At 46.1% G+C, this 72089-nt stretch overlaps 14 non-coding genes across 14 annotated transcripts; all 14 read left to right on the forward strand.

The window, feature by feature from the left end:
• The first annotated feature begins 5455 nt into the window (after positions 1-5455).
• On the forward strand, positions 5456-5538 carry TRNAL-CAG (transfer RNA leucine (anticodon CAG)). The gene has a single exon. It is a non-coding gene; the product is annotated as a tRNA-Leu (tRNA).
• Positions 5539-13949: 8411 nt separating this feature from the next.
• Positions 13950-14032, forward strand: TRNAL-AAG (transfer RNA leucine (anticodon AAG)). Its single transcript has one exon. It is a non-coding gene; the product is annotated as a tRNA-Leu (tRNA).
• A 2350-nt stretch (positions 14033-16382) lies between these two features.
• TRNAL-CAG (transfer RNA leucine (anticodon CAG)) lies at positions 16383-16465 on the forward strand. Its single transcript has one exon. It is a non-coding gene; the product is annotated as a tRNA-Leu (tRNA).
• A 1133-nt stretch (positions 16466-17598) lies between these two features.
• On the forward strand, positions 17599-17681 carry TRNAL-CAG (transfer RNA leucine (anticodon CAG)). The gene has a single exon. It is a non-coding gene; the product is annotated as a tRNA-Leu (tRNA).
• A 1131-nt stretch (positions 17682-18812) lies between these two features.
• TRNAL-CAG (transfer RNA leucine (anticodon CAG)) lies at positions 18813-18895 on the forward strand. Its single transcript has one exon. It is a non-coding gene; the product is annotated as a tRNA-Leu (tRNA).
• A 2351-nt stretch (positions 18896-21246) lies between these two features.
• On the forward strand, positions 21247-21329 carry TRNAL-CAG (transfer RNA leucine (anticodon CAG)). The gene has a single exon. It is a non-coding gene; the product is annotated as a tRNA-Leu (tRNA).
• Positions 21330-22460: 1131 nt separating this feature from the next.
• TRNAL-CAG (transfer RNA leucine (anticodon CAG)) lies at positions 22461-22543 on the forward strand. Its single transcript has one exon. It is a non-coding gene; the product is annotated as a tRNA-Leu (tRNA).
• A 2348-nt stretch (positions 22544-24891) lies between these two features.
• Positions 24892-24974, forward strand: TRNAL-CAG (transfer RNA leucine (anticodon CAG)). The gene has a single exon. It is a non-coding gene; the product is annotated as a tRNA-Leu (tRNA).
• A 3564-nt stretch (positions 24975-28538) lies between these two features.
• On the forward strand, positions 28539-28621 carry TRNAL-CAG (transfer RNA leucine (anticodon CAG)). The gene has a single exon. It is a non-coding gene; the product is annotated as a tRNA-Leu (tRNA).
• A 1131-nt stretch (positions 28622-29752) lies between these two features.
• On the forward strand, positions 29753-29835 carry TRNAL-CAG (transfer RNA leucine (anticodon CAG)). The gene has a single exon. It is a non-coding gene; the product is annotated as a tRNA-Leu (tRNA).
• A 2349-nt stretch (positions 29836-32184) lies between these two features.
• On the forward strand, positions 32185-32267 carry TRNAL-CAG (transfer RNA leucine (anticodon CAG)). Its single transcript has one exon. It is a non-coding gene; the product is annotated as a tRNA-Leu (tRNA).
• A 20245-nt stretch (positions 32268-52512) lies between these two features.
• Positions 52513-52595, forward strand: TRNAL-CAG (transfer RNA leucine (anticodon CAG)). Its single transcript has one exon. It is a non-coding gene; the product is annotated as a tRNA-Leu (tRNA).
• Positions 52596-56158: 3563 nt separating this feature from the next.
• On the forward strand, positions 56159-56241 carry TRNAL-GAG (transfer RNA leucine (anticodon GAG)). The gene has a single exon. It is a non-coding gene; the product is annotated as a tRNA-Leu (tRNA).
• Positions 56242-62223: 5982 nt separating this feature from the next.
• TRNAL-CAG (transfer RNA leucine (anticodon CAG)) lies at positions 62224-62306 on the forward strand. Its single transcript has one exon. It is a non-coding gene; the product is annotated as a tRNA-Leu (tRNA).
• The last annotated feature ends 9783 nt before the right edge of the window (positions 62307-72089 follow it).

Genomic DNA, 72089 nt, shown 5'->3' on the forward strand with positions numbered 1-72089 from the left:
CTCCGGTTCCACGTCACCGCGCCTACCATCCAACTCCAAAACTCGGGGGAGACTAACACTCCCTACCTCCCTTGGTGTGCATCATAGGCGTGCCCATAACGAACACAACATTTCTCCTTAACCAATACAAAACAAACATAGCTGCTAAAAAAAAAGATACTATACTAATCCAGTATACAAGAATGGTACACAACAAGAAATGCCACATTCAGTCAATCCACCCCGAATCCTTGCAGCCGCGTTGAGCATGGCGGTCGAGGACTCAAACTGTACCGTTCAAGTCATTGTCTCAGAGGCTCTGTGTTGATTGGTATGGAGCCAGGCACCTCCTGATCTGAATCTTGAACTGGCTCCAAATTCTGCATGTCCACACCCCCTGTAGTAGATGATTGAGAATTAGTAGCAGTCACCACCGGATCCACTGTCAGGATGATCCATCCTCTCTCCTTCATCAGCTTCAGATCCCACTGTTTCCCTGAGCAGGAAGGTCTGGAATTGAAAATACAGAGGACATTAAACAACATTCACTCAGTACATGGCACTCATTTTGGTTTATAAGCTGGAAATTGAGCCATCAGTGAAGTGTTAAGAGTGTCAGGATGGCTGAGTGGTCTAAGGCACTGCATTCAGATCGCAGTCTCCTATGGAGGCATGGGTTCAAATCCCACTTCTGACAAGTGCCTTTTGCGAGGTGGATACATTTTTGGACTTTTTTTTCCAAGCACCCGTATCAAAAACAATGTCAACAGTTTCTGTAAATTATCAATAAGATCTATTGTCCGTTGCTTGCACTAATTTTCTGAAGTTGGTTAAATCGCAGTAAATCGGTAAAGCAGGAAATCACATCATCTTCAACAAATCGTGATAGAGGGGCAGAGATAAAGGTTTCGACCCTACATATCAAGAGCGCAGCTGTCAATAGTTCAGCAGGTTCACAGTGCAGAAGGTTCAGTGGCACCAGGGTCCCCTGCGTCCCAATCACAGCTGGTTTTTAACTTCTGTATTCAGGGCATGGGAGGGGTGTGTTGCATCGTGCACACACGGTGCCTGTTTCGCAGATAAGTTTTAATAAATACACAGAGAATAATATAGAGTCATTGGCCACGAGGAACACCTTCCCTGACCTTTTATTCTCTCCGGTTCCACGTCTCCGCGCCTTCCATCCAACTCCAAAACTCTGGGGAGACTATCACTCCCTACATCCCTTGGTGTGCATCATAGGCGTGCCCATGACGAACACAACATTTCTCCTTAACCAATACAAAACAAACATAGCTGCTCAAAAAAAAGATACTATACTAATCCAGTATACAAGAATAGTACACAAGAAGAACTGCCATATTCAGTCAATCCACCCCGAATCCTTGCAGCCGCGTTGAGCATGGCGGTCGAGGACTCAAACTGTACCGTTCAAGTCCTTGTCTCAGAGGCACTGAGTTGATTGGTATGGAGCCAGGCACCTCCTGATCTGAATCTTGAACTGGCTCCAAATTCTGCATGTCCACACCCCCTGTAGTAGATGATTGAGAATTAGTAGCAGTCACCACCGGCCATGTGCACTGGCTCAAAATTCAGCATGTCCACACCCCATGTAGTAGATGATTGAGAATTAGTAGCAGTCACCACCGGATCCACTGTCAGGATGATCCATCCTCTCTCCTTCATCAGCTTCAGATCCCACTGTTTCCCTGAGCAGGAAGGTCTGGAATTGAAAATACAGAGGACATTAAACAACATTCACTCAGTACATGGCACTCATTTTGGTTTATAAGCTGGAAATTGAGCCATCAGTGCAGTGTCAAGAGTGTCCGGATGGCTGAGTGGTCTAAGGCACTGCATTCAGATCGCAGTCTCCTTTGGAGGCATGGGTTCAAATCCCACTTCTGACAAGTGCCTTTTGCGAGGTGGATACATTTTTGGACTTTTTTTTTCCAAGCACCCGTATCAAAAACAATGTCAACAGTTTCTGTAAATTATCAATAAGATCTATTGTCCGTTGCTTGCACTAATTTCCTGAAGTTGGTTAAATCGCAGTAAATCGGTAAAGCAGGAAATCACATCATCTTCAACAAATCGTGATAGAGGGGCAGAGATAAAGGTTTCGACCCTACATATCAAGAGCGCAGCTGTCAATAGTTCAGCAGGTTCACAGTGCAGAAGGTTCAGTGGCACCAGGGTCCCCTGCGTCCCAATCACAGCTGGTTTTTAACTTCTGTATTCAGGGCATGGGAGGGGTGTATTGCATCGTGCACACACGTTGCCTGTTTCGCAGATAAGTTTTAATAAATACACAGAGAATAATATAGAGTCATTGGCCACGAGGAACACCTTCCCTGACCTTTTATTCTCTCCGGTTCCACGTCACCGCGCCTACCATCCAACTCCAAAACTCGGGGGAGACTAACACTCCCTACCTCCCTTGGTGTGCATCATAGGCGTGCCCATGACGAACACAACATTTCTCCTTAACCAATACAAAACAAACATAGCTGCTCAAAAAAAAGATACTATACTAATCCAGTATACAAGAATAGTACACAACAAGAAATGCCACATTCAGTCAATCCACCCCGAATCCTTGCAGCCGCGTTGAGCATGGCGGTCGAGGACTCAAACTGTACCGTTCAAGTCCTTGTCTCAGAGGCACTGAGTTGATTGGTATGGAGCCAGGCACCTCCTGATCTGAATCTTGAACTGACTCCAAATTCTGCATGTCCACACCCCCTGTAGTAGATGATTGAGAATTAGTAGCAGTCACCACCGGCCATGTGCACTGGCTCAAACTTCTGCATGTCCACACCCCATGTAGTCGATGATTGAGAATTAGTAGCAGTCACCACCGGATTCACTGTCAGGATGATCCATCCTCTCTCCTTCATCAGCTTCAGATCCCACTGTTTCCCTGTGCAGGAAGGTCTGGAATTGAAAATACAGAGGACATTAAACAACATTCACTCAGTACATGGCACTCATTTTGGTTTATACGCTCGAAATTGATCCTTGAGCGAGGTGTGAAGAGTGTCAGGATGGCCGAGTGGTCTAAGGCGCTGCGTTCAGGTCGCAGCTTCCCTTGGAGGTGTGGGTTCAAATCCCACTTCTGACAAGTGTATTTTGCGAGGTGGATACATTTTTGGACTTTTTTTTCCCAAGCACCGTATCAAAAACAATGTCAACAGTTTCTGTAAATTATCGATAAGATCTATTTTCCATTGCTTGCACTAATTGCCTGAAGTTGGCTAAATCGCAGTAAATCGGTAAAGCAGGAAATCACAGCATCTTCAACAATTCGTGATAGAGGGGCCGAGATAAAAGTTTCGACCCTACATATCAAAAGCGCAGCTGTCAATAGTTCAGCAGGTTCACAGTGCAGAAGGTTCAGTGGCACCACGGTCCCCTGCGTCCCAATCACAGCTGGTTTTTAACTTCTGTATTCAGGGGATGGGAGGGCTGTGGGTGTTGCGTCGTGCACACACAGTGCCTGTTTTGTAGATAAGTTTTAATAAATACACAAAGAATAATATGGAGTCTTTGGCCACGAGGAACACCTTCCCCTACCTTTTATTCTCTCCGATTCCACATCACCGCACCTACCATCCAACTCCAAAACTCGGGGGAGACTAACACTCCCTACCTCCCTTGGTGTGCATCATGGGCGTGCCCATGACGAACACAACATTTCTCCTTAACCAATACAAAACAAACATAGCTGCTCAAAAAAAAGATACTATACTAATCCAGTATACAAGAATAGTACACAACAATAAATACCACATTCAGTCAATCCACCCCGAATCCTTGCAGCCGCGTTGAGCATGGCGGTCGAGGACTCAAACTGTACCGTTCAAGTCCTTGTCTCAGAGGCACTGAGTTGATTGGTATAGAGCCAGGCACCTCCTGATCTGAATCTTGAACTGGCTCCAAATTCTGCATGTCAACACCCCCTGTAGTAGATGATTGAGAATTAGTAGCAGTCACCACCGGCCATATGCACTGGCTCAAAATTCTGCATGTCCACACCACATGTAGTAGATGATTGAGAATTAGTAGCAGTCACCACAGGGTCCACTGTCAGGATGATCCATCCTCTCTCCTTCATCAGCTTCAGATCCCACTGTTTCCCTGAGCAGGAAGGTCTGGAATTGAAAATACAGAGAACATTAAACAACATTCACTCAGTACATGGCACTCATTTTGGTTTATACGCTCGAAATTGAGCCATGAGCAAGGTGTGAAGAGTGTTAGGATGGCCGAGTGGTCTAAGGCGCTGCGTTCAGGTCACTGTCTCCCTTGGAGGTGTGGGTTCAAATCCCACTTCTGACAAGTGTATTTTGCGAGGTGGATACATTTTTGGACTTTTTTTTTCCAAGCACCCTTATCAAAAACAATGTCAACAGTTTCTGTAAATTATCGATAAGATCTATTGTCCGTTGCTTGCACTAATTGCCTGAAGTTGGCTAAATCGCATTAAATCGGTAAAGCAGGAAATCACAGCATCTTCAACAAATCGTGATAGAGGGGCCGAGATAAAGGTTTCCACCCTACATATCAAAAGCACAGCTGTCAATAGTTCAGCAGGTTCACAGTGCAGAAGGTTCAGTGGCACCAGGGTCCCCTGCGTCCCAATCACAGCTGGTTTTTAACTTCTGTGTTCAGGGGTTGGGATGGGTGGGGGTGTTGCGTTGTGCACACACAGTGCCTGTTTTGCAGAGCAGTTTTAATAAATACACAAAGAATAATATGGAGTCTTTGGCCACGAGGAACACCTTCCCCTACCTTTTATTCTCTCTGATTCCACATCACCGCACCTACCATCCAACTCCAAAATTCGGGGGAGACTAACACTCCCTACCTCCCTTGGTGTGCATCATGGGCGTGCCCATGACGAACACAACATTTCTCCTTAACCAATACAAAACAAACATAGCTGCTCAAAAAAAAGATACTATACTAATCCAGTATACAAGAATAGTACACAACAATAAATACCACATTCAGTCAATCCACCCCGAATCCTTGCAGCCGCGTTGAGCATGGCGGTCGAGGACTCAAACTGTACCGTTCAAGTCCTTGAGTCAGAGGCACTGAGTTGATTGGTATGGAGCCAGGCACCTCCTGATCTGAATCTTGAACTGGCTCCAAATTCTGCATGTCCACACCCCCTGTAGTAGATGATTGAGAATTAGTAGCAGTCACCACCGGCCATGTGCACTAGCTCAAAATTCAGCATGTCCACACCCCATGTAGTAGATGATTGAGAATTGGTAGCAGTCACCACCGGATCCACTGTCAGGATGATCCATCCTCTCTCCTTCATCAGCTTCAGATCCCACTGTTTCCCTGAGCAGGAAGGTCTGGAATTGAAAATACAGGGGACATTAAACAACATTCACTCAGTACACGGCACTCATTTTGGTTTATACGCTCGAAATTGAGCCATGAGCGAGGTGTGCGGAGTGTCAGGATGGCCGAGTGGTCTAAGGCGCTGCGTTCAGGTCGCAGTCTCCCTTGGAGGCGTGGGTTCGAATCCCACTTCTGACAAGTGTCTTTCGCGAGGTGGATACATTTTTGGACTTTTTTTTTTCCAACCACCCGTATCAAAAACAATGTCAACAGTTTCTGTAAATTATCGATAAGATCTATTGTCCGTTGCTTGCACTAATTTCCTGAAGTTGGCTAAATCGCAGTAAATCGGTAAAGCGGGAAATCACAGCATCTTCAACAAATCGTGATAGAGGTGCAGAGATAAAGGTTTTGACCCTACATATCAAGAGCGCAGCTGTCAATAGTTCAGCAGGTTCACAGTGCAGAAGGTTCAGTGGCACCAGGGTCCCCTGCGTCCCAATCACAGCTGGTTTTTAACTTCTGTATTCAGGGCATGGGAGGGGTGTGTTGCATCGTGCACACACGGTGCCTGTTTCGCAGATAAGTTTTAATAAATACACAGAGAATAATATAGAGTCATTGGCCACGAGGAACACCTTCCCTGACCTTTTATTCTCTCCGGTTCCACGTCACCGCGCCTACCATCCAACTCCAAAACTCGGGGGAGACTAACACTCCCTACCTCTCTTGGTGTGCATCATAGGCGTGCCCATGACGAACACAACATTTCTCCTTAACCAATAGAAAACAAACATAGCTGCTCAAAAAAAAGATACTATACTAATCCAGTATACAAGAATAGTACACAACAAGAAATGCCACATTCAGTCAATCCACCCCGAATCCTTGCAGCCGCGTTGAGCATGGCGGTCGAGGACTCAAACTGTACAGTTCAAGTCCTTGTCTCAGAGGCACTGAGTTGATTGGTATGGAGCCAGGCACCTCCTGATCTGAATCTTGAACTGGCTCCAAATTCTGCATGTCCACACCCCTTGTAGTAGATGATTGAGAATTAGTAGCAGTTACCACCGGCCATGTGTACTGGCTCAAACTTCTGCATGTCCACACCCCATGTAGTAGATGATTGAGAATTAGTAGCAGTCACCACCGGATTCACTGTCAGGATGATCCATCCTCTCTCCTTCATCAGCTTCAAATCCCACTGTTTCCCTGAGCAGGAAGGTCTGGAATTGAAAATACAGAGGACATTAAACAACATTCACTCAGTACATGGCACTCATTTTGGTTTATACGCTCGAAAGTGAGCCATGAGCAAAGTGTGAAGAGTGTTAGGATGGCTGAGTGGTCTAAGGCGCTGCGTTCAGGTCGCAGTCTTCCTTGGAGGTGTGGGTTCACATCCCACTTCTGACAAGTGTATTTTGTGAGGTGGATACATTTTTGGACTATTTTTTCCCAAGCACCGTATCTAAACAATGTCAACAGTTTCTGTAAATTATGGATAAGATCTATTTTCCGTTGCTTGCACTAATTGCCTGAAGTTGGCTAAATCGCAGTAAATCGGTAAAGCAGGAAATCACAGCATCTTCAACAAATCGTGATAGAGGGGCCGAGATAAAGGTTTCGACCCTACATATCAAAAGCGCAGCTGTCAATAGTTCAGCAGGTTCACAGTGCAGAAGGTTCAGTGGCACCAGGCTCCCCTGCGTCCCAATCACAGCTGATTTTTAACTTCGGTATTCAGGGCATTGGAGGGGTGTGTTGCATCGTGCACACACGGTGCCTGTTTCGCAGATAAGTTTTAATAAATACACAGATAATAATATAGAGTCATTGGCCACAAGGAACACCTTCCCTGATCTTTTATTCTCTCCGGTTCCACGTCACCGCGCCTACCATTCAACTCCAAAACTCGGGGGAGACTAACACTCCCTACCTCCCTTGGTGTGCATCAGAGGCGTGCCCATGACGAACACAACATTTCTCCTTAACCAATACAAAACAAACATAGCTGCTAAAAAAAAAGATACTATACTAATCCATTATACAAGAATAGTACACAACAAGAAATGCCACATTCAGTCAATCCACTCCGAATCCTTGCAGCCGCGTTGATCATGGCGGTCGAGGACTCAAACTGTACCGTTCAAGTCCTTGTCTCAGAGGCACTGAGTTGATTGGTATGGAGCCAGGCACCTCCTGATCTGAATCTTGAACTGGCTCCAAATTCTGCATGTCCACACCCCTTGTAGTAGATGATTGAGAATTAGTAGCAGTCACTACCCGCCATGTGCACTGCCTCAAACTTCTGCATGTCCACACCCCATGTAGTAGATGATTGAGAATTAGTAGCAGTCACAACCGGATTCACTGTCAGGATGATCCATCGTCTCTCCTTCATCAGCTTCAGATCCCACTGTTTACCTGAGCAGGAAGGTCTGGAATTGAAAATACAGAGGACATTAAACAACATTCACTCAGTACATGGCACTCATTTTGGTTTATACGCTCGAAATTGAGCCATGAGCAAAGTGTGAAGAGTGTCAGGATGGCCGAGTGTTCTAAGGCACTGCGTTCAGGTCGCAGTCTCCCTTGAAGGTGTGGGTTCAAATCCCACCTCTGACAAGTGTATTTTGCGAGGTGGATACATTTTTGGACTTTTTTTTCCCAAGCACCGTATCAAAAACAATGTCAACAGTTTCTGTTAATTATCGATAAGATCTATTTTCCGTTGCTTGCACTAATTGCCTGAAGTTGGCTAAATCGCAGTAAATCGGTAAAGCAGGAAATCACAGCATCTTCAACAAATCGTGATAGAGGGGCCGAGATAAAGGTTTCGACCCTACATATCAAAAGCGCAGCTGTCAATAGTTCAGCAGGTTCACAGTGCAGAAGGTTCAGTGGCACCAGGCTCCCCTGCGTCCCAATCACAGCTGATTTTTAACTTCGGTATTCAGGGCATTGGAGGGGTGTGTTGCATCGTGCACACACGGTGCCTGTTTCGCAGATAAGTTTTAATAAATACACAGAGAATAATATAGAGTCATTGGCCACAAGGAACACCTTCCCTGACCTTTTATTCTCTCCGGTTCCACGTCACCGCGCCTACCATCCAACTCCAAAACTCGGGGGAGACTAACACTCCCTACCTCCCTTGGTGTGCATCAGAGGCGTGCCCATGACGAACACAACATTTCTCCTTAACCAATACAAAACAAACATAGCTGCTAAAAAAAAAGATACTATACTAATCCATTATACAAGAATAGTACACAACAAGAAATGCCACCTTCAGTCAATCCACTCCGAATCCTTGCAGCCGCGTTGATCATGGCGGTCGAGGACTCAAACTGTACCGTTCAAGTCCTTGTCTCAGAGGCACTGAGTTGATTGGTATGGAGCCAGGCACCTCCTGATCTGAATCTTGAACTGGCTCCAAATTCTGCATGTCCACACCCCTTGTAGTAGATGATTGAGAATTAGTAGCAGTCACTACCCGCCATGTGCACTGCCTCAAACTTCTGCATGTCCACACCCCATGTAGTAGATGATTGAGAATTAGTAGCAGTCACCACCGGATTCACTGTCAGGATGATCCATCGTCTCTCCTTCATCAGCTTCAGATCCCACTGTTTCCCTGAGCAGGAAGGTCTGGAATTGAAAATACAGAGGACATTAAACAACATTCACTCAGTACATGGCACTCATTTTGGTTTATACGCTCGAAATTGAGCCATGAGCGAAGTGTGAAGATTGTCAGGATGGCCGAGTGGTCTAAGGCACTGCGTTCAGGTCGCAGTCTCCCTTGAAGGTGTGGGTTCAAATCCTACCTCTGACAAGTGTATTTTGCGAGGTGGATACATTTTTGGACTTTTTTTTCCCAAGCACCGTATCAAAAACAATGTCAACAGTTTCTGTAAATTATCGATAAGATCTATTTTCCGTTGCTTGCACTAATTGCCTGAAGTTGGCTAAATCGCAGTAAATCGGTAAAGCAGGAAATCACAGCATCTTCAACAAATCGTGATAGAGGGGCCGAGATAAAGGTTTCGACCCTACATATCAAAAGCGCAGCTGTCAATAGTTCAGCAGGTTCACAGTGCAGAAGGTTCAGTGGCACCAGGGTCCCCTGCGTCCCAATCACAGCTGGTTTTTAACTTCTGTATTCAGGGGATGGGAGGGGTGGGGGTGTTGCGTCGTGCACACACGGTGCCTGTTTTGCAGAGAAGTTTTAATAAATACACAAAGAATAATATGGAGTCTTTGGCCACGAGGGACACCTTCCCCTACCTTTTATTCTCTCCGATTTCACATCACCGCACCTACCATCCAACTCCAATACTCGGGGGAGACTAACACTCCCTACCTCCCTTGGTGTGCATCATGGGCGTGTCCATGACGAACACAACATTTCTCCTTAACCAATACAAAACAAACATAGCTGCTCAAAAAAAAGATACTATACTAATCCAGTATACAAGAATAGTACACAACAATAAATACCACATTCAGTCAATCCACCCCGAATCCTTGCAGCCGTGTTGAACATGACGGTCGAGGACTCAAACTGTACCGTTCAAGTCCTTGTCTCAGAGGCACTGAGTTGATTGGTATGGAGCCAGGCACCTCCTGATCTTAATCTTGAACTGGCTCCAAATTCTGCATGTCCACACCCCCTGTAGTAGATGATTGAGAATTAGTAGCAGTCACCACCGGCCATATGCACTGGCTCAAAATTCTGCAAGTCCACACCCCATGTAGTAGATGATTGAGAATTAGTAGCAGTCACCACATGGTCCACTTTCAGTATGATCCATCCTCTCTCCTTCATCAGCTTCAGATCCCACTGTTTCCCTGAGCAGGAAGGTCTGGAATTGAAAATACAGAGGACATTAAATAACATTCACTCAGTACATGGCACTCATTTTGGTTTATAAGCTGGAAATTGAGCCATCAGTTTGGCGTCAAGAGTGTCAGGATGGCCGGGTGGTCTAAGGTGCTGCGTTCAGGCTGCAGTCTCCCTTGGAGACGTGGGTTCAAACCCCACTTCTGACAAGTGTCCTTTGCGAGGTGGATACATTTTTGGACTTTTTTTTACCAAGCACCCTTATCAAAAACAATGTGAACAGTTTCTGTAAATTATCGATAAGATCAATTGTCCGTTGCTTGCACTAATTGCCTGAAGTTGGCTAAATCGCAGTAAATCGGTAAAGCAGGAAATCACAGCATCTTCAACAAATCGTGATAGAGGGGCCAAGATAAAGGTTTCGACCCTACATATCAAGAGCGCAGCTGTCAATAGTTCAGCAGGTTCACAGTGCAGAAGGTTCAGTGGCACCAGGGTCCCCTGCATCCCAATCACAGCTGGTTTTTAAATTCTGTATTCAGGGCATGGGAGGAGTGTGTTGCATCGTGCACACACGGTGCCTGTTTCGCAGATAAGTTTTAATAAATACACAGAGAATAACATAGAGTCATTGGCCACGAGGAACACCTTCCCTGACCTTTTATTCTCTCCGGTTCCACGTCACCGCGCCTACCATCCAACTCCAAAACTCGGAGGAGACTAACACTCCCTACCTCCCTTGGTGTGCATCATAGGCGTGCCCATGACGAACACAACATTTCTCCTTAACCAATACAAAACAAACATAGCTGCTCAAAAAAAAGATACTATACCAATCCAGTATACAAGAATAGTACACAACAAGAAATGCCACATTCAGTCAATCCACCCCGAATCCTTGCAGCCGCGTTGAGCATGGCGGTCGAGGACTCAAACTGTACAGTTCAAGTCCTTGTCACAGAGGCACTGAGTTGATTGGTATGGAGCCAGGCACCTCCTGATCTGAATCTTGAACTGGTTCCAAGTTCTGCATGTCCACACCCCTTGTAGTAGATGATTGAGAATTAGTAGCAGTCACCACCGGCCATGTGCACTGGCTCAAACTTCTGCATGTCCACACCCCATGTAGTCGATGATTGAGAATTAGTAGCATTCACCACCGGATTCACTGTCAGGATGATCCATCCTCTCTCCTTCATCAGCTTCAGATCCCACTGTTTCCCTGAGCAGGAAGGTCTGGAATTGAAAATACAGAGGACATTAAACAACATTCACTCAGTACATGGCACTCATTTTGGTTTATACGCTCAAAATTGAGCCAGGAGCGAGGTGTGAAGAGTGTCAGGATGGCTGAGTGGTCTAAGGCGCTGCGTTCAGGTTGCAGTCTTCCTTGGAGGCGTGGGTTCAAATCCCACTTCTGACGAGTGTAATTTGCCAGGTGGATACATTTTTGGACTTTTTTTCCCAAGCACCGTATCAAAAACAATGTCAACAGTTTCTGTAAATTATCGATAAGATCTATTTTCCGTTGCTTGCACTAATTGCCTGAAGTTGGCTAAATCGCAGTAAATCGGTAAAACAGGAAATCACAGCATCTTCAACAAATCGTGATAGAGGGGCCGAGATAAAGGTTTCGACCCTACATATCAAAAGCACAGCTGGCAATAGTTCAGCAGGTTCACAGTGCAGAAGGTTCAGTGGCACCAGGGTCCCCTGCGTCCCAATCACAGCTGGTTTTTAACTTCTGTATTCAGGGCATGGGAGGGGTGTGTTGCATCGTGCACACACAGTGCCTGTTTCGCAGATAAGTTTTAATAAATACACAGAGAATAATATAGAGTCATTGGCCACGAGGAACACCTTCCCTGACCTTTTATTCTCTCCAGTTCCACGTCACCGCGCCTACCATCCAACTCCAAAACTCGGGGGAGACTAACACTCCCTACCTCCCTTGGTGTGCATCATAGGCGTGCCCATGACGAACACAACATTTCTCCTTAACCAATACAAAACAAACATAGCTGCTCAAAAAAAAGATACTATACTAATCCAGTATACAATAATAGTACACAACAAGAAATGCCACATTCAGTCAATCCACCCTGAATCCTTGCAGCCGCTTTGAGCATGGCGGTCGAGGACTCAAACTGTACCGTTCAAGTCCTTGTCTCAGAGGCACTGAGTTGATTGGTATGGAGTCAGGCACCTCCTGATCTTAATCTTGAACTAGCTCCAAATTCTGCATGTCCACACCCCCTGTAGTAGATGATTGAGAATTAATAGCAGTCACCACCGGCCATGTGCACTGGCTCAAAATTCAGCATGTCCACACCCCATGTAGTAGATGATTGAGAATTAGTAGCAGTCACCACCGGATCCACTGTCAGGATGATCCATCCTCTCTCCTTCATCAGCTTCAGATCCTACTGTGTCCCTGAGCAGGAAGGTCTGGAATTGAAAATACAGAGGACATTAAACAACATTTACTCAGTACATGGCACTCATTTTGGTTTATAAGCTGGAAATTGAGCCATCAGTGCAGTGTCAAGAGTGTCAGGATGGCCGAGTGGTCTAAGGCGCTGAGTTCAGGTCGCAGTCTTCTTTGGAGGCGTGGGTTTGAATCCCACTTCTGATAAGTGTCTTTTGCGAGGTGGATACAGTTTTGGAATTTTTTTTCCAAGCACCCGTATCAAAAACAATGTCAACAGTTTCTGTAAATTATCGATAAGATCTATTGTCCGTTGCTTGCACTAATTGCCTGAAGTTGGCTAAATCGCAGTAAATCGGTAAAGCGGGAAATCACAGCATCTTCAACAAATCGTGATAGAGGGGCCAAATTAAAGGTTTCGACCCTACATATCAAAAGCACAGCTGTCAATAGTTCAGCAGGTTCACAGTGCAGAAGGTTCAGTGGCACCAGGGTCCCCTGCATCCCAATCACAGCTGGTTTTTAACTTCTGTATTCAGGGCGTGGGAGGAGTGTGTTGCATCGTGCACACAGTGCCTGTTTCGCAGATAAGTTTTAATAAATACACAGAGAATAATATAGAGTCATTGGCCACGAGGAACACCTTCCCTGACCTTTTATTCTCTCCGGTTCCACGTCACTGCGCCTACCATCCAACTCCAAAACTCGGGGGAGACTAACACTCCCTACCTCCCTTGGTGTGCATCATAGGCGTGCCCATGACGAACTCAACATTTCTCCTTAACCAATACAAAACAAACATAGCTGCTCAAAAAAAAGATACTATACTAATCCAGTATACAAGAATGGTACACAACAAGAAATGCCACATTCAGTCAATCCACCCCAAATCCTTGCAGCCGCGTTGAGCATGGCGGTCGAGGACTCAAACTGTACCGTTCAAGTCCTTGTCTCAGAGGCACTGAGTTGATTGGTATGGAGCCAGGCACCTCCTGATCTGAATCTTGAACTGGCTCCAAATTCTGCATGTCCACACCCCCTGTAGTAGATGATTGAGAATTAGTAGCAGTCATCACCGGCCATGTGCACTGGCTCAAAATCCAGCATGTCCACACCCCATGTAGTAGATGATTGAGAATTAGTAGCAGTCACCACCGGATCCACTGTCAGGATGATCCATCCTCTCTCCTTCATCAGCTTCAGTTCCCACTGTTTCCCTGAGCAGGAAGGTCTGGAATTGAAAATACAAAGGATATTAAACAACATTCACTCAGTACATGGCACTCATTTTGGTTTATAAGCTGGAAATCGAGCCATCAGTGCAGTGTCAAGAGTGTCAGGATGGCCGAGTGGTCTAAGGCGCTGCATTAAGGTCGCAGTCTCCTTTGGAGGCGTGGGTTCGAATCCCACTTCGGACAAGTGTCTTTGGCGAGGTGGATACATTTTTGGACTTTTTTTTTCCAAGCACCTGTATCAAAAACAATGTCAACAGTTTCTGTAAATTATCGATAAGATCTATTTTCCGTTGCTTGCACTAATTGCCTGAAGTTGGCTAAATCGCAATAAAACGGTAAAGCAGGAAATCACAGCATCCTCAACAAATAGTGATAGAGGGGCCGGAGATAAAGGTTTCGACCCTACATATCAAAAGCACAGCTGTCAATAGTTCAGCAGGTTCACAGTGCCGAAGGTTCAGTGGCACCAGGGTCCCCTGCGTCCCAATCACAGCTGGTTTTTAACTTCTGTATTCAGGGGATGGGAGGGGTGGGGGTGTTGCGTCGTGCACACACAGTGCCTGTTTTGCAGAGAAGTTTTAATAAATACACAAAGAATAATATGGAGTCTTTGGCCACGAGGAACACCTTCCCCTACCTTTTATTCACTCCGGTTCCACGTCACCGCGCCTACCATCCAACTCCAAAACTCGGGGGAGGCTAACACTCCCTACCTCCCTTGGTGTGCATCATAGGGGTGCCCATGACGAACACAACATTTCTCCTTAACCAATACAAAACAAACATAGCTGCTCAAAAAAAAGATACTATACTAAACCAGTATACAAGAATAGTACACAACAAGAAATGCCACATTCAGTCAATCCACCCCGAATCCTTGCAGCCGCGTTGAGCATGGCGGTCGAGGACTCAAACTGTACCGTTCAAGTCCTTGTCTCAGAGGCACTGAGTTCATTGGTATGGAGCCAGGCACCTCCTGATCTGAATCTTGAACTGGCTCCAAATTCTTCATGTCCACACTCCCTGTAGTAGATGATTGAGAATTAGTAGCAGTCACCACCGGCCATGTGCACTGGCTCAAAATTCTGCATGTCCACACCACATGTAGTAGATGATTGAGAATTAGTAGCAGTCACCACAGGGTCCACTGTCAGGATGATCCATCCTCTCTCCTTCATCAGCTTCAGATCCCACTGTTTCCCTGAGCAGGAAGGTCTGGAATTGAAAATTCAGAGGACATTAAATAACATTCACTCAGTACATGGCACTCATTTTGGTTTATAAGCTGGAAATTGAGCCATCAGTTTGGTGTCAAGAGTGTCAGGATGGCCGAGTGGTCTAAGGCGCTGCGTTCAGGTCGCAGTTTACTTTGGAGGCGTGGGTTAGAATCCCACTTCTGACAAGAGTCTTTTGTGAGGTGGATACATTTTTTGACTTTTTTTTTCCAAGCACCCTTATCAAAAACAATGTCAACAGTTTCTGTAAATTATCGATAAGATCTATTGTCCGTTGCTTGCACTAATTGCCTGAAGTTGGCTAAATCGCAGTAAATCGGTAAAGCAGGAAATCACAGCATCTTCAACAAATCGTGATAGAGGGGCCGATATAAAGGTTTCGACCCTACATATCAAAAGCACAGCTGTCAATAGTTCAGCAGGTTCACAGTGCAGAAGGTTCAGTGGCACCAGGGTCCCCTGCGTCCCAATCACAGCTGGTTTTTAACTTCTGTATTCAGGGCATGGGAGGGGTGTGTTGCATCGTGCACACACAGTGCCTGTTTCGCAGATAAGTTTTAATAAATACACAGAGAATAATATAGAGTCATTGGCCACGAGGAACACCTTCCCTGACCTTTTATTCTCTCCGGTTCCACGTCACCGCGCCTACCATCCAACTCCAAAACTCGGGGGACACTAATACTCCCTACCTCCCTTGGTGTGCATCATAGGCGTGCCCATGATGAACACAACATTTCTCCTTAACCAATACAAAACAAACATAGCTGCTCAAAAAAAAGATACTATACTAATCCAGTATACAAGAATAGTACACAACAAGAAATGCCCCATTCAGTCAATCCACCCCGAATCCTTGCAGCCGCGTTGAGCATGGCGGTCGAGGACTCAAACTGTACCGTTCAAGTCCTTGTCTCAGAGGCACTGAGTTGATTGGTATGGAGCCAGGCACCTCCTGATCTGAATCTTGAACTGGCTCCAAATTCTGCATGTCCACACCTCCTGTAGTGGATGATTGAGAATTAGTAGCAGTCACCACCGGCCATGTGCACTGGCTCAAAATTCAGCATGTCCACACCCCATGTAGTAGATGATTGAGAATTAGTAGCAGTCACCACCGGATCCACTGTCAGGATGATCCATCCTCTCTCCTTCATCAGCTTCAGATCCCACTGTTTCCCTGAGCAGGAAGGTCTGGAATTGAAAATACAGAGGACATTAAACAACATTCACTCAGTACATGGCACTCATTTTGGTTTATAAGCTGGAAATTGAGCCATCAGTTCAGTGTCAAGAGTGTCAGGATGGCTGAGTGGTCTAAGGCGCTGCGTTCAGGTCGCAGTCTCCTTTGGAGGCGTGGGTTCGAATCCCACTTCTGACAAGTGTCTTTTGCGAGGTGGATACATGTTTGGACTTTTTTTTCCAAGCACCCGTATCAAAAACAATGTCAACAGTTTCTGTAAATTATCGATAAGATCTATTGTCCGTTCCTTGCACTAATTTCCCGAAGTTGGCTAAATCGCAGTAAATCGGTAAAGCGGGAAATCACAGCATCTTCAACAAATCGTGATAGAAGGGCAGAGATAAAGGTTTCGACCCTACATATCAAGAGCGCAGCTGTCAATAGTTCAGCAGGTTCACAGTGCAGAAGGTTCAGTGGCACCAGGGTCCCTGCGTCCCAATCACAGCTGGTTTTTAACTTCTGTATTCAGGGGATGGGAGGGGTGGGGGTGTTGCGTCGTGCACACACAGTGCCTGTTTTGCAGAGAAGTTTTAATAAATACACAAAGAATAATATGGAGTCTTTGGCCACGAGGAACACCTTCCCCTACCTTTTATTCACTCCGGTTCCACGTCACCGCGCCTACCATCCAACTCCAAAACTCGGGGGAGGCTAACACTCCCTACCTCCCTTGGTGTGCATCATAGGGGTGCCCATGACGAACACAACATTTCTCCTTAACCAATACAAAACAAACATAGCTGCTCAAAAAAAAGATACTATACTAAACCAGTATACAAGAATAGTACACAACAAGAAATGCCACATTCAGTCAATCCACCCCGAATCCTTGCAGCCACGTTGAGCATGGCGGTCGAGGACTCAAACTGTACCGTTCAAGTCCTTGTCTCAGAGGCACTGAGTTGATTGGTATGGAGCCAGGCACCTCCTGATCTGAATCTTGAACTGGCTCCAAATTCTGCATGTCCACACCCCCTGTAGTAGATGATTGAGAATTAGTAGCAGTCACCACCGGCCATGTGCACTGGCTCAAAATTCAGCATGTCCACACCCCATGTAGTAGATGATTGAGAATTGGTAGCAGTCACCACCGGATCCACTGTCAGGATGATCCATCCTCTCTCCTTCATCAGCTTCAGATCCCACTGTTTCCCTGAGCAGGAAGGTCTAGAATTGAAAATACAGAGGATATTAAACAACATTCACTCAGTACATGGCACTCATTTTGGTTTATAAGCTGGAAATTGAGCCATCAGTGCAGTGTCAAGAGTGTCAGGATGGCTGAGTGGTCTAAGGCACTGCGTTCAGATCGCAGTCTCCTTTGGAGACGTGGGTTCGAATCCCACTTCTGACAACTGTCTTTTGCGAGGTGGATACATTTTTGGACTTTTTTTTTCCAAGCACCTGTATCAAAAACAATGTCAACAGTTTCTGTAAATTATCGATAAGATCTATTGTCCGTTGCTTGCACTAATTTCCTGAAGTTGGCTAAATCGCAGTAAATCGGTAAAGCGGGAAATCACAGCATCTTCAACAAATCGTGATAGAGGGGCAGAGATAAAGGTTTCGACCCTACATATCAAGAGCGCAGCTGTCAATAGTTCAGCAGGTTCACAGTGCAGAAGGTTCAGTGGCACCAGGGTCCCCTGCGTCCCAATCACAGCTGGTTTTTAACTTCTGTATTCAGGGCATGGGAGGGGTGTGTTGCATCGTGCACACATGATGCCTGTTTCGCAGATAAGTTTTAATAAATACACAGAGAATAATACAGAGTCATTGGCCATGAGGAACACCTTCCCTGACCTTTTATTCTCTCTGGTTCCACGTCACCGCGCCTACCATCCAACTCCAAAACTCGGGGGAGACTAACACTCCCTACCTCCCTTGGTGTGCATCATAGGCGTGCCCATGACGAACACAACATTTCTCCTTAACCAATTCAAAACAAACATAGCTGCTCAAAAAAAAGATACTATACTAATCCAGTATACATGAATAGTACACAACAAGAAATGCCACATTCAGTCAATCCACCCCGAATCCTTGCAGCCGCGTTGAGCATGGCGGTCGAGGACTCAAACTGTACCGTTCAAGTCCTTGTCTCAGAGGCACTGAGTTGATTGGTATGGAGCCAGGCACCTCCTGATCTGAATCTTGAACTGGCTCCAAATTCTGCATGTCCACACCCCCTGTAGTAGATGATTGAGAATTAGTAGCAGTCACCACCGGCCATGTGCACTGGCTCAAACTTCTGCATGTCCACACCCCATATAGTCGATGATTGAGAATTAGTAGCAGTCACCACCGGATTCACTGTCAGGATGATCCATCCTCTCTCCTTCATCACCTTCAGATCCCACTGTTTCCCTGTGCAGGAAGGTCTGGAATTGAAAATACAGAGGACATTAAACAACATTCACTCAGTACATGGCACTCATTTTGGTTTATACGCTCGAAATTGATCCTTGAGCGAGGTGTGAAGAGTGTCAGGATGGCCGAGTGGTCTAAGGCACTGCGTTCAGGTCGCAGCCTCCCTTGGAGGTGTGGGTTCAAATCCCACTTCTGACAAGTGTATTTTGTGAGGTGGATACATTTTTGGACTTTTTTTTCCCAAGCACCGTATCAAAAACAATGTCAACAGTTTCTGTAAATTATCGATAAGAACTATTTTCCGTTGCTTGCACTAATTGCCTGAAGTTGGCTAAATCACTGTAAATCGGTAAAGCAGGAAATCACAGCATCTTCAACAAATCGTGATAGAGGGGCCGAGATAAAGGTTTCGACCCTACATATCAAAAGCGCAGCTGTCAATAGTTCAGCAGGTTCACAGTGCAGAAGGTTCAGTGGCACCAGGGTCCCCTGCGTCCCAATCACAGCTGGTTTTTAACTTCTGTATTCAGGGGATGGGAGGGCTGGGGGTGTTGCGTCGTGCACACACAGTGCCTGTTTTGCAGATAAGTTTTAATAAATACACAAAGAATAATATGGAGTCTTTGGCCACGAGGAACACCTTCCCCTACCTTTTATTCTCTCCGATTCCACATCACCGCACCTACCATCCAACTCCAAAACTCGGGGGAGACTAACACTCCCTACCTCCCTTGGTGTGCATCATGGGCGTGCCCATGACGAACACAACATTTCTCCTTAACCAATACAAAACAAACATAGCTGCTCAAAAAAAAGATACTATACTAGTCCAGTATACAAGAATAGTACACAACAATAAATACCACATTCAGTCAATCCACCCCGAATCCTTGCAGCCGCGTTGAGCATGGCGGTCGAGGACTCAAACTGTAACGTTCAAGTCCTTGTCTCAGAGGCACTGAGTTGATTGGTATGGAGCCAGGCACCTCCTGATCTGAATCCTGACCTGGCTCCAAATTCTGCATGTCCACACCCCCTGTAGTAGATGATTGAGAATTAGTAGCAGTCACCACCGGCCATATGCACTGGCTCAAAATTCTGCATGTCCACACCACATGTAGTAGATGATTGAGAATTAGTAGCAGTCACCACAGGGTCCACTGTCAGGATGATCCATCCTCTCTCCTTCATCAGCTTCAGATCCCACTGTTTCCCTGAGCAGGAAGGTTTGGAATTGAAAATACAGAGGACATTAAATAACATTCACTCAGTACATGGCACTCATTTTGGTTTATAAGCTGGAAATTGAGCCATCAGTCTGGTGTCAAGAGTGTCAGGATGTCCAGGTGGTCTAAGGTGCTGCGTTCAGGTCACAGTCTCTCATGATGATGTGGGTTCAAACCCCACTTCTGACAAGTGTCTTTTGCGAGGTGAATACATTTTTGGACTTTTTTTTTCCAAGCACCCTTATCAAAAACAATGTCAACAGTTTCTGTAAATTATCGATAAGATCTATTGTCCGTTGCTTGCACTAATTGCCTGAAGTTGGCTAAATCGCATTAAATCGGTAAAGCAGGAAATCACAGCATCTTCAACAAATCGTGATAGGGTGGCCGAGATAAAGGTTTCGACCCTACATATCAAAAGCACAGCTGTCAATAGTTCAGCAGGTTCACAGTGCCGACGGTTCAGTGGCACCAGGGTCCCCTGCGTCCCAATCACAGCTGTTTTTTAACTTCTGTATTCAGGGGATGGGAGGGGTGGGGGTGTTGCGTCGTGCACACACAGTGCCTGTTTTGCAGAGAAGTTTTAATAAATACACAAAGAATAATATGGAGTCTTTGGCCACGAGGAACACCTTCCCCTACCTTTTATTCACTCCGGTTCCACGTCACCGCGCCTACCATCCAACTCCAAAACTCGGGGGAGACTAACACTCCCTACCTCCCTTGGTGTGCATCATAGGGGTGCCCATGACGAACACAACATTTCTCCTTAACCAAGACAAAACAAACATAGCTGCTCAAAAAAAAGATACTATACTAAACCATTATACAAGAATAGTACACAACAAGAAATGCCACATTCAGTTAATCCTCCCCGAATCCTTGCAGCCCCGTTGAGCATGGCGGTCGAGGACTCAAACTGTACCGTTCAAGTCCTTGTCTCAGAGGCACTGAGTTCATTGGTATGGAGCCAGACACCTCCTGATCTGAATCTTGAACTGGCTCCAAATTCTGCATGTCCACACTCCCTGTAGTAGATGATTGAGAATTAGTAGCAGTCACCACCGGCCATGTGCACTGGCTCAAAATTAAGCATGTCCAACCCCATGTAGTAGATGATTGAGAATTAGTAGCAGTCACCACCGGATCCACTGTCAGGATGATCCATCCTCCCTCCTTCATCAGCTTCAGATCCCACTGTTTCCCTGAGCAGTAAGGTCTGGAATTGAAAATACAGAGATCAATAAACAACATTCACTCAGTACATGGCACTCATTTTGGTTTATAAGCTGGAAATTGAGCCATCAGTGCAGTGTCAAGAGTGTCAGGATGGCCGAGTGGTCTAAGGCGCTGCGTTCAGGTCGCAGTCTCCTTTGGAGGCATGGGTTCGAATCCCACTTCTGACAAGTGTCTTTTGCGAGGTGGATACATTTTTGGACTTTTTTTTTCCAAGCACCCGTATCAAAAACAATGTCAACAGTTTCTGTAAATTATCGATAAGATCTATTGTCCGTTGCTTGCACTAATTTCCTGAAGTTGGCTAAATCGCAGTAAATTGGAAAAGCGGGAAATCACAGCATCTTCAACAAATCGTGATAGAGGAGCAGAGATAAAGGTTTCGACCCTACATATCAAGAGCGCAGCTGTCAATAGTTCAGCAGGTTCACAGTGCAGAAGGTTCAGTGGCACCAGGGTCCCCTGCGTCCCAATCACAGCTGGTTTTTAACTTCTGTATTCAGGGCATGGGAGGGGTGTGTTGCGTCGTGCACACACAGTGCCTGTTTTGCAGATAAGTTTTAATAAATACACAAAGAATAATATGGAGTCTTTGGCCACGAGGAATACCTTCCCCTACCTTTTATTCACTCCGGTTCCACGTCACTGCGCCTACCATTCAACTCCAAAACTCGGTGGAGACTAACACTCCCTACCTCCCTTGGTGTGCATCATAGGCGTGCCCATGACGAACACAACATTTCTCCTAAACCAATACAAAACAAACATAGCTGCTAAAAAAAAAGATACTATACTAAACCAGTATACAACAATAGTACACAACAAGAAATGCCACATTCAGTCAATCCACCCCGAATCCTTGCAGCCGCGTTGAGCATGGCGGTCGAGGACTCAAACTGTACCGTTCAAGTCCTTGTCTCAGAGGCACTGAGTTGATTGGTATGGAGCCAGGCACCTCCTGATCTGAATCTTGAACTGGCTCCAAATTCTGCATGTCCACACCCCCTGTAGTAGATGATTGAGAATTAGTAGCAGTCACCACCGGCCATGTGCACTGGCTCAAAACTCAGCATGGCCACACCCCATGTAGTAGATGATTGAGAATTGGTAGCAGTCACCACCGGATCCACTGGCAGGATGATCCATCCTCTCTCCTTCATCAGCTTCAGATCCCACTGTTTCCCTGAGCAGGAAGGTCTGGAATTGAAAATACAGAGGATATTAAACAACATTCACTCAGTACATGTCACTCATTTTGGTTTATAAGCTGGAAATTGAGCCATCAGTGCAGTGTCAAGAGTGTCAGGATGGCCGAGTGGTCTAAGGCACTGCGTTCAGGTCGCAGTCCCCTTTGGAGGCGTGGGTTCGAATCCCACTTCTGACAAGTGACTTTTGCGAGGTGGATACATTTTTGGACTTTTTTTTTCCAAGCACCTGTATCAAAAACAATGTCAACAGTTTCTGTAAATTATCGATAAGATCTATTGTCCGTTGCTTGCACTAATTGCCTGAAGTTGGCTAAATCGCAGTAAATCGGTAAAGCAGGAAATCACAGCATCTCCAACAAATCGTGATAGAGGGGCCGAGATAAAGGTTTCGACCCTACATATCAAAAGCACAGCTGTCAATAGTTCAGCAGGTTCACAGTGCCGAAGGTTCAGTGGCACCAGGGTCCCCTGCGTCCCAATCACAGCTGGTTTTTAACTTCTGTATTCAGGGGATGGGAGGGGTGGGGGTGTTGCGTCGTGCACACACAGTGCCTGTTTTGCAGAGAAGTTTTAATAAATACACAAAGAATAATATGGAGTCTTTGGCCACGAGGAACACCTTCCCCTACCTTTTATTCTCTCCGATTCCACATCACCGCACCTAGCATCCAACTCCAAAACTCGGGGGAGACTAACACTCCCTACCTCCCTTGGTGTGCATCATTTGCGTGCCCATGACGAACACAACATTTCTCCTTAACCAATACAAAACAAACATAGCTGCTCAAAAAAAAGATACTATACTAATCCAGTATACAAGAATAGTACACAACAATAAATACCACATTCAGTCAATCCACCCCTAATCCTTGCAGCCGCGTTGAGCATGGCGGTGGAGGACTCAAACTGTACCGTTCAAGTCCTTGTCTCAGAGGCACTGAGTTGATTGGTATGGAGCCAGGCACCTCCTGATCTGAATCTTGAACTGGCTCCAAATTCTGCATCTCCACACCCCCTGTAGTAGATGATTGAGAATTAGTAGCAGTCACCACCGGCCATATGCACTGGCTCAAAATTCTGCAAGTCCACACCCCATGTAGTAGATGATTGAGAATTAGTAGCAGTCACCACAGGGTCCACTGTCAGGATGATCCATCCTCTCTCCTTCATCAGCTTCAGATCCCACTGTTTCCCTGAGCAGGAAGGTCTGGAATTGAAAATACAGAGGACATTAAATAACATTCACTCAGTACATGGCACTCATTTTGGTTTATAAGCTGGAAATTGAGCCATCAGTGCAGTGTCAAGAGTGTCAGGATGGCTGAGTGGTCTAAGGTGTTGCGTTCAGGTCACAGTCTCCTTTGGAGGCATGGGTTAGAATCCCACTTCTGACAAGTGTCTTTTGCGAGGTGGATACATTTTTGGACTTTTTTTTTCCAAGCACCTGTATCAAAAACAGTGTCAACAGTTTCTGTAAATTATCGATAAGATCTATTGTCCGTTGCTTGCACTAATTTCCTGAAGTTGGCTAAATCGCAGTAAATCGGTAAAGCGGGAAATCACAGCATCTTCAACAAATCGTGATAGAGAGGCAGAGATAAAGGTATCGACCCTACATATCAAGAGCGCAGCTGTCAATAGTTCAGCAGGTTCACAGTGCAGAAGGTTCAGTGGCACCAGGGTCCCCTGCGTCCCAATCACAGCTGGTTTTTAACTTCTGTATTCAGGGCATGGGAGGGGTGTGTTGCATCGTGCACACACGGTGCCTGTTTCGCAGATAAGTTTTAATAAATACACAGAGAATAATATAGAGTCATTGGCCACGAGGAACACCTTCCCTGACCTTTTATTCTCTCCGGTTCCACGTCACCGCGCCTACCATCCAACTCCAAAACTCGGGGAGACTAACACTCCCTACCTCCCTTGGTGTGCATCATAGGCGCGCCCATGACGAACACAACATTTCTCCTTAACCAATACAAAACAAACATAGCTGCTCAAAAAAAAGATACTATACTAATCCAGTATACAAGAATAGTACACAACAAGAAATGCCACATTCAGTCAATCCACCCCGAATCCTTGCAGGCGCGTTGAGCATGGCGGTCGAGGACTCAAACTGTACCGTTCAAGTCCTTGTCTCAGAGGCACTGAGTTGATTGGTATGGAGCCAGGCACCTCCTGATCTGAATCTTGAACTGGCTCCAAATTCTGCATGTCCACACTCCCTGTAGTAGATGATTGAGAATTAGTAGCAGTCACCACCGGCCATGTGCACTGGCTCAAAATTCAGCATGTCCACACCCCATGTAGTAGATGATTGAGAATTGGTAGCAGTCACCACCGGATCCACTGTCAGGATGATCCATCCTCTCTCCTTCATCAGCTTCAGATCCCACTGTTTCCCTGAGCAGGAAGGTCTGGAATTGAAAATACAGAGGATATTAAACAACATTCACTCAGTACATGGCACTCATTTTGGTTTATAAGCTGGAAATTGAGCCATCAGTGCAGTGTCAAGAGTGTCAGGATGGCCGAGTGGTCTAAGGTGCTGTGTTCAGATCGCAGTCTCCTTTGGAGGCGTGGGTTCAAATCCCACTTCTGACAAGTGTCTTTTGCGAGGTGGATACATTTTTGGACTTTTTTTTTCCAAGCACCTGTATCAAAAACAATGTCAACAGTTTCTGTAAATTATCGATAAGATCTATTGTCCGTTGCTTGCACTAATTTCCTGAAGTTGGCTAAATCGCAGTAAATCGGTAAAGCGGGAAATCACAGCATCTTCAACAAATCGTGATAGAGGGGCAGAGATAAAGGTTTCGACCCTACATATCAAGAGCGCAGCTGTCAATAGTTCAGCAGGTTCACAGTGCAGAAGGTTCAGTGGCACCAGGGTCCCCTGCGTCCCAATCACAGCTGGTTTTTAACTTCTGTATTCAGGGCATGGGAGGGGTGTGTTGCATCGTGCACACATGATGCCTGTTTCGCAGATAAGTTTTAATAAATACACAGAGAATAATATAGAGTCATTGGCCATGAGGAACACCTTCCCTGACCTTTTATTCTCTCTGGTTCCACGTCACCGCGCCTACCATCCAACTCCAAAACTCGGGGGAGACTAACACTCCCTACCTCCCTTGGTGTGCATCATAGGCGTGCCCATGATGAACACAACATTTCTCCTTAACCAATTCAAAACAAACATAGCTGCTCAAAAAAAAGATACTATACTAATCCAGTATACATGAATAGTACACAACAAGAAATGCCACATTCAGTCAATCCACCCCGAATCCTTGCAGCCGCGTTGAGCATGGCGGTCGAGGACTCAAACTGTACCGTTCAAGTCCTTGTCTCTGAGGCACTGAGTTGATTGGTATGGAGCCAGGCACCTCCTGATCTGAATCTTGAACTGGCTCCAAATTCTGCATGTCCACACCCCCTGTAGTAGATGATTGAGAATTAGTAGCAGTCACCACCGGCCATGTGCACTGGCTCAAACTTCTGCATGTCCACACCCCATATAGTCGATGATTGAGAATTAGTAGCAGTCACCACCGGATTCACTGTCAGGATGATCCATCCTCTCTCCTTCATCACCTTCAGATCCCACTGTTTCCCTGTGCAGGAAGGTCTGGAATTGAAAATACAGAGGACATTAAACAACATTCACTCAGTACATGGCACTCATTTTGGTTTATACGCTCGAAATTGATCCTTGAGCAAGGTGTGAAGAGTGTCAGGATGGCCAAGTGGTCTAAGGCACTGCGTTCAGGTCGCAGCCTCCCTTGGAGGTGTGGGTTCAAATCCCACTTCTGACAAGTGTATTTTGTGAGGTGGATACATTTTTGGACTTTTTTTTCCCAAGCACCGTATCAAAAACAATGTCAACAGTTTCTGTAAATTATCGATAAGAACTATTTTCCGTTGCTTGCACTAATTGCCTGAAGTTGGCTAAATCACAGTAAATCGGTAAAGCAGGAAATCACAGCATCTTCAACAAATCGTGATAGAGGGGCCGAGATAAAGGTTTCGACCCTACATATCAAAAGCGCAGCTGTCAATAGTTCAGCAGGTTCACAGTGCAGAAGGTTCAGTGGCACCAGGGTCCCCTGCGTCCCAATCACAGCTGGTTTTTAACTTCTGTATTCAGGGGATGGGAGGGCTGGGGGTGTTGCGTCGTGCACACACAGTGCCTGTTTTGCAGATAAGTTTTAATAAATACACAAAGAATAATATGGAGTCTTTGGCCACGAGGAACACCTTCCCCTACCTTTTATTCTCTCCGATTCCACATCACCGCACCTACCATCCAACTCCAAAACTCGGGGGAGACTAACACTCCCTACCTCCCTTGGTGTGCATCATGGGCGTGCCCATGACGAACACAACATTTCTCCTTAACCAATACAAAACAAACATAGCTGCTCAAAAAAAAGATACTATACTAGTCCAGTATACAAGAATAGTACACAACAATAAATACCACATTCAGTCAATCCACCCCGAATCCTTGCAGCCGCGTTGAGCATGGCGGTCGAGGACTCAAACTGTAAATTCAAGTCCTTGTCTCAGAGGCACTGAGTTGATTGGTATGGAGCCAGGCACCTCCTGATCTGAATCCTGACCTGGCTCCAAATTCTGCATGTCCACACCCCCTGTAGTAGATGATTGAGAATTAGTAGCAGTCACCACCGGCCATATGCACTGGCTCAAAATTCTGCATGTCCACACCACATGTAGTAGATGATTGAGAATTAGTAGCAGTCACCACAGGGTCCACTGTCAGGATGATCCATCCTCTCTCCTTCATCAGCTTCAGATCCCACTGTTTCCCTGAGCAGGAAGGTCTGGAATTGAAAATACAGAGGACATTAAATAACATTCACTCAGTACATGGCACTCATTTTGGTTTATAAGCTGGAAATTGAGCCATCAGTCTGGTGTCAAGAGTGTCAGGATGTCCAGGTGGTCTAAGGTGCTGCGTTCAGGTCACAGTCTCCCATGATGATGTGGGTTCAAACCCCACTTCTGACAAGTGTCTTTTGCGAGGTGAATACATTTTTGGACTTTTTTTTTCCAAGCACCCTTATCAAAAACAATGTCAACAGTTTCTGTAAATTATCGATAAGATCTATTGTCCGTTGCTTGCACTAATTGCCTGAAGTTCGCTAAATCGCATTAAATCGGTAAAGCAGGAAATCACAGCATCTTCAACAAATCGTGATAGGGTGGCCGAGATAAAGGTTTCGACCCTACATATCAAAAGCACAGCTGTCAATAGTTCAGCAGGTTCACAGTGCCGAAGGTTCAGTGGCACCAGGGTCCCCTGCGTCCCAATCACAGCTGTTTTTTAACTTCTGTATTCAGGGGATGGGAGGGGTGGGGGTGTTGCGTCGTGCACACACAGTGCCTGTTTTGCAGAGAAGTTTTAATAAATACACAAAGAATAATATGGAGTCTTTGGCCACGAGGAACACCTTCCCCTACCTTTTATTCACTCCGGTTCCACGTCACCGCGCCTACCATCCAACTCCAAAACTCGGGGGAGACTAACACTCCCTACCTCCCTTGGTGTGCATCATAGGGGTGCCCATGACGAACACAACATTTCTCCTTAACCAAGACAAAACAAACATAGCTGCTCAAAAAAAAGATACTATACTAAACCATTATACAAGAATAGTACACAACAAGAAATGCCACATTCAGTTAATCCTCCCCGAATCCTTGCAGCCCCGTTGAGCATGGCGGTCGAGGACTCAAACTGTACCGTTCAAGTCCTTGTCTCAGAGGCACTGAGTTCATTGGTATGGAGCCAGACACCTCCTGATCTGAATCTTGAACTGGCTCCAAATTCTGCATGTCCACACTCCCTGTAGTAGATGATTGAGAATTAGTAGCAGTCACCACCGGCCATGTGCACTGGCTCAAAATTAAGCATGTCCAACCCCATGTAGTAGATGATTGAGAATTAGTAGCAGTCACCACCGGATCCACTGTCAGGATGATCCATCCTCCCTCCTTCATCAGCTTCAGATCCCACTGTTTCCCTGAGCAGTAAGGTCTGGAATTGAAAATACAGAGATCAATAAACAACATTCACTCAGTACATGGCACTCATTTTGGTTTATAAGCTGGAAATTGAGCCATCAGTGCAGTGTCAAGAGTGTCAGGATGGCCGAGTGGTCTAAGGCGCTGCGTTCAGGTCGCAGTCTCCTTTGGAGGCATGGGTTCGAATCCCACTTCTGACAAGTGTCTTTTGCGAGGTGGATACATTTTTGGACTTTTTTTTTCCAAGCACCCGTATCAAAAACAATGTCAACAGTTTCTGTAAATTATCGATAAGATCTATTGTCCGTTGCTTGCACTAATTTCCTGAAGTTGGCTAAATCGCAGTAAATTGGAAAAGCGGGAAATCACAGCATCTTCAACAAATCGTGATAGAGGAGCAGAGATAAAGGTTTCGACCCTACATATCAAGAGCGCAGCTGTCAATAGTTCAGCAGGTTCACAGTGCAGAAGGTTCAGTGGCACCAGGGTCCCCTGCGTCCCAATCACAGCTGGTTTTTAACTTCTGTATTCAGGGCATGGGAGGGGTGTGTTGCGTCGTGCACACACAGTGCCTGTTTTGCAGATAAGTTTTAATAAATACACAAAGAATAATATGGAGTCTTTGGCCACGAGGAATACCTTCCCCTACCTTTTATTCACTCCGGTTCCACGTCACTGCGCCTACCATTCAACTCCAAAACTCGGTGGAGACTAACACTCCCTACCTCCCTTGGTGTGCATCATAGGCGTGCCCATGACGAACACAACATTTCTCCTAAACCAATACAAAACAAACATAGCTGCTAAAAAAAAAGATACTATACTAAACCAGTATACAAGAATAGTACACAACAAGAAATGCCACATTCAGTCAATCCACCCCGAATCCTTGCAGCCGCGTTGAGCATGGCGGTCGAGGACTCAAACTGTACCGTTCAAGTCCTTGTCTCAGAGGCACTGAGTTGATTGGTATGGAGCCAGGCACCTCCTGATCTGAATCTTGAACTGGCTCCAAATTCTGCATGTCCACACCCCCTGTAGTAGATGATTGAGAATTAGTAGCAGTCACCACCGGCCATGTGCACTGGCTCAAAACTCAGCATGGCCACACCCCATGTAGTAGATGATTGAGAATTGGTAGCAGTCACCACCGGATCCACTGGCAGGATGATCCATCCTCTCTCCTTCATCAGCTTCAGATCCCACTGTTTCCCTGAGCAGGAAGGTCTGGAATTGAAAATACAGAGGATATTAAACAACATTCACTCAGTACATGTCACTCATTTTGGTTTATAAGCTGGAAATTGAGCCATCAGTGCAGTGTCAAGAGTGTCAGGATGGCCGAGTGGTCTAAGGCGCTGCGTTCAGGTCGCAGTCCCCTTTGGAGGCGTGGGTTCGAATCCCACTTCTGACAAGTGACTTTTGCGAGGTGGATACATTTTTGGACTTTTTTTTTCCAAGCACCTGTATCAAAAACAATGTCAACAGTTTCTGTAAATTATCGATAAGATCTATTGTCCGTTGCTTGCACTAATTGCCTGAAGTTGGCTAAATCGCAGTAAATCGGTAAAGCAGGAAATCACAGCATCTCCAACAAATCGTGATAGAGGGGCCGAGATAAAGGTTTCGACCCTACATATCAAAAGCACAGCTGTCAATAGTTCAGCAGGTTCACAGTGCCGAAGGTTCAGTGGCACCAGGGTCCCCTGCGTCCCAATCACAGCTGGTTTTTAACTTCTGTATTCAGGGGATGGGAGGGGTGGGGGTGTTGCGTCGTGCACACACAGTGCCTGTTTTGCAGAGAAGTTTTAATAAATACACAAAGAATAATATGGAGTCTTTGGCCACGAGGAACACCTTCCCCTACCTTTTATTCTCTCCGATTCCACATCACCGCACCTAGCATCCAACTCCAAAACTCGGGGGAGACTAACACTCCCTACCTCCCTTGGTGTGCATCATTTGCGTGCCCATGACGAACACAACATTTCTCCTTAACCAATACAAAACAAACATAGCTGCTCAAAAAAAAGATACTATACTAATCCAGTATACAAGAATAGTACACAACAATAAATACCACATTCAGTCAATCCACCCCTAATCCTTGCAGCCGCGTTGAGCATGGCGGTGGAGGACTCAAACTGTACCGTTCAAGTCCTTGTCTCAGAGGCACTGAGTTGATTGGTATGGAGCCAGGCACCTCCTGATCTGAATCTTGAACTGGCTCCAAATTCTGCATCTCCACACCCCCTGTAGTAGATGATTGAGAATTAGTAGCAGTCACCACCGGCCATATGCACTGGCTCAAAATTCTGCAAGTCCACACCCCATGTAGTAGATGATTGAGAATTAGTAGCACTCACCACAGGGTCCACTGTCAGGATGATCCATCCTCTCTCCTTCATCAGCTTCAGATCCCACTGTTTCCCTGAGCAGGAAGGTCTGGAATTGAAAATACAGAGGACATTAAATAACATTCACTCAGTACATGGCACTCATTTTGGTTTATAAGCTGGAAATTGAGCCATCAGTGCAGTGTCAAGAGTGTCAGGATGGCTGAGTGGTCTAAGGTGTTGCGTTCAGGTCACAGTCTCCTTTGGAGGCATGGGTTAGAATCCCACTTCTGACAAGTGTCTTTTGCGAGGTGGATACATTTTTGGACTTTTTTTTTCCAAGCACCTGTATCAAAAACAGTGTCAACAGTTTCTGTAAATTATCGATAAGATCTATTGTCCGTTGCTTGCACTAATTTCCTGAAGTTGGCTAAATCGCAGTAAATCGGTAAAGCGGGAAATCACAGCATCTTCAACAAATCGTGATAGAGAGGCAGAGATAAAGGTATCGACCCTACATATCAAGAGCGCAGCTGTCAATAGTTCAGCAGGTTCACAGTGCAGAAGGTTCAGTGGCACCAGGGTCCCCTGCGTCCCAATCACAGCTGGTTTTTAACTTCTGTATTCAGGGCATGGGAGGGGTGTGTTGCATCGTGCACACACGGTGCCTGTTTCGCAGATAAGTTTTAATAAATACACAGAGAATAATATAGAGTCATTGGCCACGAGGAACACCTTCCCTGACCTTTTATTCTCTCCGGTTCCACGTCACCGCGCCTACCATCCAACTCCAAAACTCGGGGGAGACTAACACTCCCTACCTCCCTTGGTGTGCATCATAGGCGCGCCCATGACGAACACAACATTTCTCCTTAACCAATACAAAACAAACATAGCTGCTCAAAAAAAAGATACTATACTAATCCAGTATACAAGAATAGTACACAACAAGAAATGCCACATTCAGTCAATCCACCCCGAATCCTTGCAGCCGCGTTGAGCATGGCGGTCGAGGACTCAAACTGTACCGTTCAAGTCCTTGTCTCAGAGGCACTGAGTTGATTGGTATGGAGCCAGGCACCTCCTGATCTGAATCTTGAACTGGCTCCAAATTCTGCATGTCCACACTCCCTGTAGTAGATGATTGAGAATTAGTAGCAGTCACCACCGGCCATGTGCACTGGCTCAAAATTCAGCATGTCCACACCCCATGTAGTAGATGATTGAGAATTGGTAGCAGTCACCACCGGATCCACTGTCAGGATGATCCATCCTCTCTCCTTCATCAGCTTCAGATCCCACTGTTTCCCTGAGCAGGAAGGTCTGGAATTGAAAATACAGAGGATATTAAACAACATTCACTCAGTACATGGCACTCATTTTGGTTTATAAGCTGGAAATTGAGCCATCAGTGCAGTGTCAAGAGTGTCAGGATGGCCGAGTGGTCTAAGGTGCTGTGTTCAGGTCGCAGTCTCCTTTGGAGGCGTGGGTTCAAATCCCACTTCTGACAAGTGTCTTTTGCGAGGTGGATACATTTTTGGACTTTTTTTTTCCAAGCACCTGTATCAAAAACAATGTCAACAGTTTCTGTAAATTATCGATAAGATCTATTGTCCGTTGCTTGCACTAATTTCCTGAAGTTGGCTAAATCGCAGTAAATCGGTAAAGCGGGAAATCACAGCATCTTCAACAAATCGTGATAGAGGGGCAGAGATAAAGGTTTCGACCCTACATATCAAGAGCGCAGCTGTCAATAGTTCAGCAGGTTCACAGTGCAGAAGGTTCAGTGGCACCAGGGTCCCCTGCGTCCCAATCACAGCTGGTTTTTAACCTCTGTATTCAGGGCATGGGAGGGGTGTGTTGCATCGTGCACACACGGTGCCTGTTTCGCAGATAAGTTTTAATAAATACACAGAGAATAATATAGAGTCATTGGCCACGAGGAACACCTTCCCTGACCTTTTATTCTCTTCGGTTCCACGTCACCGCGCCTACCATCCAACTCCAAAACTCGGGGGAGACTAACAGTCCCTACCTACCTTGGTGTGTATCATAGGCGTGCCCATGACGAACACAGCATTTCTCCTTAACCAATACAAAACAAACATAGCTGCTCAAAAAAAAGATACTATACTAATCCAGTATACAAGAATAGTACACAACAAGAAATGCCAAATTTAGTCAATCCACCCCGAATCCTTGCAGCCGCGTTGAGCATGGCGGTTGAGGACTCAAACTGTACCGTTCAAGTCCTTGTCTCAGAGGCACTGAGTTGATTGGTATGGAGCCAGGCACCTCCTGATCTGAATCTTGAACTGGCTCCAAATTCTGCATGTCCACACCCCTTGTAGTAGATGATTGAGAACTAGTAGCAGTCACCACCGGCCATTTGCAGTGGCTCAAACTTCTGCATGTCCACACCCCATGTAGTCGATGATTGAGAATTAGTAGCAGTCACCACCGGATTCACTGTCAGGATGATCCATCCTCTCTTCTTCATCAGCTTCAGATCCCACTGTTTCCCTGAGCAGGAAGGTCTGGAATTGAAAATACAGAGGACATTAAATAAAATTCACTCAGTACATGGCACTCATTTTGGTTTATAAGCTGGAAATTGAGCCATCCGTCTGGTGTCAAGAGTGTCAGCATGGCCAGGTGGTCTAAGGTTCTGGGTTCAGGTCGCAGTCTCCCTTGGAAACGTGGGTTCAAACCCTACTCCTAACAAGTGTCTTTTGCGAGGTGGATACATTTTTTTAATTTTTTTTTCCAAGCACCCGTATCAAAAACAATGTCAACAGTTTCTGTAAATTATCGATAAGATCTATTGTCCGTTGCTTGCACTAATTTCCTGAAGTTGGCTAAATCGCAGTAAATCGGTAAAGCGGGAAATCACAGCATCTTCAACAAATCGTGATAGAGGGGCAGAGATAAAGGTTTCGACCCTACATATCAAGAGCGCAGCTGTCAATAGTTCAGCAGGTTCACAGTGCAGAAGGTTCAGTGGCACCAGGGTCCCCTGCGTCCCAATCACAGCTGGTTTTTAACTTCTGTATTCAGGCCATGGGAGGGGTGTGTTGCATCGTGCACACATGGTGCCTGTTTCGCAGATAAGTTTTAATAAATACACAGAGAATAATATAGAGTCATTGGCCACGAGGAACACCTTCCCTGACCTTTTATTCTCTCCGGTTCCACGTCACCACGCCTACCATCCAACTCCAAAACTCGGGGGAGACTAACACTCCCTACCTCCCTTGGTGTGCATCATCGGCGTGCCCATGACGAACACCACATTTCTCCTTAACCAATACAAAACAAACTTAGCTGCTCAAAAAAAAGATACTATACTGATCCAGTATACAAGATTAGTACACAACAAGAAATGCCACATTCAGTCAATACACCCCGAATCCTTGCAGCCGCGTTGAGCATGGCGGTCGAGGACTCAAACTGTACCGTTCAAGTCCTTGTCTCAGAGGCACTGAGTTGATTGGTATGGAGCCAGGCACCTCCTGATCTGAATCTTGAACTGGCTCCAAATTCTGCATGTCCACACCCCTTGTAGTAGATGATTGAGAATTAGTAGCAGTCACCACCGGCCATGTGCACTGGCTCAAACTTCTGCATGTCCACACCCCATGTAGTCGATGATTGAGAATTAGTAGCAGTCACCACCGGATTCACTGTCAGGATAATCCATCCTCTCTCCTTCATCAGCTTCAGATCCCACTGTTTCCCTGAGCAGGAAGGTCTGGAATTGAAAATACAGAGGACATTAAACAACATTCACTCAGTACATGGCACTCATTTTGGTTTATACGCTCGAAATTGATCCTTGAGCAAGGTGTAAAGAGTGTCAGGATGGCCGAGTGGTCTAAGGAGCTGCGTTCAGGTCGCAGCCTCCCTTGGAGGTGTGGGTTCAAATCCCACTTCTGACAAGTGTATTTTGCGAGGTGGATACATTTTTGGACTTTTTTTTCCCAAGCACCGTATCAAAAACAATGTCAACAGTTTCTGTAAATTATCGATAAGATCTATTTTCCGTTGCTTGCACTAATTGCCTGAAGTTGGCTAAATCTCAGTAAATCGGTAAAGCAGGAAATCACAGCATCTTCAACAAATCGTGATAGAGGGGCCGAGATAAAGGTTTCGACCCTACATATCAAAAGCGCAGCTGTCAATAGTTCAGCAGGTTCACAGTGCAGAAGGTTCAGTGGCACCAGGGTCCCCTGCGTCCCAATCACAGCTGGTTTTTAACTTCTGTATTCAGGGGATGGGAGGGCTGGGGGTGTTGCGTCGTGCACACACAGTGCCTGTTTTGCAGATAAGTTTTAATAAATACACAAAGAATAATATGGAGTCTTTGGCCACGAGGAACACCTTCCCCTACCTTTTATTCTCTCCGATTCCACATCACCGCACCTACCATCCAACTCCAAAACTCGGGGGAGACTAACACTCCCTACCTCCCTTGGTGTGCATCATGGGCGTGCCCATGACGAACACAACATTTCTCCTTAACCAATACAAAACAAACATAGCTGCTCAAAAAAAAGATACTATACTAATCCAGTATACAAGAATAGTACACAACAATAAATACCACATTCAGTCAATCCACCCCGAATCCTTGCAGCCGCGTTGAGCATGGCGGTTGAGGACTCAAACTGTACCGTTCAAGTCCTTTCTCAGAGGCACTGAGTTGATTAGTATGGAGCCAGGCACCTCCTGATCTGAATCTTGAACTGGTTCCAAATTCTGCATGTCCACACCCCCTGTAGTAGATGATTGAGAATTAGTAGCAGTCACCACCGGCCATATGCACTGGCTCAAAATTCTGCATGGCCACACCCCATGTAGTAGATGATTGAGAATTAGTAGCAGTCACCACAGGGTCCACTGTCAGGATGATCCATCCTCTCTCCTTCTTCAGCTTTAGATCCCACTGTTTCCCTGAGCAGGAAGGTCTGGATTTGAAAATACAGAGAACATTAAATAACATTCACTCAGTACATGGCACTCATTTTGGTTTATAAGCTGGAAATTGAGCTGTCAGTCTGGTGTCAAGAGTGTCAGGATGGCCAGGTGGTCTAAGGTGCTGCTTTAAGGTTGCAGTCTCCCATGGAGACGTGGGTTCAAACCCGACTTCTGACAAGTGTCTTTTGCGAGGTGGATACATTTTTGGACTTTTTTTTTACAAGCACCCATATCAAAAACAATGTCAACAGTTTCTCTAAATTATCGATAAGATCTATTGTCCGTTGCTTGCACTAATTGCCTGAAGTTGGCTAAATCGCATTAAATCGGTAAAGCAGGAAATCACAGCATCTTCAACAAATCGTGATAGAGGGGCCGAGATAAAAGTTTCGACCCTACATATCAAAAGCACAGCTGTCAATAGTTCAGCAGGTTCACAGTGCCGAAGGTTCAGTGGCACCAGGGTCCCCTGCGTCCCAATCACAGCTGGTTTTTAACTTCTGTATTCAGGGGATGGGAGGGGTGGGGGTGTTGCGTCGTGCACACACAGTGCCTGTTTTGCAGAGAAGTTTTAATAAATACACAAAGAATAATATGGAGTCGTTGGCCACGAGGAACACCTTCCCCTACCTTTTATTCTCTCCGATTCCACATCACCGCACCTACCATCCAACTCCAAAACTCGGGGGAGACTAACACTCCCTACCTCCCTTGGTGTGCATCATGAGAATTAGTAGCAGTCACCACCGGCCATATGCACTGGCTCAAATTTCTGCATGTCCACACCCCATGTAGTAGATGATTGAGAATTAGTAGCAGTCACCACAGGGTCCACTGTCAGGATGATCCATCCTCTCTCCTTCATCAGCTTTACATCCCACTGTTTCCCTGAGCAGGAAGGTCTGGAATTGAAAATACAGAGAACATTAAATAACATTCACTCAGTACATGGCACTCATTTTGGTTTATAAGCTGGAAATTGAGCTGTCATTCTAGTGTCAAGAGTGTCAGGATGGCCGAGTGCTCTAAGGCGCTGCGTTCAGGTCGCAGTCTCCTTTGGAGGCGTGGGTTCGAATCCCATTTCTGACAAGTGTCTTTTGCGAGGTGGATACATTTTTGGACTTTTTTTTTCCAAGCACCTGTATCAAAAACAATGTCAACAGTTTCCGTAAATTATCGATAAGATCTATTGTCCGTTGCTTGCACTAATTTCCTGAAGTTGGCTAAATCGCAGTAAATCGGTAAAGCGGGAAATCACAGCATCTTCAACAAATCGTGATAGAGGGGCAGAGATAAAGGTTTCGACCCTACATATCAAGAGCGCAGCTGTCAATAGTTCAGCAGATTCACAGTGCAGAAGGTTCAGTGGCACCAGGGTCCCCTGCGTCCCAGTCACAGCTGGTTTTTAACTTCTGTATTCAGGGCATGGGAGGGGTGTGTTGCATCGGGCACACACGGTGCCTGTTTCGCAGATAAGTTTTGATAAATACACAGGAAATAATATAGAGTCATTGGCCACGAGGAACACCTTCCCTGACCTTTTATTCTCTCCGGTTCCACGTCACCGCGCCTACCATCCAACTCCAAAACTCGGGGGAGACTCCCTACCTCTCTTGGTGTGCATCAGAGGCGTGCCCATGACGAACACAACATTTCTTCTTAACCAATACAAAACAAACATAGCTGCTCAAAAAAAAGATACTATACTAATCCAGTATACAAGAATAGTACACAACAATAAATACCACATTCAGTCAATCCACCCCGAATCCTTGCAGCCGCGTTGAGCATGGCGGTCGAGGACTCAAACTGTACCGTTCAAGTCCTTGTCTCAGAGGCACTGAGTTGATTGGTATGGAGCCAGGCACCTCCTGATCTGAATCTTGAACTGGCTCCAAATTCTGCATGTCCACACCCCCTGTAGTAGATGATTGAGAATTAGTAGCAGTCACCACCGGCCATATGCACTGGCTCAAAATTCTGCAAGTCCACACCCCATGTAGTAGATGATTGAGAATTAGTAGCAGTCACCACAGGGTCCACTGTCAGGATGATCCATCCTCTCTCCTTCATCAGCTTCATATCCCACTGTTTCCCTGAGCAGGAAGGTCTGGAATTGAAAATACAGAGGACATTAAATAACATTCACTCAGTACATGGCACTCATTTTGGTTTATAAGGTGAAAATTGAGCCATCAGTCTGGTGTCAAGAGTGTCAGGATGGCCGGGTGGTCTAAGGTGCTGCGTTCAGGTCACTGTCTCACTTGGAGACGTGGGTTCAAACCCCACTTCTGACAAGTGTCTTTTGCGAGGTGGATACATTTTTGGACTTTTTTTTTCCAAGCACCCTTATCAAAAACAATGTCAACAGTTTCTGTAAATTATCGATAAGATCTATTGTCCGTTGCGTGCACTAATTGCCTGAAGTTGGCTAAATCGCAGTAAATCGGTAAAGCAGGAAATCACAGCATCTTCAACAAATCGTGATAGAGGGGCCGAGATAAAGGTTTCGACCCTACATATCAAAAGCACAGCTGTCAATAGTTCAGCAGGTTCACAGTGCAGAAGGTTCAGTGGCACCAGGGTCCCCTGCGTCCCAATCACAGCTGGTTTTTAACTTCTGTATTCAGGGCATGGGAGGGGTGTGTTGCATCGTGCACACACAGTGCCTGTTTCGCAGATAAGTTTTAATAAATACACAGAGAATAATATAGAGTCATTGGCCACGAGGAACACCTTCCCTGACCTTTTATTCTCTCCGGTTCCACGTCACCACGCCTACCATCCAACTCCAAAACTCGGGGGAGACTAACACTCCCTACCTCCCTTGGTGTGCATCATAGGCGTGCCCATGACGAACACAACATTTCTCCTTAACCAATACAAAACAAACATAGCTGCTCAAAAAAAAGATACTATACTAAACCAGTATACAAGAATAGTACACAACAAGAAATGCCACATTCAGTCAATCCACCCCGAATCCTTGCAGCCGCATTGAGCATGGCGGTCGAGGACTCAAACTGTACCGTTCAAGTCCTTGTCTCAGAGGCACTGAGTTGATTGGTATGGAGCCAGGCACCTCCTGATCTGAATCTTGAACTGGCTCCAAATTCTGCATGTCCACACCCCCTGTAGTAGATGATTGAGAATTAGTAGCAGTCACCACCGGCCATGTGCACTGGCTCAAAATTCAGCATGTCCACACCCCATGTAGTAGATGATTGAGAATTGGTAGCAGTCACCACCGGATCCACTGTCAGGATGATCCATCCTCTCTCCTTCATCAGCTTCAGATCCCACTGTTTCCCTGAGCAGGAAGGTCTGGAATTGAAAATACATAGGATATTAAACAACATTCACTCAGTACATGGCACTCATTTTGGTTTATAAGCTGGAAATTGAGCCTTCAGTGCAGTGTCAAGAGTGTCAGGGTGGGCGAGTTGTCTAAGGCGCTGCATTCAGGTTGCTGTCTCCTTTGGAGGCGTGGGTTCGAATCCCACTTCTGACAAGGGTCTTTTGCGAGGTGGATACATTTTTGAACTTTTTTTTTCCAAGCACCTGTGTCAAAAAGAATGTCAACAGTTTCTGTAAATTATCGATAAGATCTATTGTCCGTTGCTTGCACTAATTTCCTGAAGTTGGCTAAATCGCAGTAAATCGGTAAAGCGGGAAATCACAGCATCTTCAACAAATCGTGATAGAGGGGCAGAGATAAAGGTTTCGACCCTACATATCAAGAGCGCAGCTGTCAATAGTTCAGCAGGTTCACAGTGCAGAAGGTTCAGTGGCACCAGGGTCCCCTGCGTCCCAATCACAGCTGGTTTTTAACTTCTGTATTTAGGGGATGGGAGGGGTGGGGGTGTTGCGTTGTGCACACACAGTGCCTGTTTTCCAGAGAAGTTTTAATAAATACGCAAAGAATATTATGGAGTCTTCGGCCACGAGGAACACCTTCCCCTACCTTTTATTCTCTCCGATTCCACATCACCGCACCTACCATCCAACTCCAAAACTCGGGGGAGACTAACACTCCCTACCTCCCTTTGTGTGCATCATGGGCATGCCCATGACAAACACAACATTTCTACTTAACCAATACAAAACAAACATAGCTGCTCAAAAAAAAGATACTATACTAATTCAGTATACAAGAATAGTACACAACAATAAATACCACATTCAGTCAATCCACCCTGAATCCTTGCAGCCGCGTTGAGCATGGCGGTCGAGGACTCAAACTGTACCGTTCAAGTCTCTTGTCTCAGAGGCACTGAGTTGATTGGTATGGAGCCAGGCACCTCCTGATCTGAATCTTGAACTGGCTCCAAATTCTGCATGTCCACACCCCCTGTAGTAGATGATTGAGAATTAGTAGCAGTCACCACCGGCCATATGCACTGACTCAAAATTCTGCAAGTCCACACCCCATGTAGTAGATGATTGAGAATTAGTAGCATTCACCACAGGGTCCACTGTCAGGACGATCCATCCTCTCTCCTTCATCAGCTTCAGATCCCACTGTTTCCCTGAGCAGGAAGGTCTGGAATTGAAAATACAGAGGACATTAAATAACATTCACTCAGTACATGGCACTCATTTTGGTTTATAAGCTGGAAATTGAGACATCAGTCTGGTGTCAAGAGTGTCAGGATGGCCGGGTGGTCTAAGGTGCTGCATTCAGGTCACAGTTTCCCTTGGAGAAGTGGGTTCAAACCCCACTTCTGACAAGTGTCTTTTGCGAGGTGGATACATTTTTGGACTTTTTTTTCCCAAGCACCCTTATCAAAAACAATGTCAACAGTTTCTGTAAATTATCGATAAGATCTATTGTCCGTTGCTTGCACTAATTGCCTGAAATTGGCTAAATCGCAGTAAATCGGTAAAGCAGGAAATCACAGCATCTTCAACAAATCCTGATAGAGGGGCCGAGATAAAGGTTTCGACCCTACATATCAAAAGCACAGCTGTCAATAGTTCAGCAGGTTCACAGTGCAGAAGGTTCAGTGGTACCAGGGTCCCCTGTGTCCCAATCACAGCTGGTTTTTAACTTCTGTATTCAGGGCATGGGAGGGGTGTGTTGCATCGTGCACACACAGTGCCTGTTTCGCAGATAAGTTTTAATAAATACACAGAGAATAATATAGAGTCATTGGCCACGAGGAACACCTTCCCTGACCTTTTATTCTCTCCGGTTCCACATCACCGCACCTACCATCCAACTCCAAAACTCGGGGGAGACTAAGACTCCCTACCTCCCTTGGTGTGCATCATAGGCGTGCCCATGACGAACACAACATTTCTCCTTAACCAATACAAAACAAACATAGCTGCTCAAAAAAAAGATACTATACTAATCCAGTATACAAGAATGGTACACAACAAGAAATGCCACATTCAGTCATTCCACCCCGAATCCTTGCAGCCGCGTTGAGCATGTCGGTCGAGGACTCAAACTGTACCGTTCAAGTCCTTGTCTCAGAGGCACTGAGTTGATTGGTATGGAGCCAGGCACCTCCTGATCTGAATCGTAAACTGGCTCCAAATTCTGCAAGTCCACACCCCTTATAGTAGATGATTGAGAATTAGTAGCAGTCGCCACCCGCCATGTGCACTGGCTCAAACTTCTGCATGTCCACACCCCATGTAGTCGATGATTGAGAATTAGTAGCAGTCACCACCGGATTCACTGTCAGGATGATCCATCCTCTCTCCTTCATCAGCTTCAGATCCCACTGTTTCCCTGAGCAGGAAGGTCTGGAATTGAAAATACAGAGGACATTAAACAACATTCACTCAGTACATGGCACTCATTTTGGTTTATACGCTCGAAATTGAGCCATGAGCGAGGCATGAAGGGTGTCAGGATGGCCGAGTGGTCTAAGGCGCTGCGTTCAGGCCGCTGTCTCCCTGGGAGGGGTGGGTTCAAATCCCACTTCTGACAAGTGTCTTTTGCGAGGTGGATACATTTTTGGACGTTTTTTTCCAAGCACCCGTATCAAAAACAATGTCAACAGTTTCTGTAAATTATCGATAAGATCTATTGTCCGTTGCTTGCACTAATTTCCTGAAGTTGGCTAAATCGCAGTAAATAGGTAAAGCGGGAAATCACAGCATCTTCAACAAATCGTGATAGAGGGGCAGAGATAAAGGTTTCGACCCTACATATCAAGAGCGCAGCTGTCTATAGTTCAGCAGGTTCACAGTGCAGAAGGTTCAGTGGCACCAGGGTCCCCTGCGTCCCAATCACAGCTGTTTTTTAACTTCTGTAGTCAGGGCATGGGAGGGGTGGGTTGCATCGTGCACACACAGTGCCTGTTTCGCAGATAAGTTTTAATAAATACACAGAAAATAATATAGAGTCATTGGCCACGAGGAACACCTTCCCTGACCTTTTATTCTCTCCGGTTCCACGTCACCGCGCCTACCATCCAACTCCAAAACTCGGGGGAGACTAACACTCCCTACCTCCCTTGGTGTGCATCATAGGCGTGCCCATGACGAACACAACATTTCTCCTTAACCAATACAAAACAAACATAGCTGCTCAAAAAAAAGATACTATACTAAACCAGTATACAAGAATAGTACACAACAAGAAATGCCACATTCAATCAATCCACCCCGAATCCTTGCAGCCGCGTTGAGCATGGCGGTCGAGGACTCAAACTGTACCGTTCAAGTCCTTGTCTCAGAGGCACTGAGTTGATTGGTATGGAGCCAGGCACCTCCTGATCTGAATCTTGAACTGGCTCCAAATTCTGCATGTCCACACCCCCTTTAGTAGATGATTGAGAATTAGTAGCAGTCACCACCGGCCATGTGCACTGGCTCAAAATTCAGCATGTCCACACCCCATCTAGTAGATGATTGAGAATTAGTAGCAGTCACCACCGGATCCACTGTCAGGATTATCCATCCTTTCTCCTTCATCAGCTTCAGATCCCACTGTTTCCCTGAGCAGTAAGGTCTGGAATTAAAAATACAGAGGACATTAAACGACATTCACTCAGTACATGGCACTCATTTTGGTTTATAAGCTGGAAATTGAGCCATCAGTGCAGTGTCAAGAGTGTCAGGATGGCGAGTGGTCTAAGGCGCTACGTTCAGGTCGCAGTCTCCTTTGGAGGCGTGGGTTCGAATCCCACTTCTGACAAGTGTCTTTTGCGAGGTGGATACATTTTTGGACGTTTTTTTCCAAGCACCCGTATCAAAAACAATGTCAACAGTTTCTGTAAATTATCGATAAGATCTATTGTCCGTTGCTTGCACAATTTCCTGAAGTTGGCTAAATCGCAGTAAATAGGTAAAGCGGGAAATCACAGCATCTTCAACAAATCGTGATAGAGGGGCAGAGATAAAGGTTTCGACCCTACATATCAAGAGCGCAGCTGTCTATAGTTCAGCAGGTTCACAGTGCAGAAGGTTCAGTGGCACCAGGGTCCCCTGCGTCCCAATCACAGCTGGTTTTTAACTTCTGTAGTCAGGGCATGGGAGGGGTGGGTTGCATCGTGCACACACAGTGCCTGTTTCGCAGATAAGTTTTAATAAATACACAGAAAATAATATAGAGTCATTGGCCACAAGGAACACCTTCCCTGACCTTTTATTCTCTCCGGTTCCACGTCACCGCGCCTACCATCCAACTCCAAAACTCGGGGGAGACTAACACTCCCTACCTCCCTTGGTGTGCATCATAGGCGTGCCCATGACGAACACAACATTTCTCCTTAACCAATACAAAACAAACATAGCTGCTCAAAAAAAAGATACTATACTAATCCAGTATACAAGAATAGTACACAACAAGAAATGCCACATTCAGTCAATCCACCCCGAATCCTTGCAGCCGCGTTGAGCATGGCGGTCGAGGACTCAAACTGTACCGTTCAAGTCCTTGTCTCAGAGGCACTGAGTTGATTGGTATGGAGCCAGGCACCTCCTGATCTGAATCTTGAACTGGCTCCAAATTCTGCATGTCCACACCCCTTGTAGTAGATGATTGAGAATTAGTAGCAGTCACCACCCCCCATGTGCACTGGCTCAAACTTCTGCATGTCCACACCCCATGTAGTCGATGATTGAGAATTAGTAGCAGTCACCATCGGATTCACTGTCAGGATGATCCATCCTCTCTCCTTCATCAGCTTCAGATCCCACTGTTTCCCTGAGCAGGAAGGTCTGGAATTGAAAATATAGAGGACATTAAACAACATTCACTCAGTACATGGCACTCATTTTGGTTTATACGCTCGAAATTGAGCCATGAGCGATGTGGGAAAAGTGTCAGAATGGCCGAGTGGTCTAAGGCCCTGCGTTCAGGTCACAGTCTCCCTTGGAGGCGTGGGTTCAAATCCCACTTCTGACAAGTGTATTTTGCGAGGTGGATACATTTTTGGAGTTTTTTTCCCCAAGCACCGTATCAAAAACAATGTCAACAGTTTTGTAAATTATAGATAAGATCTATTTTCCGTTGCTTGCACTAATTGCCTGAAGTTGGCTAAATCGCAGTAAATCGGTAAAGCAGGAAATCACAGCATCTTCAACAAATCGTGATAGAGGGGCAGAGATAAAGGTTTCGACCCTACATATCAAAAGCACAGCTGTCAATAGTTCAGCAGGGTCACAGTGCAGAAGGTTCAGTGGCACCAGGGTCCCCTGCGTCCCAATCACAGCTGGTTTTTAACTTCTGTATTCAGGGCATGGGCGGGGTGTGTTGCATCGTGCACACACAGTGCCTGTTTCGCAGATAAGTTTTAATAAATACACAGAGAATAATATAGAGTCATTGGTCACGAGGAACACCTTCCCTGACCTTTTATTCTCTCCGGTTCCACGTCACCGCGCCTACCATCCAACTCCAAAACTCGGGGGAGAATAACACTCCCTACCTCCCTTGGTGTGCATCATAGGTGTGCCCATGACGAACACAACATTTCTCCTTAACCAATACAAAACAAACATAGCAGCTCAAAAAAAAGATACTATACTAAACCAGTATACAAGAATAGTACGAAACAAGAAATGCCACATTCAGTCAATCCACCCCAAATCCTTGCAGCCGCGTTGAGCATGGCGGTCGAGGACTCAAACTGTACCGTTCAAGTCCTTGTCTCAGAGGCACTGAGTTGATTGGTATGGAGCCAGGCACCTCCTGATCTGAATCTTGAACTGGCTCCAAATTCTGCATGTCCACACCCCCTGTAGTAGATGATTGAGAATTAGTAGCAGTCACCACCGGCCATGTGCACTGGCTCAAAATTCAGCATGTCCACACCCCATGTAGTAGATGATTGAGAATTAGTAGCAGTCACCACCGGATCCACTGTCAGGATGATCCATCCTCTCTCCTTCATCAGCTTCAGATCCCACTGTTTCCCTGAGCAGTAAGGTCTGGAATTGAAAATACAGAGGACATTAAACGACATTCACTCAGTACATGGCACTCATTTTGGTTTATAAGCTGGAAATTGAGCCATCAGTGCAATGTCAAGAGTGTCAGGATGGCGAGTGGTCTAAGGCGCTACGTTCAGGTCGCAGTCTCCTTTGGAGGCGTGGGTTTGAATCCCACTTCTGACAAGTGTCTTTTGCGAGGTGGATACATTTTTGGAATTTTTTTTTCCAAGCACCCGTATCAAAAACAATGTCAACAGTTTCTGTAAATTATCGATAAGATCTATTGTCCGTTGCTTGCACTAATTGCCTGAAGTTGGCTAAATCACAGTAAATCGGTAAAGCAGGAAATCACAGCATCTTCAACAAATCGTGATAGAGGGGCCGAGATAAAGGTTTCGACCCTACATATCAAAAGCACAGCTGTCAATAGTTCAGCAGGTTCACAGTGCATAAGGTTCAGTGGCACCAGGGTCCCCTGCGTCCCAATCACAGCTGGTTTTTAACTTCTGTATTCAGGGCATGGGAGGGGTGTGTTGCATCGTGCACACACAGTTCCTGTTTCGCAGATAAGTTTTAATAAATACACAGAGAATAATATAGAGTCATTGGCCACGAGGAACACCTTCCCTGACCTTTTATTCTCTCCGGTTCCACGTCACCGCGCCTACCATCCAACTCCAAAACTCGGGGGAGAATAACACTCCCTACCTCCCTTGGTGTGCTTCATAGGCGTGCCCATGACGAACACAACATTTCTCCTTAACCAATACAAAACAAACATAGCTGCTCAAAAAAAAGATACTATACTAAACCAGTATAGTAGAATAGTACACCACAAGAAATGCCACATTCAGTCAATCCACCCCGAATCCTTGCTGCCGCGTTGAGCATGGCGGTCGAGGACTCAAACTGTACCGTTCAAGTCCTTGTCTCAGAGGCACTGAGTTGATTGTATGGAGCCAGGCACCTCTTGATCTGAATCTTGAACTGGCTCCAAATTCTGCATGTCCACACCCCCTGTAGTAGATGATTGAGAATTAGTAGCAGTCACCACCGGCCATGTGCACTAGCTCAAAATTCAGCATGTCCACACCCCATGTAGTAGATGATTGAGAATTAGTAGCAGTCACCACCGGATCCACTGTCAGGATGATCCATCCTCTCTCCTTCATCAGCTTCAGGTCCCACTGTTTCCCTGAGCAGTAAGGTCTGGAATTGAAAATACAGAGGACATTAAACAACATTCACTCAGTACATGGCACTCATTTTGGTTTATAAGCTGGAAATTGAGCCATCAGTGCAGTGTCAAGAGTGTCAGGATGGCCGAGTGGTCTAAGGGGCTGCGTTCAGGTTGCAGTCTCCTTTGGAGGTGCGGGTTCGAATCCCACTTCTGACAAGTGTCTTTTGCGAGGTGGATACATTTTTGGACTTTTTTTTCTCCAAGCACCCGTATCAAAAACAATGTCAACAGTTTCTGTAAATTATCGATAAGATCTATTGTCCGTTGCTTGCACTAATTTCCTGAAGTTGGCTAAATCGCAGTAAATCGGTAAAGCGGGAAATCACAGCATCTTCAACAAATCGTGATAGAGGGGCAGAGATAAAGGTTTCGACCCTACATATCAAGAGCGCAGCTGTCAATAGTTCAGCAGGTTCACAGTGCAGAAGGTTCAGTGGCACCAGGGTCCCCTGAGTCCCAATCACAGCTGGTTTTTAACTTCTGTATTCAGGGCATGGGAGGGGTGTGTTGCATCGTGCACACACGGTGCCTGTTTCGCAGATAAGTTTTAATAAATACACAGAGAATAATATAGAGTCATTAGCCACGAGGAACACCTTCCCTGACCTTTTATTCTCTCCGGTTCCACGTCACCGCACCTACCATCCAACTCCAAAACTCGGGGCAGACTAACACTCCCTACCTCCCTTGGTGTGCATCATAGGCGTGCCCATGACGAACACAACATTTCTCCTTATCCAATACAAAACAAACATAGCTGCTCAAAAAAAAGATACTATACTAATCCAGTATACAAGAATAGTACACAACAAGAAATGCCACATTCAGTCAATCCACCCCGAATCCTTGCAGCCGCGTTGAGCATGGCGGTCGAGGACTCAAACTGTACCGTTCAAGTCCTTGTCTCAGAGACACTGAGTTGATTGGTATGGAGCCAGGCACCTCCTGATCTGAATCTTGAACTGGCTCCAAATTCTGCATGTCCACACCCCTTGTAGTAGATGATTGAGAATTAGTAGCAGTCACCACCGGCCATGTGCACTGGCTCAAACTTCTGCATGTCCACACCCCATGTAGTCGATGATTGAGAATTAGTAGCAGTCACCACCGGATTCACTGTCAGGATGATCCATCCTCTCTCCTTCATCAACTTCAGATCCCACTGTTTCCCTGAGCAGGAAGGTCTGGAATTGAAAATATAGAGGACATTAAACAACATTCACTCAGTACATGGCACTCATTTTGGTTTATACGCTCGAAATTGAGCCATCAGTGCAGTGTCAAGTGTGTCAGGATGGCCGAGTGGTCTAATGCGCTGCGTTAAGGTTGTAGTCTCCTTTGGAGGCGTGGGTTCGAATCTCTCTTCTGACAAGTGTCTTTTGCGAGGTGGATACATTTTTGGACTTTTTTTTTCCAAGCACCCGTATCAAAAACAATGTCAACAGTTTCTGTAAATTATCGATAAGATCTATTGTCCGTTGCTTCCACTAATTTCCTGAAGTTGGCTAAATCGCAATAAATCGGTAAAGCGGGAAATCACAGCATCTTCAACAAATCGTGATAGAGGGGCAGAGATAAAGGTTTCGACCCTACATATCAAGAGCGCAGCTGTCAATAGTTCAGCAGGTTCACAGTGCAGAAGTTTCAGTGGCACCAGGGTCCCCTCCGTCCCAATCACAGCTGGTTTTTAACTTCTGTATTCAGGGCATGGGAGGGTTGTGTTGCATCGTGCACACATGGTGCCTGTTTCGCAGATAAGTTTTAATAAATACACAGAGAATAATATAGAGTCATTGGCCACGAGGAACACCTTCCCTGACCTTTTATTCTCTCCAGTTCCACGTCACCGCGCCTACCATCCAACTCCAAAACTCGGGGGAGACTAACACTCCCTACCTCCCTTGGTGTACATCATAGGCGTGCGCATGACAAACACAACATTTCTCCTTGACCAATACAAAACAAACATAGCTGCTCAAAATAACGATACTATACTAATCCAGTATACAAGAATAGTACACAACAAGAAATGCCGCATTCAGTCAATCCACCCCGAATCCTTGCAGCCGCGTTGAGCATGGCGGTCGAGGACTCAAACTGTACCGTTCAAGTCCTTGTCTCAGAGGCACTGAGTTGATTGGTATGGAGCCAGGCACCTCCTGATCTGAATCTTGAATTGGCTCCAAATTCTGCATGTCCACACCCCCTGTAGTAGATGATTGAGAATTAGTAGCAGTCACCACCGGCCATATGCACTGACTCAAAATTCTGCAAGTCCACACCCCATGTAGTAGATGATTGAGAATTAGTAGCAGTCACCACAGGGTCCCCTGTCAGGATGATCCATCCTCTCTCCTTCATCAGCTTCAGATCCCACTGTTTCCCTGAGCAGGAAGGTCTGGAATTGAAAATACAGAGGACATTAAACAACATTCACTCAGTACATGGCACTCATTTTGGTTTATACGCTCGAAATTGAGCCATGAGCGAGGTGTGAAGAGTGTCAGGATGGCCGAGTGGTCTAAGGCGCTGCGTTCAGGTCGCAGTTTCCCTGGGAGGGGTGGGTTCAAATCCCACTTCTGACAAGTGTATATTGCGAGGTGGATACATTTTTGTACTTTTTTTTCCCAAGCACCGTATCAAAAACAATGTCAACAGTTTCTGTAAATTATCGATAAGATCTATTTTCCGTTGCTTGCACTAATTGGCTGAAGTTGGCTAAATCGCAGAAAATCGGTAAAGCGGGAAATCACAGCATCTTCAACAAATCGTGATAGAGGGGCCGAGATAAGGGTTTCGACCCTACATATCAAAAGCACAGCTGTCAATAGTTCAGCAGGGTCACAGTGCAGAAGGTTCAGTGGCACCAGGGTCCCCTGCGTCCCAATCACAGCTGGTTTTTAACTTCTGTATTCAGGGCATGGGAGGGGTGTGTTGCATCGTGCACACACAGTGCCTGTTTCGCAGATAAGTTTTAATAAATACACAGAGAATAATATAGAGTCATTGGCCACGAGGAACACCTTCCCTGACCTTTTATTCTCTCCGGTTCCACGTCACCGCGCCTACCATCCAACTCCAAAACTCGGGGGAGACTAACACTCCCTACCTCCCTTGGTGTGCATCATAGGCGTGCCCATGACGAACACAACATTTCTCCTTAACCAATACAAAACAAACATAGCTGCTCAAAAAAAAGATACTATACTAAACCAGTATATAAGAATAGTACACAACAAGAAATGCCACATTCAGTCAATCCACCCCGAATCCTTGCAGCCGCGTTGAGCATGGCGGTCGAGGACTCAAACTGTACCGTTCAAGTCCTTGTCTCAGAGGCACTGAGTTGATTGGTATGGAGCCAGGCACCTCCTGATCTGAATCTTGAACTGGCTCCAAATTCTGCATGTCCACACCCCCTGTAGTAGATGATTGAGAATTAGTAGCAGTCACCACCGGCCATGTGCACTGGCTCAAAATTCAGCATGTCCACACCCCATGTAGTAGATGATTGAGAATTAGTAGCAGTCACCACCGGATCCACTGTCAGGATGATCCATCCTCTCTCCTTCATCAGCTTCAGATCCCACTGTTTCCCTGAGCAGTAATGTCTGGAATTAAAAATACAGAGGACATTAAACGACATTCACTCAGTACATGGCATTCATTTTGGTTTATAAGCTGGAAATTGAGCCATCAGTGCAGTGTCAAGAGTGTCAGGATGGCGAGTGGTCTAAGGCGCTACGTTCAGGTCGCAGTCTCCTTTGGAGGCGTGGGTTCGAATCCAACTTCTGACAAGTGTCTTTTGCGAGGTGGATACATTTTTGGACTTTTTTTTTCCAAGCACCCCTATCAAAAACAATGTCAACAGTTACTGTAGATTATCGATATGATCTATTGTCCATTGCTTGCACTAATTTCCTGAAGTTGGCTAAATCACAGTAAATCGGTAAAGCGGGAAATCACAGCATCTTCAACAAATCGTGATAGAGGGGCAGAGATAAAGGTTTCGACCCTACATATCAAGAGCGCAGCTGTCTATAGTTCAGCAGGTTCACAGTGCAGAAGGTTCAGTGGCACCAGGGTCCCCTGCGTCCCAATCACAGCTGTTTTTTAACTTCTGTAGTCAGGGCATGGGAGGGGTGGGTTGCATCGTGCACACACAGTGCCTGTTTCGCAGATAAGTTTTAATAAATACACAGAAAATAATATAGAGTCATTGGCCACGAGGAACACCTTCCCTGACCTTTTATTCTCTCCGGTTCCACGTCACCGCGCCTACCATCCAACTCCAAAACTCGGGGGAGACTAACACTCCCTACCTCCCTTGGTGTGCATCATAGGCGTGCCCATGACGAACACAACATTTCTCCTTAACCAATACAAAACAAACATAACTGCTCAAAAAAAAGATACTATACTAATCCAGTATACAAGAATGGTACACAACAAGAAATGCCACATTCAGTCATTCCACCCCGAATCCTTGCAGCCGCGTTGAGCATGGCGGTCGAGGACTCAAACTGTACCGTTCAAGTCCTTGTCTCAGAGGCACTGAGTTGATTGGTATGGAGACAGGCACCTCCTGATCTGAATCGTAAACTGGCTCCAAATTCTGCAAGTCCACACCCCTTATAGTAGATGATTGAGAATTAGTAGCAGTCACCACCCGCCATGTGCACTGGCTCAAACTTCTGTATGTCCACACCCCATGTAGTCGATGATTGAGAATTAGTAGCAGTCACCACCGGATTCACTGTCAGGATGATCCATCCTCTCTCCTTCATCAGCTTCAGATCCCACTGTTTCCCTGAGCAGGAAGGTCTGGAATTGAAAATACAGAGGACATTAAACAACATTCACTCAGTACATGGCACTCATTTTGGTTTATACGCTCGAAATTGGGCCATGAGCGAGGTGTGAAGAGTGTCAGGATGGCCGACTGGTCTAAGGCGCTGCATTCAGGTCACAGTCTCCCTTGGAGGTGTGGGTGCAAATCCCACTTCTGACAAGTGTCTTTTGCGAGGTGGATACATTTTTGGACTTTTTTTTTCCAAGCACCCGTATCAAAAACAATGTCAACAGTTTCTGTAAATTATCGGTAAGATCTATTGTCCGTTGCTTGCACTAATTGCCTGAAGTTGGCTAAATCGCAGTAAATCGGTAAAGCAGGAAATCACAGCATCTTCAACAAATCGTGATAGAGGGGCCGAGATAAAGGTTTCGACCCTACATATCAAAAGCACAGCTGTCAATAGTTCAGCAGGTTCACAGTGCAGAAGGTTCAGTGGCACCAGGGTCCCCTGCGTCCCAATCACAGCTGGTTTTTAACTTCTGTATTCAGGGCATGGGAGGGGTGTGTTGCATCGTGCACACACAGTTCCTGTTTCGCAGATAAGTTTTAATAAATACACAGAGAATAATATAGAGTCATTGGCCACGAGGAACACCTTCCCTGACCTTTTATTCTCTCCGGTTCCACGTCACCGCGCCTACCATCCAACTCCAAAACTCGGGGGAGAATAACACTCCCTACCTCCCTTGGTGTGCTTCAAAGGCGTGCCCATGACGAACACAACAATTCTCCTTAACCAATACAAAACAAACATAGCTGCTCAAAAAAAAGATACTATACTAAACCAGGATACTAGAATAGTACACAACAAGAAATGCAACATTCAGTCAATCCACCCCGAATCCTTGCAGCCGCGTTGAGCATGGCGGTCGAGGACTCAAACTGTACCGTTCAAGACTTTGTCTCAGAGGCACTGAGTTGATTGGTATGGAGCCAGGCACCTCTTGATCTGAATCTTGAACTGGCTCCAAATTCTGCATGTCCACACCCCCTGTAGTAGATGATTGAGAATTAGTAGCAGTCACCACCGGCCATGTGCACTGGCTCAAAATTCAGCATGTCCACACCCATTGTAGTAGATGATTGAGAATTAGTAGCAGTCACCACCGGATCCACTGTCAGGATGATCCATCCTCTCTCCATCATCAGCTTCAGATCCCACTGTTTCCCTGAGCAGTAAGGTCTGGAATTGAAAATACAGAGGACATTAAACAACATTCACTCAGTACATGGCACTCATTTTGGTTTATAAGCTGGAAATTGAGCCATCAGTGCAGTGTCAAGAGTGTCAGGATGGCCGAGTGGTCTAAGGTGCTGCGTTCAGGTTGCAGTCTCCTTTGGAGGCGTGGGTTCGAATCCCACTTCTGACAAGTGTCTTTTGCGAGGTGGATTCATTTTTGGACTTTTTTTTTCCAAGCACCCCTATCAAAAACAATGTCAACAGTTACTGTAGATTATCGATATGATCTATTGTCCATTGCTTGCACTAATTTCCTGAAGTTGGCTAAATCGCAGTAAATCGGTAAAGCGGGAAATCACAGCATCTTCAACAAATCGTGATAGAGGGGCAGAGATAAAGGTTTCGACCCTACATATCAAGAGCGCAGCTGTCTATAGTTCAGCAGGTTCACAGTGCAGAAGGTTCAGTGGCACCAGGGTCCCCTGCGTCCCAATCACAGCTGTTTTTTAACTTCTGTATTCAGGGCATGGGAGGGGTGTGTTGCATCGTGCACACACGGTGCCTGTTTCGCAGATAAGTTTTAATAAATACACAGAGAATAATATAGAGTCATTGGCCACGAGGAACACCTTCCCTGACCTTTTATTCTCTCCGGTTCCACGTCACCGCGCCTACCATCCAACTCCAAAACTCGGGGGAGACTAACACTCCCTACCTCCCTTGGTGTGCATCATAGGCGTGCCCATGACGAACACAACATTTCTCCTTAACCAATACAAAACAAACATAGCTGCTCAAAAAAAAGATACTATACTAATCCAGTATACAAGAATAGTACACAACAAGAAATGCCACATTCAGTCAATCCACCCCGAATCCTTGCAGCCGCGTTGAGCATGGCGGTCGAGGACTCAAACTGTACCGTTCAAGTCCTTGTCTCAGAGGCACTGAGTTGATTGGTATGGAGCCAGGCACCTCCTGATCTGAATCTTGAACTGGCTCCAAATTCTGCATGTCCACACCCCTTGTAGTAGATGATTGAGAATTAGTAGCAGTCACCACCGGCCATGTGCACTGGCTCAAACTTCTGCATGTCCACACCCCATGTAGTCGATGATTGAGAATTAGTAGCAGTCACCACCGGATTCACTGTCAGGATGATCCATCCTCTCTCCTTCATCAGCTTCAGATCCCACTGTTTCCCTGAGTAGGAAGGTCTGTAATTGAAAATACAGAGGACATTAAACAACATTCACTCAGTACATGGCACTCATTTTGGTTTATACGCTCGAAATTGAGCCATGAGGGAGGTGTGAAGAGTGTCAGGATGGCGGAGTGGTCTAAGGCGCTGCGTTCAGGTCACAGCCTCCCTTGGAGGTGTGGGTTCGAATCGCACTTCTGACAAGTGTCTTTTGCGAGGTGGATACATTTTTTGACTTTTTTTTTCCAAGCAGCCGTATCAAAAACAATGTCAACAGTTTCTGTAAATTATCGATAAGATCTATTGTCCGTTGCTTGCACTAATTTCCTGAAGTTGGCTAAATCGCAGTAAATCGGTAAAGCAGGAAATCACAGCATCTTCAACAAATCGTGATAGAGGGGCCGAGATAAAGGTTTCGACCCTACATATTAAAAGCGCAGCTGTCAATAGTTCAGCAGGTTCACAGTGCAGAAGGTTCAGTGGCACCAGGGTCCCCTGCGTCCCAATCACAGCTGGTTTTTAACTTCTGTATTCAGGGGATGGGAGGGGTGGGGGTGTTGCGTCGTGCACACACAGTGCCTGTTTTCCAGAGAAGTTTTAATAAATACACAAAGAATAATATGGAGTCTTCGGCCACGAGGAACACCTTCCCCTACCTTTTATTCTCTCCGATTCCACATCACCGCACCTACCATCCAACTCCAAAACTCGGGGGAGACTAACACTCCCTACCTCCCTTGGTGTGCATCATGGGCATGCCCATGACGAACACAACATTTCTCCTTAACCAATACAAAACAAACATAGCTGCTCAAAAAAAAGATACTATACTAATCCAGTATACAAGAATAGTACACAACAATAAATACCACATTCAGTCAATCCACCCCGAATCCTTGCAGCCGCGTTGAGCATGGCGGTCGAGGACTCAAACTGTACTGTTCAAGTCTCTTGTCTCAGAGGCACTGAGTTGATTGATATGGAGCCAGGCACCTTCTGATCTGAATCTTGAACTGGCTCCAAATTCTGCATGTCCACACCCCCTGTAGTAGATGATTGAGAATTAGTAGCAGTCACCACCGGCCATATGCACTGACTCAAAATTCTGCAAGTCCACACCCCATGTAGTAGATGATTGAGAATTAGTAGCAGTCACCACAGGGTCCACTGTCAGGATGATCCATCCTCTCTCCTTCATCAGCTTCAGATCCCACTGTTTCCCTGAGCAGGAAGGTCTGGAATTGAAAATACAGAGGACATTAAATAACATTCACTCACTACATGGCACTCATTTTGGTTTATAAGCTGGAAATTGAGACATCAGTGTGGTGTCAAGAGTGTCAGGATGGCCGGGTGGTCTAAGGTGCTGCATTCAGGTCACAGTCTCCCTTGGAGAAGTGGGTTCAAACCCCACTTCTGGCAAGTGTCTTTTGCGAGGTGGATACATTTTTGGACTTTTTTTTTCCAAGCACCCTTATCAAAAACAATGTCAACAGTTTCTGTAAATTATCGATAAGATCTATTGTCCGTTGCTTGCACTAATTGCCTGAAATTGGCTAAATCGCAGTAAATCGGTAAAGCAGGAAATCACAGCATCTTCAACAAATCGTGATAGAGGGGCCGAGATAAAGGTTTCGACCCTACATATCAAAAGCACAGCTGTCAATAGTTCAGCAGGTTCACAGTGCAGAAGGTTCAGTGGCACCAGGGTCCCCTGCGTCCCAATCACAGCTGGTTTTTAACTTCTGTATTCAGGGCATGGGAGGGGTGTGTTGCATTGTGCACACACAGTGCCTGTTTCGCAGATAAGTGTTAATAAATACTCAGAGAATAATATAGAGTCATTGGCCACGAGGAACACCTTCCCTGACCTTTTAATCTCTCCGGTTCCACGTCACCGCGCCTACCATCCAACTCCAAAACTCGGGGGAGACTAACACTCCCTACCTCCCTTGGTGTGCATCATAGGCGTGCCCATGACGAACACAACATTTCTCCTTAACCAATACAAAACAAACATAGCTGCTCAAAAAAAAGATACTATACTAATCCAGTATACAAGAATGGTACACAACAAGAAATGCCACATTCAGTGAATCCACCCGAATCCTTGCAGCCGCGTTGAGCATGGCGGTCGAGGACTCAAACTGTACCGTTCAAGTCCTTGTCTCAGAGGCACTGAGTTGATTGGTATGGAGCCAGGCACCTCCTGATCTGAATCTTGAACTGGCTCCAAATTCTGCATGTCCACACCCCCTGTAGTAGATGATTGAGAATTAGTAGCAGTCACCACCGGCCATGTGCACTGGCTCAAAATTCAGCATGTCCACACCCCATGTAGTAGATGATTGAGAATTAGTAGCAGTCACCACCGGATCCACTGTCAGGATGATCGATCCTCTCTCCTTCATGAGCTTCAGATCCCACTGTTTCCCTGAGCAGTAAGGTCTGGAATTGAAAATACAGAGGACATTAAACAACATTCACTCAGTACATGGCACTCATTTTGGTTTATAAGCTGGAAATTGAGCCATCAGTGCAGTGTCAAGAGTGTCAGGATGGTCGAGTGGTCTAAGGCGTTGCGTTGAGGTTGCAGTCTCTTTTGGAGGCGTGGGTTCGCATCCCACTTCTGACAAGTGTCTTTTGCGAGGTGGATACATTTTTGGACTTTTTTTTCCAAGCACCTGTATCAAAAAAATGTCAACAGTTTCTGTAAATTATCGATAAGATCTATTGTCCGTTGCTTGCACTAATTTCCTGAAGTTGGCTAAATCGCAGTAAATCGGTAAAGCGGGAATTCACAGCATCTTCAACAAATCGTGATAGAGGGGCAGAGATAAAGGTTTCGACCCTACATATCAAGAGCGCAGCTGTCAATAGTTCAGCAGCTTCACAGTGCAGAAGGTTCAGTGGCACCAGGGTCCCCTGCGTCCCAATCACAGCTGGTTTTTAACTTCTGTATTCAGGGCATGGGAGGGGTGTGTTGCATCGTGCACACACGGTGCCTGTTTCGCCGATAAGTTTTAATAAATACACAGAGAATAATATAGAGTCATTGGCCACGAGGAACACCTTCCCTGACCTTTTATTCTCTCCGGTTCCACGTCACCGCGCCTACCATCCAACTCCAAAACTCGGGTGAGACTAACACTCCCTACCTCCCTTGGTGTGCATCATAGGCGTGCCCATGACGAACACAACATTTCTCCTTAACCAATACAAAACAAACATAGCTGCTCAAAAAAAAGATACTATACTAATCCAGTATACAAGAATAGTACACAACAAGAAATGCCACATTCAGTCAATCCACCCCGAATCCTTGCAGCCGCGTTGAGCATGGCGGTCGAGGACTCAAACTGTACCGTTCAAGTCCTTGTCTCAGAGGCACTGAGTTGATTGGTATGGAGCCAGGCACCTCCTGATCTGAATCTTGAACTGGCTCCAAATTCTGCATGTCCACACCCCTTGTAGTAGATGATTGAGAATTAGTAGCAGTCACCACCGGCCATGTGCACTGGCTCAAACTTCTGCATGTCCACACCCCATGTAGTCGATGATTGAGAATTAGTAGCAGTCACCACCGGATTCACTGTCAGGATGATCCATCCTCTCTCCTTCATCAGCTTCAGATCCCACTGTTTCCCTGAGTAGGAAGGTCTGTAATTGAAAATACAGAGGACATTAAACAACATTCACTCAGTACATGGCACTCATTTTGGTTTATACGCTCGAAATTGAGCCATGAGGGAGGTGTGAAGAGTGTCAGGATGGCGGAGTGGTCTAAGGTGCTGCGTTCAGGTCACAGCCTCCCTTGGAGGTGTGGGTTCAAATCCCACTTCTGACAAGTGTATTTTGCGAGGTGGATACATTCTTGGACTTTTTTTTCCCAAGCACTGTATCAAAAACAATGTCAACAGTTTCTGTAAATTATCGATAAGATCTATTTTCCGTTGCTTGCACTAATTGCCTGAAGTTGGCTAAATCGCAGTAAATCGGTAAAGCAGGAAATCACAGCATCTTCAACAAATCGTGATAGAGGGGCCGAGATAAAGGTTTCGACCCTACATATCAAAAGCGCAGCTGTCAATAGTTCAGCAGGTTCACAGTGCAGAAGGTTCAGTGGCACCAGGGTCCCCTGCGTCCCAATCACAGCTGTTTTTTAACTTCTGTAGTCAGGGCATGGGAGGGGTGGGTTGCATCGTGCACACACAGTGCCTGTTTCGCAGATAAGTTTTAATAAATACACAGAAAATAATATAGAGTCATTGGCCACGAGGAACACCTTCCCTGACCTTTTATTCTCTCCGGTTCCACGTCACCGCGCCTACCATCCAACTCCAAAACTCGGGGGAGACTAACACTCCCTACCTCCCTTGGTGTGCATCATAGGCGTGCCCATGACGAACACAACATTTCTCCTTAACCAATACAAAACAAACATAACTGCTCAAAAAAAAGATACTATACTAATCCAGTATACAAGAATGGTACACAACAAGAAATGCCACATTCAGTCATTCCACCCCGAATCCTTGCAGCCGCGTTGAGCATGGCGGTCGAGGACTCAAACTGTACCGTTCAAGTCCTTGTCTCAGAGGCACTGAGTTGATTGGTATGGAGACAGGCACCTCCTGATCTGAATCGTAAACTGGCTCCAAATTCTGCAAGTCCACACCCCTTATAGTAGATGATTGAGAATTAGTAGCAGTCACCACCCGCCATGTGCACTGGCTCAAACTTCTGCATGTCCACACCCCATGTAGTCGATGATTGAGAATTAGTAGCAGTCACCACCGGATTCACTGTCAGGATGATCCATCCTCTCTCCTTCATCAGCTTCAGATCCCACTGTTTCCCTGAGCAGGAAGGTCTGGAATTGAAAATACAGAGGACATTAAACAACATTCACTCAGTACATGGCACTCATTTTGGTTTATACGCTCGAAATTGAGCCATGAGCGAGGTGTGAAGAGTGTCAGGATGGCCGACTGGTCTAAGGCGCTGCATTCAGGTCACAGTCTCCCTTGGAGGTGTGGGTGCAAATCCCACTTCTGACAAGTGTCTTTTGCGAGGTGGATACATTTTTGGACTTTTTTTTTCCAAGCACCCGTATCAAAAACAATGTCAACAGTTTCTGTAAATTATCGGTAAGATCTATTGTCCGTTGCTTGCACTAATTGCCTGAAGTTGGCTAAATCGCAGTAAATCGGTAAAGCATTAAATCACAGCATCTTCAACAAATCGTGATAGAGGGGCCGAGATAAAGGTTTCGACCCTACATATCAAAAGCACAGCTGTCAATAGTTCAGCAGGTTCACAGTGCAGAAGGTTCAGTGGCACCAGGGTCCCCTGCGTCCCAATCACAGCTGGTTTTTAACTTCTGTATTCAGGGCATGGGAGGGGTGTGTTGCATCGTGCACACACGGTGCCTGTTTCGCAGATAAGTTTTAATAAATACACAGAGAATAATATAGAGTCATTGGCCACGAGGAACACCTTCCCTGACCTTTTATTCTCTCCGGTTCCACGTCACCGCGCCTACCATCCAACTCCAAAACTCGGGGGAGACTAACACTCCCTACCTCCCTTGGTGTGCATCATAGGCGTGCCCATGACGAACACAACATTTCTCCTTAACCAATACAAAACAAACATAGCTGCTCAAAAAAAGATACTATACTAATCCAGTATACAAGAATAGTACACAACAAGAAATGCCACATTCAGTCAATCCACCCCGAATCCTTGCAGCCGCGTTGAGCATGGCGGTCGAGGACTCAAACTGTACCGTTCAAGTCCTTGTCTCAGAGGCACTGAGTTGATTGGTATGGAGCCAGGCACCTCCTGATCTGAATCTTGAACTGGCTCCAAATTCTGCATGTCCACACCCCTTGTAGTAGATGATTGAGAATTAGTAGCAGTCACCACCGGCCATGTGCACTGGCTCAAACTTCTGCATGTCCACACCCCATGTAGTCGATGATTGAGAATTAGTAGCAGTCACCACCGGATTCACTGTCAGGATGATCCATCCTCTCTCCTTCATCAGCTTCAGATCCCACTGTTTCCCTGAGTAGGAAGGTCTGTAATTGAAAATACAGAGGACATTAAACAACATTCACTCAGTACATGGCACTCATTTTGGTTTATACGCTCGAAATTGAGCCATGAGGGAGGTGTGAAGAGTGTCAGGATGGCGGAGTGGTCTAAGGCGCTGCGTTCAGGTCACAGCCTCCCTTGGAGGTGTGGGTTCAAATCCCACTTCTGACAAGTGTATTTTGCGAGGTGGATACATTCTTGGACTTTTTTTTCCCAAGCACTGTATCAAAAACAATGTCAACAGTTTCTGTAAATTATCGATAAGATCTATTTTCCGTTGCTTGCACTAATTGCCTGAAGTTGGCTAAATCGCAGTAAATCGGTAAAGCAGGAAATCACAGCATCTTCAACAAATCGTGATAGAGGGGCCGAGATAAAGGTTTCGACCCTACATATCAAAAGCGCAGCTGTCAATAGTTCAGCAGGTTCACAGTGCAGAAGGTTCAGTGGCACCAGGGTCCCCTGCGTCCCAATCACAGCTGTTTTTTAACTTCTGTAGTCAGGGCATGGGAGGGGTGGGTTGCATCGTGCACACACAGTGCCTGTTTCGCAGATAAGTTTTAATAAATACACAGAAAATAATATAGAGTCATTGGCCACGAGGAACACCTTCCCTGACCTTTTATTCTCTCCGGTTCCACGTCACCGCGCCTACCATCCAACTCCAAAACTCGGGGGAGACTAACACTCCCTACCTCCCTTGGTGTGCATCATAGGCGTGCCCATGACGAACACAACATTTCTCCTTAACCAATACAAAACAAACATAACTGCTCAAAAAAAAGATACTATACTAATCCAGTATACAAGAATGGTACACAACAAGAAATGCCACATTCAGTCATTCCACCCCGAATCCTTGCAGCCGCGTTGAGCATGGCGGTCGAGGACTCAAACTGTACCGTTCAAGTCCTTGTCTCAGAGGCACTGAGTTGATTGGTATGGAGACAGGCACCTCCTGATCTGAATCGTAAACTGGCTCCAAATTCTGCAAGTCCACACCCCTTATAGTAGATGATTGAGAATTAGTAGCAGTCACCACCCGCCATGTGCACTGGCTCAAACTTCTGCATGTCCACACCCCATGTAGTCGATGATTGAGAATTAGTAGCAGTCACCACCGGATTCACTGTCAGGATGATCCATCCTCTCTCCTTCATCAGCTTCAGATCCCACTGTTTCCCTGAGCAGGAAGGTCTGGAATTGAAAATACAGAGGACATTAAACAACATTCACCCAGTACATGGCACTCATTTTGGTTTATACGCTCGAAATTGAGCCATGAGCGAGGTGTGAAGAGTGTCAGGATGGCCGACTGGTCTAAGGCGCTGCATTCAGGTCACAGTCTCCCTTGGAGGTGTGGGTGCAAATCCCACTTCTGACAAGTGTCTTTTGCGAGGTGGATACATTTTTGGACTTTTTTTTTCCAAGCACCCGTATCAAAAACAATGTCAACAGTTTCTGTAAATTATCGGTAAGATCTATTGTCCGTTGCTTGCACTAATTGCCTGAAGTTGGCTAAATCGCAGTAAATCGGTAAAGCATTAAATCACAGCATCTTCAACAAATCGTGATAGAGGGGCCGAGATAAAGGTTTCGACCCTACATATCAAAAGCACAGCTGTCAATAGTTCAGCAGGTTCACAGTGCAGAAGGTTCAGTGGCACCAGGGTCCCCTGCGTCCCAATCACAGCTGGTTTTTAACTTCTGTATTCAGGGCATGGGAGGGGTGTGTTGCATCGTGCACACACAGTTCCTGTTTCGCAGATAAGTTTTAATAAATACACAGAGAATAATATAGAGTCATTGGCCACGAGGAACACCTTCCCTGACCTTTTATTCTCTCCGGTTCCACGTCACCGCGCCTACCATCCAACTCCAAAACTCGGGGGAGAATAACACTCCCTACCTCCCTTGGTGTGCTTCATAGGCGTGCCCATGACGAACACAACAATTCTCCTTAACCAATACAAAACAAACATAGCTGCTCAAAAAAAAGATACTATACTAAACCAGGATACTAGAATAGTACACAACAAGAAATGCAACATTCAGTCAATCCACCCCGAATCCTTGCAGCCGCGTTGAGCATGGCGGTCGAGGACTCAAACTGTACCGTTCAAGTCTTTGTCTCAGAGGCACTGAGTTGATTGGTATGGAGCCAGGCACCTCTTGATCTGAATCTTGAACTGGCTCCAAATTCTGCATGTCCACACCCCCTGTAGTAGATGATTGAGAATTAGTAGCAGTCACCACCGGCCATGTGCACTGGCTCAAAATTCAGCATGTCCACACCCATTGTAGTAGATGATTGAGAATTAGTAGCAGTCACCACCGGATCCACTGTCAGGATGATCCATCCTCTCTCCATCATCAGCTTCAGATCCCACTGTTTCCCTGAGCAGTAAGGTCTGGAATTGAAAATACAGAGGACATTAAACAACATTCACTCAGTACATGGCACTCATTTTGGTTTATAAGCTGGAAATTGAGCCATCAGTGCAGTGTCAAGAGTGTCAGGATGGCCGAGTGGTCTAAGGTGCTGCGTTCAGGTTGCAGTCTCCTTTGGAGGCGTGGGTTCGAATCCCACTTCTGACAAGTGTCTTTTGCGAGGTGGATACATTTTTGGACTTTTTTTTTCCAAGCACCCGTATCAAAAACAATGTCAACAGTTTCTGTAAATTATCGATAAGATCTATTGTCCGTTGCTTGCACTAATTTCCTGAAGTTGGCTAAATCGCAGTAAATCGGTAAAGCGGGAAATCACAGCATCTTCAACAAATCGTGATAGAGGGGCAGAGATAAAGGTTTCGAACCTACATATCAAGAGCGCAGCTGTCAATAGTTCAGCAGGTTCACAGTGCAGAAGGTTCAGTGGCACCAGGGTCCCCTGAGTCCCAATCACAGCTGGTTTTTAACTTCTGTATTCAGGGCATGGGAGGGGTGTGTTGCATCGTGCACACACAGTGCCTGTTTCGCAGATAAGTTTTAATAAATACACAGAGAATAATATAGAGTCATTAGCCACGAGGAACACCTTCCCTGACATTTTATTCTCTCCGGTTCCACGTCACCGCACCTACCATCCAACTCCAAAACTCGGCGCAGACTAACACTCCCTACCTCCCTTGGTGTGCATCATAGGCGTGCCCATGACGAACACAACATTTCTCCTTAACCAATACAAAACAAACATAGCTGCTCAGAAAAAAGATACTATACTAATCCAGTATACAAGAATAGTACACAACAAGAAATAGCACATTCAGTCAATCCACCCCGAATCCTTGCAGCCGCGTTGAGCATGGCGGTCGAGGACTCAAACTGTACCGTTCAAGTCCTTGTCTCAGAGGCACTGAGTTGATTGGTATGGAGCCAGGCACCTCCTGATCTGAATCTTGAACTGGCTCCAAATTCTGAATGTCCACACCCCTTGTAGTAGATGATTGAGAATTAGTAGCAGTCACCACCGGCCATGTGCACTGGCTCAAACTTCTGCATGTCCACACCCCATGTAGTCGATGATTGAGAATTAGTAGCAGTCACCACCGGATTCACTGTCAGGATGATCCATCCTCTCTCCTTCATCAGCTTCAGATCCCACTGTTTCCCTGAGCAGGAAGGTCTGGAATTGAAAATATAGAGGACATTAAACAACATTCACTCAGTACATGGCACTCATTTTGGTTTATACGCTCAAAATTGAGCCATCAGTGCAGTGTCAAGAGTGTCAGGATGTCCGAGTGGTCTAATGAGCTGCGTTAATGTCGTAGTCTCCTTTGGAGGCGTGGGTTCGAATCCCACTTCGGACAAGTGTCTTTTGCGAGGTGGATACATTTTTTGACTTTTTTTTTCCAAGCACCCGTATCAAAAACAATGTCAACAGTTTCTGTAAATTATCGATAAGATCTATTGTCCGTTGCTTGCACTAATTTCCTGAAGTTGGCTAAATCGCAATAAATCAGTAAAGCGGGAAATCACAGCATCTTCAACAAATCGTGATAGAGGGGCAGAGATAAAGATTTCGACCCTACATATCAAGAGCGCAGCTGTCAATAGTTCAGCAGGTTCACAGTGCAGAAGGTTCAGTGGCACCAGGGTCCCCTGCGTCCCAATCACAGCTGGTTTTTAACCCCTTCGCTGCCAGGCCTTTTCCCCCTCCTGTGCCGAGCCTTTTTTTGGCTATTTGGAGCAGTTCGCGCTTAGGCCCTCATAACTTTTTGTTCACATAAGCTACCCATGCCAAATTTGCGTCCTTTTTTTCCAACATCCTAGGGATTCTAGAGGTACCCAGACTTTGTGGGTTCCCCAGAAGGAGGCCAAGAAATTAGCCAAAAAACAGTGAAAATTTCATTTTTTTAAAAAAAATTGGAAAAATGGGCTGCAGAAGAAGGCTTGTGGTTTTTTCCCTGAAAAGGGCATCAACAAAGGGTTTGTGGTGATAAAATCACCAGCTTCCCAGCTTTCAGGAACAGGCAGACTTGAATCAGAAAACCCAATTTTTCAACCCAATTTTGGCATTTTACTGGGACATACCCCATTTTTACGATTTTTTGTGCTTTCAGCCTCCTTCCAGTCAGTGACAGAAATGGGCATGAAACCAACGCTGGATCCCATAAACCGCAACATTTCTGAAAAGTAGACAAAATTCTGAATTCTGCAAGGGGTAATTTGTGTAGATCCTACAAGGGTTTCCTACAGAAAATAGCAACTGAAAAAGAAAAATATTGAAATTGAGGTGAAAAAAACATCAATTTTTCTCTAAGTTTTACTCTGTAACTTTTTCCTGCAATGTCAGATTTTCGAAAGCAATATACCGTTACGTCTGCTGGACTCTTCTGGTTGCGGGGATATATAGGGCTTGTAGGTTCATCAAGAACTCTAGGTACCCAGAGCCAATAAATGACCTGCACCCTGCAGTGGGTTTTCATTCTATGCCGGGTATACAGCAATTCATTTGCTGAAATATAAAGAGTAAAAAATAGCTATCAAGAAAACCTTTGTATTTCCAAAATGGGCACAAGATAAGGTGTTGAGAAGCAGTGGTTATTTGCACATCTCTGAATTCCGGGGTGCCCATACTAGCATGTGAATTACAGGGCATTTCTCAAATAGACGTCTTTTTTACACACTGTCTTACATTTGGAAGGGAAAAATGTAGAGAAAGACAAGGGGCAATAACACTTGTTTTGCTATTCTATGTTCCCCCAAGTCTCCCGATAAAAATGATACCTCACTTGTGTGGGTAGGCCTAGCGCCCGCGACAGGAAACGCCCCAAAGCGCAACGTGGACACATCACAGAAAACAGACCTGTTTTTAGCAAAGTGCCTACCTGTAGATTTTGGCCTCTAGCTCAGCCGCCACCTAGGGAAACCTACCAAACCTGTGCATTTCTGAAAACTAGAGACCTAGGGGAATCCAAGATGGGGTGATTTGTGTGGCTCGGACCAGGTTCTGTTACCCAGAATCCTTTGCAAACCTCAAAATTTGGCTAAAAAAACACATGTTCCTCACATTTCTGTGGCAGAAAGTTCTGGAATCTGAGAGGAGCCACAAATTTCCTTCCACCCAGCGTTCCCCCACGTCTCCCGATAAAAATGATACCTCACTTGTGTGGGTAGGCCTAGCGCCCGCGACAGGAAACACCCCAAAGCGCAATGTGGACACATCACAGAAAACAGACCTGTTTTTAGCAAAGTGCCTACCTGTAGATTTTGGCCTCTAGCTCAGCCGCCACCTAGGGAAACCTACCAAACCTGTGCATTTCTGAAAACTAGAGACCTAGGGGAATCCAAGATGGGGTGATTTGTGTGGCTCGGACCAGGTTCTGTTACCCAGAATCCTTTGCAAAGCTCAAAAATTGGCTAAAAAAACACATGTTCCTCACATTTCTGTGGCAGAAAGTGCTGGAATCTGAGAGGAGCCACAAATGTCCTTCCACCCAGCGTTCCCCCACGTCTCCCGATAAAAATGATACCTCACTTGTGTGGGTAGGCCTAGCGCCCGCGACAGGAAACGCCCCAAAGCGCAACGTGGACACATCACAGAAAACAGACCTGTTTTTAGCAAAGTGCCTACCTGTAGATTATGGCCTCTAGCTCAGCCGCCACCTAGGGAAACCTACCAAACCTGTGCATTTCTGAAAACTAGAGACCTAGGGGAATCCAAGATGGGGTGATTTGTGTGGCTCGGACCAGGTTCTGTTACCCAGAATCCTTTGCAAACCTCAAAATTTGGCTAAAAAAACACATGTTCCTCACATTTCTGTGGCAGAAAGTTCTGGAATCCGAGAGGAGCCACAAATTTCCTTCCACCCAGCGTTCCCCCACGTCTCCCGATAAAAATGATACCTCACTTGTGTGGGTAGGCCTAGCGCCCGCGACAGGAAACACCCCAAAGCGCAATGTGGACACATCACAGAAAACAGACCTGTTTTTAGCAAAGTGCCTACCTGTAGATTTTGGCCTCTAGCTCAGCCGCCACCTAGGGAAACCTACCAAACCTGTGCATTTCTGAAAACTAGAGACCTAGGGGAATCCAAGATGGGGTGATTTGTGTGGCTCGGACCAGGTTCTGTTACCCAGAATCCTTTGCAAAGCTCAAAAATTGGCTAAAAAAACACATGTTCCTCACATTTCTGTGGCAGAAAGTTCTGGAATCTGAGAGGAGCCACAAATTTCCTTCCACCCAGCGTTCCCCCACGTCTCCCGATAAAAATGATACCTCACTTGTATGGGTAGGCCTAGCGCCCGCGACAGGAAACGCCCCAAAGCGCAACGTGGACACCACCAAAATTTTGGAAGAAAACAGAGGTGTTTTTTGCGAAGTGACTACCTGTAGATTTTGGCCTCTAGCTCAGCCGGCACCTAGGGAAACCTACCAAACCTGTACATTTCTGAAAACTAGAGACCTTGGGGAATCCAAGGAGGGGTGACTGGCGGGGCTCGGACCAGGTTCTGTTACCCAGAATCCTTTGCAAAGCTCAAAAATTGGCTAAAAAAACACATGTTCCTCACATTTCTGTGGCAGAAAGTGCTGGAATCTGAGAGGAGCCACAAATGTCCTTCCACCCAGCATTCCCCCACGTCTCCCGATAAAAATGATACCTCACTTGTGTGGGTAGGCCTAGCGCCCGCGACAGGAAACGCCCCAAAGCGCAACGTGGACACATCACAGAAAACAGACCTGTTTTTAGCAAAGTGCCTACCTGTAGATTTTGGCCTCTAGCTCAGCCGCCACCTAGGGAAACCTACCAAACCTGTGCATTTCTGAAAACTAGAGACCTAGGGGAATCCAAGGAGGGGTGACTGGCGGGGCTCGGACCAGGTTCTGTTACCCAGAATCCTTTGCAAAGCTCAAAAATTGGCTAAAAAAACACATGTTCCTCACATTTCTGTGGCAGAAAGTTCTGGAATCTGGGAGGAGCCACAAATTTCCTTCCACCCAGCGTTCCCCCAAGTCTCCCGATAAAAATGATACCTCACTTGCGTGGGTAGGCCTAGCGCCCGCGACAGGAAACGCCCCAAAGCGCAACGTGGACACCACCAAAATTTTGGAAGAAAACAGAGGTGTTTTTTGCGAAGTGACTACCTGTAGATTTTGGCCTCTAGCTCAGCCGGCACCTAGGGAAACCTACCAAACCTGTACATTTCTGAAAACTAGAGACCTAGGGGAATCCAAGGAGGGGTGACTGGCGGGGCTCGGACCAGGTTCTGTTACCCAGAATCCTTTGCAAAGCTCAAAAATTGGCTAAAAAAACACATGTTCCTCACATTTCTGTGGCAGAAAGTTCTGGAATCCGAGAGGAGCCACAAATTTCCTTCCACCCAGCGTTCCCCCACGTCTCCCGATAAAAATGATACCTCACTTGTGTGGGTAGGCCTAGCGCCCGCGACAGGAAACGCCCCAAAGCGCAACGTGGACACATCACAGAAAACAGACCTGTTTTTAGCAAAGTGCCTACCTGTAGATTTTGGCCTCTAGCTCAGCCGCCACCTAGGGAAACCTACCAAACCTGTGCATTTCTGAAAACTAGAGACCTAGGGGAATCCAAGGAGGGGTGACTGGCGGGGCTCGGACCAGGTTCTGTTACCCAGAATCCTTTGCAAAGCTCAAAAATTGGCTAAAAAAACACATGTTCCTCACATTTCTGTGGCAGAAAGTTCTGGAATCTGGGAGGAGCCACAAATTTCCTTCCACCCAGCGTTCCCCCAAGTCTCCCGATAAAAATGATACCTCACTTGCGTGGGTAGGCCTAGCGCCCGCGACAGGAAACGCCCCAAAGCGCAACGTGGACACCACCAAAATTTTGGAAGAAAACAGAGGTGTTTTTTGCGAAGTGACTACCTGTAGATTTTGGCCTCTAGCTCAGCCGGCACCTAGGGAAACCTACCAAACCTGTACATTTCTGAAAACTAGAGACCTAGGGGAATCCAAGGAGGGGTGACTGGCGGGGCTCGGACCAGGTTCTGTTACCCAGAATCCTTTGCAAAGCTCAAAAATTGGCTAAAAAAACACATGTTCCTCATATTTCTGTGGCAGAAAGTTCTGGAATCCGAGAGGAGGCACAAATTTCCTTCCACCCAGCGTTCCCCCACGTCTCCCGATAAAAATGATACCTCACTTGTGTGGGTAGGCCTAGCGCCCGCGACAGGAAACGCCCCAAAGCGCAACGTGGACACATCACAGAAAACAGACCTGTTTTTAGCAAAGTGCCTACCTGTAGATTTTGGCCTCTAGCTCAGCCGCCACCTAGGGAAACCTACCAAACCTGTGCATTTCTGAAAACTAGAGACCTAGGGGAATCCAAGGAGGGGTGACTGGCGGGGCTCGGACCAGGTTCTGTTACCCAGAATCCTTTGCAAAGCTCAAAAATTGGCTAAAAAAACACATGTTCCTCACATTTCTGTGGCAGAAAGTTCTGGAATCTGGGAGGAGCCAAAAATTTCCTTCCACCTAGCGTTGCCCCAAGTCTCCCGATAAAAATGATACCTCACTTGCGTGGGTAGGCCTAGCGCCCGCGACAGGAAACGCCCCAAAGCGCAACGTGGACACCACCAAAATTTTGGAAGAAAACAGAGGTGTTTTTAGCGAAGTGACTACCTGTAGATTTTGGCCTCTAGCTCAGCCGGCACCTAGGGAAACCTACCAAACCTGTACATTTCTGAAAACTAGAGACCTAGGGGAATCCAAGGAGGGGTGACTGGCGGGGCTCGGACCAGGTTCTGTTACCCAGAATCCTTTGCAAAGCTCAAAAATTGGCTAAAAAAACACATGTTCCTCACATTTCTGTGGCAGAAAGTTCTGGAATCCGAGAGGAGCCACAAATTTCCTTCCACCCAGCGTTCCCCCACGTCTCCCGATAAAAATGATACCTCACTTGTGTGGGTAGGCCTAGCGCCCGCGACAGGAAACGCCCCAAAGCGCAACGTGGACACATCACAGAAAACAGACCTGTTTTTAGCAAAGTGCCTACCTGTAGATTTTGGCCTGTAGCTCAGCCGCCACCTAGGGAAACCTACCAAACCTGTGCATTTCTGAAAACTAGAGATCTAGGGGAATCCAAGGAGGGGTGATTGGCGGGGCTCGGACCAGGTTCTGTTACCCAGAATCCTTTGCAAAGCTCAAAAATTGGCTAAAAAAACACATGTTCCTCACATTTCTGTGGCAGAAAGTTCTGGAATCTGAGAGGAGCCACAAATTTCCTTCCACCCAGCGTTCCCCCACGTCTCCCGATAAAAATGATACCTCACTTGTGTGGGTAGGCCTAGCGCCCGCGACAGGAAACGCCCCAAAGCGCAACGTGGACACATCACAGAAAACAGACCTGTTTTTAGCAAAGTGCCTACCTGTAGATTTTGGCCTGTAGCTCAGCCGCCACCTAGGGAAACCTACCAAACCTGTGCATTTCTGAAAACTAGAGACCTAGGGGAATCCAAGGAGGGGTGACTGGCGGGGCTCGGACCAGGTTCTGTTACCCAGAATCCTTTGCAAAGCTCAAAAATTGGCTAAAAAAACACATGTTCCTCACATTTCTGTGGTAGAAAGTTCTGGAATCTGGGAGGAGCCACAAATTTCCTTCCACCCAGCGTTCCCCCACGTCTCCCGTTAAAAATGATACCTCACTTGCGTGGGTAGGCCTAGCGCCCGCGACAGGAAACGCCCCAAAGCGCAACGTGGACACCACCAAAATTTTGGAAGAAAACAGAGGTGTTTTTTGCGAAGTGACTACCTGTAGATTTTGGCCTCTAGCTCAGCCGGCACCTAGGGAAACCTACCAAACCTGTACATTTCTGAAAACTAGAGACCTAGGGGAATCCAAGGAGGGGTGACTGGCGGGGCTCGGACCAGGTTCTGTTACCCAGAATCCTTTGCAAAGCTCAAAAATTGGCTAAAAAAACACATGTTCCTCACATTTCTGTGGCAGAAAGTTCTGGAATCTGAGAGGAGCCACAAATTTCCTTCCACCCAGCGTTCCCCCACGTCTCCCGATAAAAATGATACCTCACTTGTGTGGGTAGGCCTAGCGCCCGCGACAGGAAACGCCCCAAAGCGCAACGTGGACACATCACAGAAAACAGACCTGTTTTTAGCAAAGTGCCTACCTGTAGATTTTGGCCTGTAGCTCAGCCGCCACCTAGGGAAACCTACCAAACCTGTGCATTTCTGAAAACTAGAGACCTAGGGGAATCCAAGGAGGGGTGATTGGCGGGGCTCGGACCAGGTTCTGTTACCCAGAAACCTTTGCAAAGCTCAAAAATTGGCTAAAAAAACACATGTTCCTCACATTTCTGTGGCAGAAAGTTCTGGAATCTGAGAGGGGCCACAAATTTCCTTCCACCCAGCGTTCCCCCACGTCTCCCGATAAAAATGATACCTCACTTGTGTGGGTAGGCCTAGCGCCCGCGACAGGAAACGCCCCAAAGCGCAGCGTGGACACATCACATTTTTTCATTGAAAACAGTGCCTACCTGTAGTTTTTGGCCTGTAGCTCAGCCAGCACCTAGGGAAACCTACCAAACCTGTGCATTTCTGAAAACTAGAGACCTAGGGGAATCCAAGATGGGGTGACTTGAGGGGCTCTGACCAGGTTCTGTTACCCAGAATCCTTTCCAAACCTCAAATATTGGCTAAAAAAACGCATTTTTCACACATTTCGGTGACAGAAAGTTCTGGAATCTGAGTGGAGCCACAAATTTCCTTCCACCCAGCGTTCCCCCAAGTCTCCCGATAAAAATTATACCTCAGTTGTGTGGGTGGGCCAGGTGCCTCCAACAGAATAAGGCCCAAAACTTGTAGAGATACAGGGGATAGTACTGCGAGTTTATAAGGACATATTCTTTTATACATCTTTAGACTGACTCTGCTTTGGGGACCCACATACGTGAGGTGTCATTTTATTTGGGAGACTGAGGGGAACACTGGGGAGTAGGAATTTTGTGCTGGAGTGGTGATCGTACGAAGAAAAGTCAGGAAAATATGCTTTTTTTAAGCACATTTTGAGGTTTACAGAGGAGTCTGGGTAAGAAAATGTTGGGGGATCCACGCAAGCCACTCCTCCCTAGACTCCTTGGGGTGTCTAGTTTTAAAAAATGTCTGGGTTTGGTAGGTTTCCCTAGATGAAGGCCGCACACAGGACCAAAAACATAGGTGCCCTCTCCCCCCCCAAATACAGGTAGTTTTGTAATATATCGTTTTGATGTGCCCACATACGTCCGTGATGTGCCAAACACTAAAATTTTGAAAAGAAACACACTTAGGTTATGTGAAAAAGACCCCTCACCCACCAACCAAGTTGGTGGCATGCTTCATCATCGGGGTCCCACCTGAGGCACCTAGCGTGTCATAGGTGTGCTGCGACGCCTGATTACAGCGGAGCAGGTTTGGTCATTTTTACCACACATACTGGTTGGATTTGGCACGAGGGTGAGTGATGGTTCAGTGGATCAAATTTTACTAACAAGAGCTTTCACAAAAATGAAAAGCACTGTTAGTAACTGAAAGGCAAAAAACTGAACCAATGACTCACAGCTCGTGAGCTGTAAAGCCGCGACAAGGCACCAACCGCTTTACAGTCCATTCACACAACTTTCATACATGACACACACAAGGCCATTCACACCGCCAGCCACGGGCCCAGCACATTACAACACTCACATCGACAGACAGCGCCACTCAAGGGCCCATCACTTACATACGCCCACATGCCTGATACAACAATCACACCAGCTGATGGGAGTGTGTGGACTGGTGTTTGGCTGGCAGTGTGTTGCAGTAGCCAACATCAAGTCAATATGTACAGTCTCAGCCAAGCCCCACTCCACACACAATGGCATCATATTTTTTTTTTTTTTTTTTAAACAGAGGAACCCCTAACTAAG

The sequence above is a fragment of the Pleurodeles waltl genome, unplaced genomic scaffold, assembly GCF_031143425.1.
Source record: "Pleurodeles waltl isolate 20211129_DDA unplaced genomic scaffold, aPleWal1.hap1.20221129 scaffold_39, whole genome shotgun sequence".
NCBI classification, from domain to species: Eukaryota; Metazoa; Chordata; class Amphibia; order Caudata; family Salamandridae; genus Pleurodeles; species Pleurodeles waltl.